The sequence below is a fragment of the Zalophus californianus genome, chromosome 11 (genome assembly GCF_009762305.2).
Source record: "Zalophus californianus isolate mZalCal1 chromosome 11, mZalCal1.pri.v2, whole genome shotgun sequence".
Lineage (NCBI taxonomy): Eukaryota > Metazoa > Chordata > Mammalia > Carnivora > Otariidae > Zalophus > Zalophus californianus.
In genome coordinates, this window is record NC_045605.1 from 108,207,214 (window position 1) to 108,268,521 (window position 61,308).

General features: G+C 60.5%; 9 protein-coding genes across 18 annotated transcripts; 5 read left to right on the forward strand and 4 right to left on the reverse strand.

Annotated features, from left to right (window-relative positions):
• Positions 1–1,218: 1,218 nt before the first annotated feature.
• RAD9A (RAD9 checkpoint clamp component A) lies at positions 1,219–6,595 on the forward strand. 5 transcript variants are annotated; one of them, XM_027580311.1, is made up of 11 exons: positions 1,219–1,406; positions 1,497–1,567; positions 2,015–2,143; positions 2,595–2,709; positions 2,794–2,893; positions 4,279–4,388; positions 4,462–4,596; positions 4,680–4,740; positions 4,835–4,972; positions 5,751–5,955; positions 6,042–6,595. In XM_027580311.1, exons 1-11 carry the CDS (start codon positions 1,373–1,375, stop codon positions 6,135–6,137), a joined length of 1,194 nt encoding a protein of 397 aa, XP_027436112.1. In that variant the 5' UTR covers positions 1,219–1,372; the 3' UTR covers positions 6,138–6,595. The 5 variants fall into 5 exon arrangements, with proteins under 5 accessions (XP_027436112.1, XP_027436113.1, XP_027436114.1 ...); XM_027580312.2 differs by having other exon boundaries at positions 4,487–4,596; positions 4,680–4,744; XM_027580313.1 differs by lacking the exon at positions 4,279–4,388 and having other exon boundaries at positions 4,487–4,596.
• Positions 6,596–6,805: 210 nt separating this feature from the next.
• On the reverse strand, positions 6,806–10,123 carry PPP1CA (protein phosphatase 1 catalytic subunit alpha). Its single transcript, XM_027580316.1, has 7 exons — positions 9,967–10,123; positions 9,330–9,461; positions 8,934–9,164; positions 8,234–8,338; positions 7,559–7,782; positions 7,341–7,475; positions 6,806–7,262 (listed from the first exon to the last, which is right to left on the reverse strand). The coding sequence occupies exons 1-7, from the start codon at positions 10,019–10,021 to the stop codon at positions 7,152–7,154; spliced, it is 993 nt and encodes a 330-aa protein (XP_027436117.1). The 5' UTR covers positions 10,022–10,123; the 3' UTR covers positions 6,806–7,151.
• Positions 10,124–11,244: 1,121 nt separating this feature from the next.
• TBC1D10C (TBC1 domain family member 10C) lies at positions 11,245–17,303 on the forward strand. 3 transcript variants are annotated; one of them, XM_027577792.1, is made up of 10 exons: positions 11,245–11,318; positions 11,579–11,757; positions 12,469–12,568; positions 12,784–12,891; positions 12,979–13,085; positions 13,289–13,403; positions 13,985–14,050; positions 14,176–14,365; positions 16,132–16,286; positions 16,594–17,302. In XM_027577792.1, exons 2-10 carry the CDS (start codon positions 11,606–11,608, stop codon positions 16,939–16,941), a joined length of 1,341 nt encoding a protein of 446 aa, XP_027433593.1. In that variant the 5' UTR covers positions 11,245–11,318; positions 11,579–11,605; the 3' UTR covers positions 16,942–17,302. The 3 variants fall into 3 exon arrangements, with proteins under 3 accessions (XP_027433593.1, XP_027433591.1, XP_027433592.1); XM_027577790.1 differs by lacking the exon at positions 11,245–11,318 and having other exon boundaries at positions 11,327–11,757; positions 16,594–17,303; XM_027577791.1 differs by lacking the exons at positions 11,245–11,318; positions 13,985–14,050 and having other exon boundaries at positions 11,327–11,757; positions 16,594–17,303.
• A 5,499-nt stretch (positions 17,304–22,802) lies between these two features.
• On the forward strand, positions 22,803–31,954 carry CARNS1 (carnosine synthase 1). The gene is made up of 9 exons (XM_027579846.2): positions 22,803–22,814; positions 24,157–24,430; positions 25,259–25,348; positions 25,607–26,094; positions 26,322–26,496; positions 26,588–26,673; positions 27,401–27,632; positions 27,743–28,023; positions 29,766–31,954. Exons 1-9 carry the CDS (start codon positions 22,812–22,814, stop codon positions 30,990–30,992), a joined length of 2,856 nt encoding a protein of 951 aa, XP_027435647.1. The 5' UTR covers positions 22,803–22,811; the 3' UTR covers positions 30,993–31,954.
• Positions 31,955–33,121: 1,167 nt separating this feature from the next.
• Positions 33,122–38,718, forward strand: RPS6KB2 (ribosomal protein S6 kinase B2). Of its 4 annotated transcripts, none has more exons than XM_027579366.1 (15): positions 33,122–33,255; positions 33,581–33,621; positions 33,720–33,840; positions 34,125–34,193; positions 34,689–34,836; positions 35,862–35,919; positions 36,023–36,123; positions 36,267–36,357; positions 36,442–36,532; positions 36,658–36,765; positions 37,266–37,409; positions 37,551–37,628; positions 37,719–37,826; positions 37,939–38,051; positions 38,300–38,718. In XM_027579366.1, the coding sequence occupies exons 1-15, from the start codon at positions 33,184–33,186 to the stop codon at positions 38,481–38,483; spliced, it is 1,527 nt and encodes a 508-aa protein (XP_027435167.1). In that variant the 5' UTR covers positions 33,122–33,183; the 3' UTR covers positions 38,484–38,718. The 4 variants fall into 4 exon arrangements, with proteins under 4 accessions (XP_027435167.1, XP_027435169.1, XP_027435170.1 ...); XM_027579368.1 differs by having other exon boundaries at positions 37,939–38,046; XM_027579369.1 differs by having other exon boundaries at positions 37,347–37,409.
• A 111-nt stretch (positions 38,719–38,829) lies between these two features.
• On the reverse strand, positions 38,830–41,273 carry LOC113915217 (protein tyrosine phosphatase receptor type C associated protein). The gene is made up of 2 exons (XM_027581039.2): positions 40,904–41,273; positions 38,830–39,671 (listed from the first exon to the last, which is right to left on the reverse strand). The coding sequence occupies exons 1-2, from the start codon at positions 40,904–40,906 to the stop codon at positions 39,054–39,056; spliced, it is 621 nt and encodes a 206-aa protein (XP_027436840.1). The 5' UTR covers positions 40,907–41,273; the 3' UTR covers positions 38,830–39,053.
• Positions 41,274–41,403: 130 nt separating this feature from the next.
• On the reverse strand, positions 41,404–46,714 carry CORO1B (coronin 1B). The gene is made up of 11 exons (XM_027581038.2): positions 46,591–46,714; positions 45,616–45,818; positions 45,254–45,376; positions 45,019–45,148; positions 44,664–44,845; positions 44,454–44,573; positions 43,715–43,819; positions 43,488–43,633; positions 43,173–43,230; positions 42,041–42,319; positions 41,404–41,866 (listed from the first exon to the last, which is right to left on the reverse strand). The coding sequence occupies exons 2-11, from the start codon at positions 45,814–45,816 to the stop codon at positions 41,741–41,743; spliced, it is 1,470 nt and encodes a 489-aa protein (XP_027436839.1). The 5' UTR covers positions 45,817–45,818; positions 46,591–46,714; the 3' UTR covers positions 41,404–41,740.
• Positions 46,715–51,311: 4,597 nt separating this feature from the next.
• GPR152 (G protein-coupled receptor 152) lies at positions 51,312–52,909 on the reverse strand. Its single transcript, XM_027577772.2, is given in 3 exon segments — positions 51,312–51,501; positions 51,503–51,588; positions 51,590–52,909. Coding segments are annotated over 3 exon segments (1,596 nt in total).
• Positions 52,910–54,706: 1,797 nt separating this feature from the next.
• CABP4 (calcium binding protein 4) lies at positions 54,707–57,731 on the forward strand. Its single transcript, XM_027580804.2, has 6 exons — positions 54,707–55,081; positions 55,468–55,498; positions 55,581–55,724; positions 56,776–56,885; positions 57,223–57,370; positions 57,482–57,731. The coding sequence occupies exons 1-6, from the start codon at positions 54,707–54,709 to the stop codon at positions 57,508–57,510; spliced, it is 837 nt and encodes a 278-aa protein (XP_027436605.1). The 3' UTR covers positions 57,511–57,731.
• Positions 57,732–61,308: the final 3,577 nt, after the last annotated feature.

Below are 61,308 nucleotides of genomic sequence, written 5' to 3' on the forward strand. Positions count from 1 at the left end.
AATTGCAGGTCAGGAGCTGGAGGGCAAAAGGCTGGTAGACAAATACGACTCCTCACTGCAGACAATACCAGAGGGTGAGTAAGGCCAAGCCAGCCCTAAGGAATGCAGAGATGCCCAGGGGCCTTCAAAGCACTACAGAAGCTTGGTGCTATGGGAGCCGGAGCTCAGAAAGTCCCTTTGGGACTTCCCTTCCACTTTGCAGACCTGCAGCCCAGGGCCCAGGGCAAGGGGAAAACTTCCCTAACTGACGAATCCCCTCCTTCTGCGCGGTCCTGGGTTTTGTTTTATTTATTTATTCATTCATTTATTTATAAGAAAGATTTTATTTATTTATAAGACAGATTTTATTTATTTATTTGACAGAGAGAGAGAGAGAGCACAGATAGGCACAGAGTGGCAGGCAGAGGGAGAAGCAGGCTTGCCCCATGCGGGGCTCGATCCCAGGGCCCTGGGATCATGACCTGAGCTGAAGGCGGACGCTTAACTGAGCCACTCAGGCACCCCCTGGGTTTTGTTTTAAATGGCCACATAAACTCGATTCCACCCTCGTAAAACGTTTCCAGTGCTTCCCACTGGTGTCCCTCATCGTTTGGCAGCCTCCATCCCTCTGCAAGGCTCACAGACCACTTCCCTCCACAAGGGGCAAGGCCCACGTACCAATGACCCTTTCCTCTCGCTTCCCCCTGCTAGGTACACCCTTCTACCCCCTTCAGCCCCTAGAATCTTCTGGTCTTCAAAGATCAATGATGGGGTTCCTCGAAGCCAGAGTGAACAGCCACTCTCCCACTCTGGGATCCTGCAGCAAATTGCTTTAATCTCTTTAGAGCTGGTGGTTGCTGCTTGTGTCCGTGCGGATGGTCCAGCTTCAACCCCGTATCCAGGCGCCCAGAAGATCTGTACTAAGCGACCCAGGAGGGCTCGCCCGCACATTTTAGGGCTCCGAGCCCGGTGCTCGCGGCCTCGCACCGGGTACCTCGTGCCCTGCGGCCGCGTCCTCCGTACTCCTCGCGTTCGGCTGCACAGCCGCCGAGGCCCCACCGAGCCGGCCGGCTCCCCAAGGGCGCGAGGAGGCCGGGGCCGGGCGCCCCCCGCTCCGGTGACCGCGGCCCGCCCCCATCACCGTGGACTCCGTCACGTGACGGCGGAGCCGGCGAGCGTTTTTCTCACGTGACGGAGGCGCCGGTGTGGGGACCAATGAGAAGGCGGGGGCGGGGCTTCCGGGGGGCGGTGCGCGGGAAGGGAACCTCGGGCCCCCGCGGCGGCGGGTGAGATCGGAGACCGGCCGCGGGCCGGGTGCGTAGGGCCCGGCGCGGGCCAGCCGCCCGTCTCAGCTGCGTCGGAGGCCAGGCCCGGCCTCGGCGCCGGGGGCAGCATGAGGTGTCTGGTCACGGGCGGCAACGTGAAGGGTGAGTTGGGGCGACCGGGGTGGGGGGCGGGGGCACGTGGGACCGCCGGAGACGCCAGCCTAACCCCGGTTCCTTTTCTCCTCCCCGCAGTGCTCGGCAAGGCCGTCCATTCCCTGTCCCGCATCGGGGACGAGCTCTACCTGGAGCCCCTGGAAGACGGGGTGAGGGGCTGGGTGGGATTACAAGCGGGAGCCGGTTTCTCATCGCGTCAGGCCAGATGCCCTTGGGCAGAGCTGTCTGCCGAGTTTGTCCCCCGCCTCCCGTTGTCGGGGCGTCAGTTTGGGCCCTGTCATCTTCCCAGGCCGATGTGTGACTCGAGAGCCACTGCCCTCCCTGAAGTGCCTGTGGCGGGTGCGGGCAACTAGGGGGAAAGGTAGAGTGTGCCGACGGTTGTGTAGGGCCCTTGCTGTGGGAGCAGTCACTGCCGGGGACTCAGGGAAGGAAGGCTTCATGGAGAAGGCACCCGCTGACCGGAAGGAGAGGGAGGATTTCAGCGGGTGATGGTGGAGGAGGAGGGCGTCAGGACAAGCGTGTGAGCAAAAGCTGGCCAGAGGGCAGGGCCCGTCTGCCCCCTGACCGCATCCCTCTCCCTGCTTTTCCCGGCCCAGCTCTCTCTCCGGACCGTGAACTCCTCTCGCTCGGCCTACGCCTGCTTCCTCTTTGCCCCGCTCTTCTTCCAGCAGTACCAGGCGGCCGGCCCTGGTCAGGAAGCCCTGCGCTGTAAGATCTTGATGAAGGTGAGGCCCTTCCCTCATCAGCGCTGCTTGGTGTCCCCTCGGCTCCCCCCCCCCCCCCCCCGGAATGTGTCTGCCCTGGGGCATTCAGAAGATGCTAACTGGGGAGAGGGATGTATGCAGGAGCAAGCGGGTGTAAAATGCAGTGAGGAGCATAGGAAAGACACCACCCAGGGTAATGGGAGATACGGTGAGGGAGATTGATTCTGCCAGGGACCTGGAGAGAGTGGTGACATTCACCTTGGTCCTTGAAAAGTGAGCAGATCTTTCAAGGCATCCCAGACAGGTGTGCAACAGCATGAACAGAGGCCTGGAAAGGCATAAATGTGCTGCATGTTGTGGGAACTCCCTTCCTAGTGGGACAGTGCTGAGCCTGGGATGGCCAGGTCCTACGTGGGAGTGAAAGCTGGTTGGTGGAGGCACAGCACTGGGCTGATGTGTTGCCTCCGCTCAGTCGTTCCTGGCTGTCTTCCGCTCACTGGCGGCGGTGGAGAGGAGCGTGGAGAAATGCTGCATCTCACTGGGTGGCAGGAGCAGCCGCCTGGTGGTCCAGCTGCACTGTAGATACGGTGAGTGAGCGGCCGGCCACGGGCTCCCTGGCGTGGAGGCGTAGAGGTTAGCAAGACCCACTGAGACCCTGTCTGCCCATCCAGGGGTGAGGAAGACTCACAACCTGTCCTTCCAGGACTGCGAGTCCCTGCAGGCCGTCTTCGACCCAGCCTTGTGCTCGAATGTGCTCCGTGCCCCAGCACGGTGAGTGTGGCCTCCAGCTGCCAACTGAGCGTGGGTCTCGTTTGTTTCTTTGGAGCCTCCAGGGTCGATTTAAGGAGACACCTTCTTCGTTTTCTCTACAGAGCTTCTATGAACCTCAAAGAGTTTATCTAGACCGGTCTGCTCTCAGGTCCTGGGCTGGCTCTTGAGGGGCTGAGGCTGGAATGGAGGAGGGCATTGCTCCATGCTCACTGTCTTCAGGAACCTGTGTTCTCCACCCCAAAGATCCAGCTTGGCTTTCTGGCCACTTAGACCCCTTCCGACTCCTCTTTTAGAAAGCATGTCTTTGCCTTGCTCTTAAGTCCTCTTTCTCCGGCTTGAGCAGCCTTGAACATCCGTCTCTAGCTTTTCGACTCAGGGGCTCAAAATCCTTCTCTGGTGTGGTCATCTTTCTGGGACTGCTCTCCATTCAAGGGCCGCCTCTTTTCCTGTCTGCTTGGGCTGTAGCTTTGAGGAGTCCACAGGCCGAGGAAGGAGGCTGGACAGGGTGGTCATGGTCCAGGAGTGCCGCCTGAATGAGCATCTGTGGGGATGGGGCTGTTCGGGGAAAATCAGAGTACCCCGGGGGGCTGTGCCGGGTCCAGGAGATGGGGATTCCAGTGGAGGCAAAGGTCCCTGCAGCAGATCAGGGTAGAGAGGGGTGGTTCCCCTCCCACCTTTCGCTGCATGCTGATTGCATTTGAGTAGCCCAAGGTCACGTTCATTTTTTTTTGTAACCCTCGGGTGTGGTAATTTGAAGTTCCCTTTGGGTCCAGATGATCTGTTTTTCTGAGTTCTGTTGAGATAATGCTGCTCAGGACTCCTTTGGGTAGAGAAAGAGGGAAGGGTATCACCTCTGGTCTGGATTTTGGTGCTTTTTTTTTTTTTTTTTTAAATGAATGAGCAATTGTTTTTCTCATGGACAATTTCAAGTATGTATAAAAGCGAACCCCTGCTCCTGTCCCAGTGGTGAGACAGAGTCCAGATGTTATTTCATATGTACATATTTGTCAACATGTATTCCTAAAAGACAAAGATTTAAGGTCTTTTCTGAAGGCTGAGTTTATAGGGATGGACTGGGTGTGCTTCCCCCCCCCCCCCGGGAGGGGCAGGTGCTGCCGGCCTGGTTTGGCCCAGTGCGAACAGCCCATCCTCTCTGTTGCCTCCCCTGGGCTCTGCTCTTGTCTGCCCCATCCCTTGCGGTGGACTTTTCTCCCCCAGCAGCCTGAAAGCTTTGGGTGGGGTAGGAGCCATGTCCTGCTCACCCTGTCCTTCCCAGGGCATGCTAGGGCCGGCACATGGTGGGTCCTTTTGGACACTGGTCTCCGCAAGCGTGAAGCCACGGGGCAGGCCTGAGCCTTGGGTGTGATGCTGTGCCCCCCTCACAGGGTCCTGGGGGAGGCTGTTCTGCCCTTCCCCCCTGCGCTGGCAGAAGTGACACTGGGCATTGGCTGTGGCCGCAGGGTCATCCTGCGCAGCTACCAGGAGGAGGAGGCAGGTGAGAGAGCCAGACGTGGCCTTAGACAGGGGGTTAGAGCTGGGGTGGGAGGGGGTAGGGCGCAGAAGCCTAGGTCCTTCCTGTTCCTGCCTCCACAGACAGCACCGTCAAAGCCATGGTGACCGAGATGAGCCTTGGGGAGGAGGATTTCCAGCAGTTGCAGGCCCAGGAAGGGGTGGCCATCACTTTCTGCCTCAGGGAACTCCGGGTGAGGTTCCCCCCGCAGTACACTCCCCACCCTGTCCTCCCTGCCCTGCCCGGGGCCTCACTGCTCTGCTTCTCCCTTCCCAGGGACTCCTGAGCTTTGCGGAATCCGCAAACTTGTCTCTCAGCGTTCACTTCGATGTACCAGGCAGGTAATTCCCAGCCTTAGGTCCGGAGGGGAGGCTCTGGGATGCTGGGAACTGAAGGGCCCTGACCTTGCCCGGGACCTGTCGTCTGCCTAGGCCAGCCATCTTTGCCGTCAAGGACTCTCTACTGGATGGACACTTTGTCCTGGCCACGCTGTCAGAGTCAGACCTGCACTCCCCAGCCCCGCGCTCCCCAGAGCTACGCAGGCTGGTGCCTCCGCTCCAGGCTCACAGGTGAGGCTGCCCACATGCCTGCCAGCCCCTCCCCACTCCCCTCTCTCTGGACCTTGGCCGCAGCCTCCTGCCTGCAGCTTGTGCACCTCCCCCAGCACATACACTTCCTGTCAGGCCCCAGCCCCTCTGGTGCTCACAGCCCCTTCCAGCCCTGCAGGCTCAGCCTTCCTGGTCAGCTGTGCTCAGAGAGCCCTCCCACCCAGGGAAGAAGTGTCCCCGAGGTCGGGTTGGCTTCCTTCTCTGGCTGAGGCCTCCCCTCCGAGCCTCTTCTCAGGCCAAGGAGGGAACAGGCTGCCGGGAGGCAGGGGGCTGACTAGGGCTGGGGAGAACAGGTGGCAGGAAGGGCAGGTGGGCCGGGGAGGATGGGCCCAGTGTAGTTGAAGCAGAGGAAGTTTGGTCTGGCCCCCCGCCCAGCACGTCCCTGGGCCCCAGTGCTCTCCAGCTCTGTCTCCTGGGAGGGCGGAGGCTTTGGCCCAAGGTGGCCTAGCTCGGAGGACTTGATGCTGCTCTACCCCAGCTGAGCTATCCTGACTCCCAGGATGCTTCCCTCAGGCCCCTATCTGAACTCTGAGCAAATGGATCAGATCAGTCCGCGCCCTGCAGGAAGCTACCACTTAACCACGGCATCTTTCCCCTCCAACCAAATGAGAAAGTAATAAAGCCAGGAGATCACCCGTGGTCCCAAGGCTTTTACCGCTCCGAGTCTTCTAAAGTGGGGTCCTGCCTCTATACCCTCTTCTCTCCCTGTGGTTCGCTGACACCCTGTCCCTGCCTGCAGCACACCCCACCTGGATGACTTTGCCAATGATGACATTGACTCTTACATGATCGCCATGGAAACCACTGTGGACAGCGAGGGCTCCCGGGCAGTACCTTCCACCTCCCTTTCTCCCGGCCTCCGGCCCCCCTGTAGCCCTGGCCCCTACTCAGAGGACAATGAAGCTGAGGCCAGTACACAGCCTGGGACTCCCCCACCCAAGAAGGTAGGGGCTGGAGATGGAGGCAGGGGTGGGAGGCAAGGACGGAGCAGCCTCCAGAACTCACTCTGCTTCCTCTGTTCACCTTCCAGTTCCGCTCACTGTTCTTTGGCTCCATCCTCGCCCCTGCACACTCCCCTCCGGGCCCCAGCCCTGTGCTGGCTGAAGATAGTGAGGGTGAAGGCTGAACTGAGAACAAGCCTGTGTCCAGAGGCTCTGGACTAGATGAAGCCACAGCCTCCCCCTTCCCCCAGGGGCAGCCCAGGGATAGGGCTGATCTCCACCCTGCTGGGTGGTCAAGGTGGGCTGTGCTGGAGCTGAGCGCTGGTCCTACTGCCACCCCAGGTCCCTCGTGGCTGGCCGTGACCAGCCTGGGTCCTATGTTCTCTCTTCAACTCCCAACCAATCATGTCTGTCCCCAGGCTTGGCAATGAGCCACCACCTGATGGGAGGTCCCGCACCCATTACTCCCCTCCCAGTAGGCCTTTAGGCCAGACTCCAGCCATGTGGCTAGGGCTAGACACCTGCCTTCCCCAAGCGTTACCTCCCTAAGACAGAAATCACAGAGGGGCTGTTGGCCCTTGCTGGTCTACCTTCTTTGCCAATCATGACCTGTCCCTCCCCCAAATCCTAGGCACACCTCTGGGATTCCTTGTGGCCAGCAAACTTTTTTCTTGCTCTCTCTATGCTGTCTGGCCCTGGCCTGGGATTCTAAGCCCCTGTGTACCTGAGCCTGTGGCTGGGATTACCCTGGCTGGGGCCCCATGCCCAGCAAGCCTGTCCTCCTCCCAAGTGGCCCTGGACCGAAGGGCTGCCAGGCCCAGGATTTGGGACAAGGGAGACAAGAGGCCATGGCGAGAATCCAGCTTTGACCTTTATTCAAGAGACCAGATGGGTTGCCCCAGGATCTGTCTGCCAGCCCTGAGGCCAAGCAAGGCTGGAAACCCTCATCTGGCCCTGCTTTGCCCTGAGCTGCAGCCTTGGCCCCAGGATCCTGCTTGCGACCACTGCAGGTGCAGGTGGAAGGAGCCCTGGGGGACTGGACGCTGCCATTGATTCATTAAAAAAAAAAAAAAGAAAAATACACCAAGGCTCCGTGTTCCCCGTGACAGGTGGGCCTGGGGGGCCAGCGTGAACCCCCCCAAAGGCCACATAATTTCTGTACAATCCACCATCCGGGGCAGAGTGTGGGCACACAGAGGCTATTTCTTGGCTTTGGCGGAGTTGCGGGGCGGGGTGATGGGCCGGCCTCCAGGGTTCAAGCCACTGAACTGCCCGTATTTCCCCTTGTTCTTGTCAGCGGGCTTGAGGATCTAAAAGAGACAGAGCTGGTCAGGCTCATGGGCTAAGCCACCAGGCCACAGGCCCCTTCCTTCCCTCCCCGTCCCCACCTGGAAGGAGCACATGAGCGTCTCATCCACACTCATCATGGCACCTGCGTTGTCAAACTCGCCACAGTAGTTGGGAGCCGAGAAGAGTGTCACCAGCTGCCGCTTGGCAAAGAACTCATAGCCGTCTTCCACCACCTGGATGAGGGTAGGGGCAGTTAGCTCAGCAGGTGCGGGCTACCCAGCCCCTGCTCCCACCCACCCCAGAGCTGCCAGCCCACCTGGTGTGCCCGGCAGATGAGGTCCAAGTCGTGCTTGTGCAGGAACTTGGCCACTACCTCAGCCCCAAAGGTAAAGGAGACACCACGGTCATTCTCGCCCCAGCCCTGCACGTCCTTGTCAGGGTCAGACCACAGCAGGTCACATAGCAGGCCCTGGTCAGGCACGTCTGTGGGCCGCATGATACGCCGAATCTGCTCCATGGACTGCAAGTCTGGGGACAAGCCTGGGGGAGCAAGGTGGGGGCGGGGGGGGGGGGCAGGTCACTTCCTCAAGCCTCAAAACAAAGACCCCCCTGCTCCACAAAGCCTCTGCAGGTCAGCCTCCCCTCTACCTGCCACCACCTGGCTCCCTCCCAAAGTCCCAGGAGTCCAGGCAGGCAGAAGTCATTCCCTTCTGCCTCAAGGACCACAGAGCTCTCTGAACAAAGGAGACAAAGGCAACGCACAATGCCAAGGCCAAAATGGGGGTGAGTGGAACAGAGTACTGGGGTGGGTGTGGTGGTGGGGGGGGGAACTTCCTGGAAGAAGTGACATGCAAAGCAAGAGCACGGGGAGAGCTGTTCCAGGTGACTGGGAATATATCCCCCCAGCTACCAGCCTCGTCCCCCAGGGATGTGGCCTGGGGCTCTTCCTTCCCAGACATTCCTTCGACATGTGCCCCAGAGCCACCCTCACCTCCATGGCAGCAGAAGATCTTCTCGTCCACAATGGCAGCAATGGGCAGGCAGTTGAAGCAGTCAGTAAAAGTTTTCCACAGTTTAATGTTGTAGCGTCTCTTGCCTGCCGGGGGCAAGGACAGACGACCTCATGAGGCCTGTCTGCCTCACACCCAGCCTGAGTCTCTGGGCCCTCCAAGGCACTCTGTGGGCCCTTCAGACACAGCTGGAAGAGAGTGGCAGACAAGAGAAGCCCCTCCCCCCACTCCACTGCCTACCAGTCTTCCTAGAAGAATTCTAAAGCAGCTGAGTCCACAGGAACCTGAGTTCCAATCTGGAACAACCCACCCCCACCCAGTGAGCAGGGCCAGGCCAAGACTAAGTCTGGTTTATCTCAACTTCTGGTCAGCAGAACCCAGTCCAAATAGGCATCCTAAGTGCTCAGCGGATGTACCGGACGGGAGTGTCATCAGGCAGGGCCCTGCAGGAGAACACTGGGCAGTGTTCAGTCAGCAGCCATTCGCCAGACCCCTTCTCTGAGTGCCAGGCCCCATGCCAGGAGGGCAGGGCGGAGAGACACGGGCTGGCGTGCGCCCTTCACAGAGCTCAGTCTGCAGGCATCTGTCAGACACTTGAATACCTTTACCGCCAATCCGGGTCTCACTGGATAGCGGAGTCCCTTAAGGGCCTGGGCAGCCCCAGATACTCAGTCTACTCACACTCATCATAGAAGCCGTAGATGCGGTTGATGCTGGCACACTCGTGGTTCCCACGCAGCAGGAAAAAGTTCTCGGGGTACTTGATCTTATAGGCCAGCAGCAGGCAGATGGTCTCCAAAGACTGCTTGCCCCGGTCCACATAGTCCCCCAGGAAGAGGTAGTTGCTCTCTGGAGGGAAGCCGCCGTACTCAAAGAGCCGTAGAAGGTCATAGTACTGGCCATGGATGTCACCTGTGACCCAGGGGACGGGTTCAGCGCTAGGTGCAGCGGCTACACTTGAACCCAGGGCCAAGTCTGGGCTCCAGGGAGGAGCACTGCAAGGACTTGCATGGCCGGGGCGGGGCGGGGGGGGATGCCACTTTCAGAAAGCAAAAGGGGCCTGGGCAGGGGGCTCACCACAGATCTTGAGGGGTGCCTCCAGCTCCAGAAGAATGGGCTGGCTCAGGAAGATCTCCCGTGATTTGAGGCACAGACCACGGATCTCGTTCTCTGTTAGCTGTACATTCTTTCCAGGCCGCGAGCCCTGCACTGGGGGCGGAATGGGGCGTCAAGCCTCTGGCAGGAGGAAGGTGGGCGACACAAGTGGCCCTATGGGCACATCTGAGGGCGCCTGGGCCTCCTGGGCCCCTCCTTGCCCAGGGGCAGCTGTTGCTGCTGAGCCTCCCAGGATGGACCCCTCGAGGGGGGGTCGGCTGTGCGCGGGGCGGGGGGGGGCCTGTCACCCCACCCCATAGCGCAGGACCCCTGGGAGGGGTGGAGCTAGGCTTCTTAACGTTTCTCCCTCACCGCCAAGAGCACAGGCCAACCTGTGCGCCCCCAGCCCAGGAGAGGGGGCTGCTCCCCTTGCCAGAGCGTCCCCAGAACCGCCCAAGCGCCCCGCGCCTGGGGGGGCGGCTGTGGCCGCGGGACCTCGAGGCCCGTCCCCGCCCAGTCTAAGCTGGCCCTGGGAGGGGCAGGCCCGCCCGCGCACCACTTCCGGGCCAGGCAGAGGGCCAGGGCGCGGCGGGCACCGACCTCCCCCGCCCCGGCCAACCTTCCAGCAGGCGCCCGATGATAGAGTCCAGGTTGAGCTTCTCGCTGTCGGACATGGCGGCGCCGCCGCTCCGGCCCAGCAGCTCCGGGCCCGCTCCTGCCGCCCGCCCGCCCTCCCTCCCGCTGCCTCCTTCCGGCCTGGCGCTCCTTCCGCCCGCCCCAGCCCGCCCCGGCCTGCCGCCCCGCCTCCTGGGCTTGCCGCCCCGCCCCGCGCGCTGCCCCCGCGCTCTAGCGCCTCCGCTGGACGCCGGGCGCAGCAGCCGCGGCGGTCCGGGGGCGGGGCATAGGGGACAGGGCGGGGCTTGGGCTGAGGTCGGTCTATCTAAAACGGAAGCCCGGCCGGTGGGTGGAGCTTGGTGGGGCGGGGTTGAGTCTGGTCCCACCCCTGAGGAGTGATCCGAGTCCCGTTCCGAGAATATGGGGCCGGAAGTACTGTAGAAGTTGTTTTTCTCTATCAAAGGCTAACCAGCCCTTCCCACCCTGGGCGGGAGTGTGGTGTAAGCACATTAATAACCGATTCCCCAAACACTGCGGATGAAGTCCTCGAAGCGCGGAAGAGGAAACTGAGGCCCAGAGATAGCAAGGGTCTGGTCCAAGACCCGGCGTCCACCTCCTGAGCCTCTGTGGCCCCCCAGGCAGATACCTGCTGCTGCACTCTGAACCCAACTTGGTTCACACTGTGGGGCACGCTAAATTAATATTTTTTTTTGTAAGATCCATTATTACCTGCTGAGTGCATAATAATGCTGCAGTATGTGCATATTCAAAGCATTACTTTGTGAAGTGCAAATATTAAATCATAATTCTCACTGGAATCTTGATTTTTTTAATTTTTACTTATTTTTTTAAAGATTTTATTTAGTTATTTGTCAGAGCACGAGAGAGCACAAGCAGGGAAAGCTACAGGCAGAGGGAGAGGCAGGCTCTCTCCGCTGAGCAGGGGAGCCCTATGTAGGATTCGATCCCAGGACCCTGAGATCATGACCTGAGCCAAAGGCAGACCCTTAACTGACTGAGCTACCCAAGCGCCCCTAGAATCCTGAATTGTTTTACAAGCTGATAACCTCAAAACTGGAGGGGGCCTGGCCTCTGTACCTCGGGTGGGTCCTGGCCCCTTCACACCCAATGCAGGAACCCAAGCCTGCAGCCGTCCAGCCCACGGGGAGGGGAGGGGAGGAGAGGGGAGGGGAGGAGCCCATGGCCCTGGGGGCACGGGGGCAGGCCGGAAGAGCCTCAGAGAGGAAGGGGTGACTCCCCCCACACTTGGGAGGGGAGTGTGGGAGGGGCCCCCCAGCGGGTTGCTGAAGCTGCCAGAGGAGGAAGTGAGAGGAGGAGGTGAGGTGCAGCAGGGAGGTAAGCTGGTCTGGGGGGGCAGGGGCTGAGTCTGGGGCTGGGCCTCTATACAGAGGCTTGGCTTTTCTGCCACTTCAGGGCCCACCGTCCCCCCACCTCCAATAAAAGAGGGGACAGAAGGGGCTTGGTGAGGTACCTTGAAGCCTCTCCCCTCTGAACCCTGCAGCCAGGTCCCTGGGCTGGGGATTGGCTGGATGGGAGCCCAGGCTCCAGGCTGGCCAGAAGCTGCCTCTCACGCTGGCTCTCTCCACACCTTACAGCCTGTGGTAGCTTGGGTCTGGGGCACCATGGCCCAGGCCCTGGGGGAGGACCTGGTGCAAACTTTAGAGCTGCAGGACGACTCCAGCTCTTTGGGGTCCGACTCAGAGCTGAGTGGGCCCGGCCCATATCGCCAGGCTGACCGCTATGGCTTCATTGGGGGCAGCTCAGCAGAGCCAGGGTAAGTGGGGAAGGGATGGGGGCGGCAGGGTGCTGGGATTGAGGTTGGGGGCTGAGGGCTGACTTCTAGAGTGAGGCTCAACTTCGAGGGTCCTGGGGGGTCTGGGGACTCAGCCAGCGTCACCCTTCTTCGTGCTCCAGGTGGAATCCTAAAGCTGGCAGAGCTGAGGCAGGAGTGTCCCTCATGTGTCTTTTTCCCCCAACCTCCCAGGCTTCGCACCTATCCTTGGGGCCAAATATCCTTCCCTTTTTGATCTGTCCCAGTAATCCCAGAACCATACCAAAGAAGCCATACCTCTACCCCTCCCCTTTCCCAACATATAGATAGGAAAACAAGTCCAGATAGGAACTTGCTCAAGGTCACACAGCAGATCAGATAGAGAACTCAGGGCTGGCTTCTAGTCTGCGGCTCTGTCCCCCTCGCTTCTCTTATGAGTTGTCTGCGTTCTTATCCTGGGGGACAGCCAGCCGGCCCCTCCCCCCCATACCTACACACCCCCTTCAGTCTCTCCTGCTTCTGCCCACATCAGAGTCACATCCTTTCCTGTCCCTATGACAACCATTGGCAACTCCTGGGTTAGAGGTTACCCCCCCACCCCAAGATCTCCACGGCCAGGAGCTGAGCTTCCCCGGGGCAGCAGGGGAGGGTGGCAGATGTGGGCCCTGGGAAGCAGCTAGCCAACTCCTCCGTGCCTGTGCCATGTGCCCGTAGGCCAGGTCACCCTCCTGCAGACCTTATCCGCCAGCGGGAGATGAAGTGGGTAGAGATGACCTCGCACTGGGAGAAAACCATGTCTCGGCGGTACAAGAAGGTGAGGCGAGGATGCGGCTCCCTGGCTCATCCCCCTTTGCCTCTGCCCATACCCTGGCAAATTTTACCCCTCCTCTGTCCCAGCACCTCCTGTCTTTTCCCCCTACCATCCGAAGGGACCCTTGCCCCATGACAGGCTGGGGCCTGGGACCTGCCAACAGGAGCAGGGGAGGCTGGCCTGGCTGAACTAACGGGGCCCCTTGGCCTCACCCGCAGGTAAAGATGCAGTGCCGGAAAGGCATCCCCTCGGCCCTGAGGGCCCGCTGCTGGCCTCTGCTGTGTGGGGCCCACGTGTGTCAGATGAACAGCCCGACCACCTATCAGGTAACAGTTGGCAGGAGTCCCTGCCTCCCCTTTCCTGAGCCCCTCGCCACTCGGAGCCCTCCCCACCACCTTCCTGTCTCCCCACAGGAACTGGCCAAGGCCCCCGGAGACCCACAGTGGATGGAGACCATCAGCAGGGACCTGCACCGCCAGTTCCCTCTACACGAGATGTTTGTGTCACCTCAGGGTCATGGGTAGGCGGCCAGTGACACCCCGGGACCTCCAGCCCCACAACCTCCAGGGCCTTCAGCCTAGACTCTTGCCTCAGCTTTATAGCTTTACCTCTTGGGGGACCCAGCAAGGCCCGGGGCGGGGGGCTGAGGCCTGGAAAGAGGCCCCCCGAGGGTGGGGAAGGGGTATCTGGAGGACCAGGCCCTGATGGGGTCTCCTGGCACAGGCAGCAGGGGCTCCTGCAGGTACTCAAGGCCTACACGCTGCATCGGCCGGAGCAGGGCTACTGTCAGGCCCAAGGCCCTGTGGCAGCCGTGCTACTCATGCATCTGCCCCCGGAGGTGAGTGCCCCCGGCCCCGCTCCAGGGGCTCGAGACCCTGACCCCTAGCCCCAGCCAGGGACTCTGGACTCGGGCACTGGGCTCTTTGACTCCCAGATCCTGTCTCAGTGACCTAGGGTCTCATGACCACCAACCTCAGTGACTTTCAAGCCCAGCGACCTTGACTCCAGGAACCCGGGACCCTTCTCCCCTGCCCCCTGCCCCAGTGACCTAAGAATCTGGACGTTGTCCCCTTGACCTCACGACTCCTGATTCTGAGCCCTGTGACCATGATCTCAATGACCTCAAGAGCTCAGGGCTTGAACTTGGGGACCCTCCCAACCCTTGACCAGTGAACCCCAACTCTGTGACTCTGAAATTCGACATCATGAACCCTATGACTTCCAACCCCCTAAACCCATCGGTAGGCCTCTGGGCCGTAGGGAGACTTGGTAAGAGCCCAAGTTTAGGCTGTTTAGGCTCCGGGCTCCAGAGTCACCCCAGAGGGTACATAGGCCCTCCCCTGTGCTCCTTTCCCCTACCCTGCGGTTCCTTCTGTGATCCCCTGGGCAGGGGTGCTCATGGCCTGTGCCCCCACCCAGGAGGCCTTCTGGTGCCTGGTACAGATCTGCGAGGTCTACCTCCCTGGCTACTACGGGCCCCACATGGTGAGAGGCTGGGAGGGGGCCAGAGGGCACCCCGGGAGGGACTGGGCAGGTGGGCAGGGGCCTGGGGATGGAAAGGGGCAGAGCCTGGGCTTCGGGAGTGGACACGCTGATGGACGTGGCTGCAGGAGGCCGTGCAGCTGGACGCCGAGGTATTCATGGCCCTGCTTCGACGGCTGCTCCCGCGCGTGCACAAGCACCTGCAGCAGGTGGGCGTCGGGCCTCTGCTCTACCTGCCCGAGTGGTTCCTGTGCCTCTTTGCCCGCTCCCTGCCCTTCCCCACCGTGCTGCGTGTCTGGGACGCCTTCCTCAGTGAGGGTGAGTGGGCAGCTGGGGGGCGGGGGAGGCGCGGCCTGGCCTGGGAGCCTTGGGCTGCGCACAGGGACGAGCACACCAGCTCTGCTCCGCCCCACCTGCCACTGCCAATCCTGGCTCCCGGTGCGGGTGCCAGTGGGTGCCGAGGGCGATGGTGTCGGGTTGGCTCTGGGGGAGCAGCCCAGCCCCTGCCTGTGCGTCACTGGTGTGATGGCTGGTGCTCCTGCCCCTGTGACGAGACACACCCCCCCCCCGCCCCCACCGAGGGAGGGCAGGCTCTGATGAGGGTGGGCTGGGGCCAGGGAGGCCCCCCCCCAAGGAGGCGGGGCAGAGCTGGGGAGATCCCAGCGGTGCAGCTGTTCTGGGGACTGGGCTCAGTGGGCATGGCCAGTGGCAGGGACAGGGCCGGGGCCCGGGGAGCGGGGGAGCGCTCATCCCTGGAGCCCACAGGCACTCGGGGAGCCCTCGCTGGTGCCCTGCACGGCTGTAGACGCTGGGACCCCTGGGTGAACGAGACCTACATTCCGGTGGGGGTGGGGATGGGAGCCAACAGTAGCCAAATTAACAAGATATTTATAGGAGTGCCCGGCTGGCTCAGGGGTGGAGCGTGTGACTCTTGATCTCAGGGTCGCGAGTTCAAGCCCCACGTTGGGCATAGAGCTTAAAAAGAAGGTATTTCTAGATTGTCATAAGTGCCATGAGGAAAATAAAACAAGGGATGTGCCAGAGTGTTAGGGGAGCCGTGGGAGGAGAGCGCTGTTTTCAAGATGCTTTTGGCCTCTCCGTGGGGGTGGCAGACTTGCAGGGCCCATGTGGAGGCCGGGAGGCCAGGAGAGACACTGTCCACAGGGCCAGGCCACTGACGACTTGGGGATGTGGGCATGGACAGAGACGAAGCCGGAGAGGTCAGGCCAAGAGTGGGGGCAGTCGGGGCAGAGCTGAGCTGGACGTTTTAGGACTTGGGGGCTCTGCCTCGGTACCCTGATTGGTAACCCACCTGCATTCTGTTCTCTATGGGTTGTCTGGCAGTTATAACTGAAAAATGGTAGAAATCAATTAGTACATTTATAGAGCACCTGCTGTGTGCCCAGTTGGCTCCAGGCCCCCTTAGAGCTCTGGTCACAGGTGTCCAAGCTGCCATCTCCGTGTCACCACCCCCTCCAGCCTCACACCTTGGGGGCCGGGCAGGGCAGGCAGAGGAGCCCTCTGGACAAGCAATGTCACAAGCTCTGTTTCGTCATGATGATGACACGAGTGGTTGTGATCATCTCTTTACAAGGCATGGTTGTCACCAGGCCTCACTGGTCCCCAGACTCGAGGCTGCCTGGAAGGGATTCTGAGGCTGCGGGAACAGCCCGAGGTCACATCCGCACGTGTGGGTGAGCGAGCGTGCATGGGTGTGTGCACGCGTGCACTATGCTCTTGGCTTAGCCGTGAAGAGTCTGGCGAGAATCCCTCTAGAACAAGAAGGTCACAGATCTGAGCTAGAGAGGCCTTCCTAGCAAGGACGAGCTGCCGAGGCGCTGAGAGCGGGCGTGAGGAGGCGTAGCCCCTGACTGCTAGCAGGCTGCTCTGCCCGGAAGCGTCTGCGGCCGCAGTCACTCACTCGTCAATGCCCCCACATTGCAGTCCCACTGTCACTCACTGCTCCTGGTCTGAGTCAGGCTGCGGAGCTGCAGGGGGGGGTGGAAGGTGGGAGAGCAGGTTCAGGTACAGAACCGAGGAGGGGCAGGGCCGGCCCTGCCCTGAGTGAGTCCCACGGCCCGCAGGTGTGAAGGTGCTGTTCCGCGTGGGGCTGACACTGGTGCGCCTGGCGCTAGGCACCACAGAGCAGCGCCTGGCCTGCCCCGGGCTCCTGGAGACCCTTGGTGCCCTACGAGCCATCCCCCCTACCCAGCTGCAGGAGGAGGTCTTCATGTCCCAGGTGGGTGCCCCCCCCCCCCCGCCTTGCCTTCCACAATGGCCCAGCCCCTGCTGCTCAGGTGGGGAAACCGAGTCTCACAGCCGGAAGTCAGTGTGAGACCCGGGGCCCAGTTCCTGTCCTCTGAGCAGCAGAGAATGTGAAAACCCCAGGCTTCAAGTAGATTTCTATGGTTCCCTTAGTGAGTCTGGCTGTCAGTCCCTCAGCCCTCAGCCACTTCCTGGGGCTGTGTCCTGCCCGCCTGTGGGGACCTCATGGTTTCCTGCCCTCCCCCGGTCTGGGCACACTCAGTACCAACGACTCCCCGCAGGTGCACAGCGTGGCGCTGTCTGAGCAGGACCTGCAGCGGGAGATCAGGGTCCAGCTGGCCCGGCTGCCTGAGTCAACGTCTGGGCCACCCCCCAGGCCTCAGGCCCGCCTGCCTGGGGCCCAAGCCATCTTTGAGGCCCAGCAGCTGGCAGGGGTGCCGGGAGGCACCAAGCCCGAGGTGCCCCGGATAGTGGTGCAGCCCCCGGAGGAGCCCAGGCCGCCGCGGCGCAAGCCCCAAACCCGAGGCAAGACTTTCCACGGGCTCCTGACTCGGTCCAGGGGCCCCCCTCTCGAGGGCCCCCCCAGGTCTCATCGAGGCTCCGCCTCCTTCCTGGATACCCGGTTCTGAAGGTTCGACTTCTGAGGGTATCACGGACTCGGTGTTCCCTAACCCCAACTGCCCGATTGGCTGATGCCCGCCTCATAAATGGGCACTGCACTTTACGGCTGGGATCTGGCGGCTCAGCTCCCTGCCCAGGGACTGTCAGACACCAGGATGAAGGAAGATCACCGAGTGCGGTTTCAGGGGCCAAGGCCTGCCATTTTCCCACGGAGCCGTCCTGGTGCCCGGGCCCTTGCAAGCATGGAAGCTGGCGCTGAAGAGGTGTGGGGTTAAGGGCACCTGGCTGGGCTAGCGGACCCCAGAGGGCTCCTGGGGAGGCCTAGAATAAAGTCTGACTGAGCAGAAGCCTGATGGATTTGGACTGAACGCTCTCCACCCCTAACTGTAGACCTCACCCCCTCACAGCCTTGCCTCTCCGGGCCAGCCCCGGGTTCCCACGGGATACACCGAGGCTGCCCATTGGCTGCTGAAAGCTGTTTACTCGCAGCAGGAGCCAATGGCGAGCCGCCTCGCGCAACCTCTTGGGGGCAGGTAAGGCTCTGGCACTTGCGGGAGGAAGGCTCCCCTAGTGGATGCTGGGCCCAGAAGTGGGGCTCTATCCCCTATTCTTCCCCTCCTCCCAGGTTGGTTCAGGACTCCCAAGGGCGAGGGGGGGGAAACCTCTAACCCAAGTCTGCCCCCCACTCATGGTCCTGGTCCCGTCCTCAGAGACAGCCAGGCGAGAACAAAAGCCTACTGTGCAGGGACAAAGGAGAAAGGTCCCACAGGCCCTTGCCCACTCCCAAAGCCTTGGTTGTACCCCCTCGGGACTGCCACCATGGAAACTCCCTCCCACACTTGATAATTGCCCCTGTGGGTGCCTGGGGTGCCTGAGACATGAGCCATCGCCAGGACAACGGGGCTGGCTCCAATGCTGGCTTGTGTCCCTACAGTGCCCCTTCCCGGGTGCCTTGCCTCCCTGGGGGCCCTGCCCTGCAGGGGGGAGGGTGGCAGGGCATGACAGGACTCTGCAGTACTGGGAGAAAGCATCTGGACTCCCACTTCCACAGTGGATTATTCAACCTTGCTCGTCCCGGTGGCTGTGCTGGAACACTGGCCTGGCCACTGGTCAGACCCCTGATTTGGAATGTCCTGGTGACAGCACCACAGGTTGTGGGAATACACTCACTCTTAACATATGTTCCTCTGGTGCTTAGTATGTGCCTGGCCAGGGCCTGGCTCTGGGGCAGACCATCCCGTACCCAAGGAGCCTACCACCTGGAGGAGGGAACACGGAGGTCTAGACGCAGGTCTGCGGAGTTTCCTGGGGGAAACTGAGGCTCAGGAGGGGAGGGGATTTAGCGAAGATCTCGCTGCCCATGCCAGACCCCAGGTTTACCCCTGCCTCCACATCAGCAGCCCTGAACCTGCCCCCTACAACTGGGCGCCCACCCAGGTCTGTCCTCCTGGGGGTGCTCTCTCTCCTGCTCCCACCCACTCCCCTGGCCCTGCCCCAGCCTGAGTACTAGCCCCTTGGAGTGTGGGGCAGCAGCTGGGCCCCGGGGTGTTAAAGAGAGCTTCCAGGGCCCTCCCTCCCTCCTCCCTGCCCCACTAAGGTAACTGTAGCTTAAAAATAACCCACTCACCTGCACTTCCCAGAACTCTTTCTCAGATCCCCTCCGCCTCTGCAGGCAGCACAGATCGCGCACTAGAGAAAGGGGAAATGGAGTGCCCAGGCCCAAGATCACCGTTAAGGGCAGAGCCCCTAGAGTTCAGGGCTCTGTGCCTTCTGGACAACACCTTAGCTTTAGGGCATCGAAATGCAGTCTCAGGCTCTGTAGCAGGTAGGGTTGGGGGCACCTGCCCTTAGAGTCTGCTCCTAGACTCCCTGCCCTCCAAGGGCTCAGTTCTTCTGCTCGGAGGGTGGGGAAGCAGGAAAGCAGCAGCCTCGGCCCTGGGCCCCAGAATCTGTCATGAGTCTGGGAGGGGGGCCATGGTGACAGTGGGTCCCACTGGTTATAGACCCTAGGGGCAAATGGTCTCCAGCAGGACTCCTCTAGCTAGGGCTAAATCAATGTCTTTTCGGCTCAGGGAAGCATTTTCTGGGCAGGTGCCATTATCAAACATCTACATGGGGAGCCTGAGCTGGGTAGGCTGTGGGGGTGTCAGACCAGAAGAGAACTAGCGCCTTCCTCATGTGAACACTTCTGCACACATTACCTTCACAAGACCGTGCTGGCTCCTACAGCACCCGTGTGCTAGTTGGGAAAAGACACCTCTCCTCCAGGCACATGCAGCCCTGTGTGGCAGAGGGGAAGTGACCACTCAGCTGGGTACCTTTGTGCAGTGAGCAACCTGAACAACTATACTCAGTAAACCTGGCAGCCCCGGCTCCCGACAAACCTGCTTGGAAGGGGGCTAGGGGAAGGCAAACCATGTATCTGATGGCACTCAGCCTGCAGGGACTGAAGCTGGTATGGCACCCAGAGATGTCCATTGGCCTGGGTCAGCCCCAGGGACAGGAGTGGGGGCCAAGCAAAAAAGTGGAAGGACAGGAGCCCCTGGCTGGCTCAACTGGAAGAGCATGCAACTCTTGATCTTGGGGTCGTTGAGCCTGAGTCCCATGTTGGGCGTAGAGATTACTTAAAAATAAATAAATACACGTTTTTAAAAAGCAGAAGGGCAGATGGATCCCCACCTTGGTCGTGAGGAGGGCCCATGGTCTCCATCTTGCACTGCCACCCACCCCTGAGGTTCCCCATCCCCACGCTGTCCAGAAACCAGACTCGGACTCCCTGCAAAGTCCCTGCATAGGAATTGTCCTCTCGCTCTCTGAGCTTATTTTCTCCTATAGATAATGCGATAAAAGTTCCCACCCCAGCCCCAAGATTGCTCTATCAGTCACAGTATTAGGAGGATGACTGTTCAGTTGATCTGGACTACAGCTGACACGCTGCCTCTCCTCACCCCACCACTAGCTGGCTGGAGACAGAGCAGAAGCGTTCTGCCAGACCGCTTGCCCCAAGTCCCAGACCTTGCCTTTCCTCCTTGCAAGCACAAGGCAAATGCCACAAGAGCTGGTGCCTGGCCAAGGCCCTCTGGGAGTGGGCACAGAACCACATTGCTCTCCATGCATGTGTGCACACGCTCCAGCAGATGGAAGACCCCCACTCTGCCTCTCACCAGCAGTGTGCTCAAGACCTGAGACGAGATCAAGAGCCGGACACCCGGGGCGCCTGGCTGGCTCAGTCGGTTGAATGTCTGACCCTTGACTTTAGCTCAGGTCCTGATCTCAGGGGCATGGAATCGAGCCCTGCATCTGGTTCCTGCTCAGCACAGAGTCAGCTTAAGATTCTCTCTCTCCCTCCCGGCGCTTGTGCACTCTCTCTCTCTCAAATAAAGTAAAAAAAAAAAAAAAAAAAAAAAAAACTTATTTGAGAGATAGAGACGCGGTGAGAGAGGGAACACAGGCAGAGAGAGAACGCCGAGCGGGGAGCCCGATGCAGGGCTTGATCCCAGGACCCTGGGTTCATGACCTGAGCCAAAGGCAGACGCCTAACAACTGGGCCACCCAAGTGCCCCTAAATAAAATCTTAAAAACAAACAAACAAGAGTCAGACTCTTAACCCACTGAGCCACCCAGGTGCCCCCAGAAATGGAATCTTAAACCAGGATCAAGACTCACCTATAAGCACTAGTTAGGTCGTCTGATAGACCTCTGCCATCCCCTAAAGGAAAGCAACTTTGCAAAACCCAACCCGCTGTTTTGCCCAGTACAACTTCCTTGTCTTTGCTCCCTTCTGCCTATAAGTCTTTCATTCTGCACAGCTCCTATGATTTGTTGAATAAAGCCAATCAAATCTTTACAAATCTACTCAGTTGAATTTCAGTTTTTTAACCCTTGTTAAGTGCCAAAAGCTCATGCTCCTTGATGACATCCGCGCCCCACCCCTGTTCCCACCAGTGGGGTTGCCGTGGCGCTCAGGCTACCCCTGCAGCAAGAGAATGGACTTCTCTAGTGGCCACACCTAATTCCAGGGAGGGCGCCGAGCAGCCAGCCCTGGAAAGCTGTGTGGGGAATGTGGGCTGGGATGGACGGACTCTGGATGAATCACTTCTCCCCTTGGAGTCCCTTCGGTGGTAAACAGGGGTGGGTCATCTGTATACCCAAAGCTGTCCCCTCTGCCACTACAGGTGCCACAGGCCCCTCGGTACTCTCCCCCAAGCCCAGAAGGCGCTCAGGGACAGCCTGGGAGTCTCCAACTCTGAGACAGGCAGGGAGAAGGTGTGGGTTCGAGGCTGTAAGGTGGAGGAATTGTGATAATAGTCCGCATGTGGTGGGTGCACGTAGGACCATGTACGAACCCTCCCCACGGCCCTGTGAGATGGGAACTAGCCCCATTTTAGGCAGGAGGAAAGTGAGGTTCAGACCAGAAAGGGGATGTGCCCAGGCCCTATGGCTGGAGCTAGGATTGACACCTGCCTACTGTGACACTTAGGAGAGGGTGTGAGTCTCCGAATTTGTGGCCGTGAGCCAGGTCTCTTGAGGTGTTTTCTGTGGGTGCTTGGGTGAATGCACCTGGGTGTAAGGTTGTGTGTCTTGGGGAGACTGGGTGTAATTGCTGGTGTCCAGCAGACGTGGGTGTCCATGGGCAGACAGATCCTGGACACACCCCCTTTCCTGGGCTCACATCTGCTGGAACCCCACAGCTTGGGCACCCCCTTCCCTCTTGGCCCCCTGCAGGGCAGAGGGTGTCCCAGGAAACTGGGACTGCCCTTGAGGGACCCTCTTACTGATTGGTCCCTACTCCGGTGGGGGCCAGGAGAGGTGAGGCAGGACCCCCACAGATGTACAGGGACCCCTGCCCAACCCTGCCTTTCTGGGACAGTCTGCCATAGGACAGAGTGCTCATGGCTGAGGCAGACTGCTGGGGGCTGGGTGTGCTAGGGAGCTCAGGACTCCATCCAAGGGCAGGACTCCAGATTGTGGGCCCCGACGGCCCTCCTGACCCTCCTGGCCACCCCTCCCCGAAAGGCCAAGGGCAGCCCTGCCACTGGTCTCTGCCCTCTCCGGCTCTCTCCCTCCCCTCCTCCTCTCTCCCTCTCTCTTTCTTCCATCCCCCGTGCATTCGGCACTGTCTCTCCCTCTGTCTCTCTCTCTCTCTCTCTGTCCCTGTCCGGGCTCTGTCTTCCCCTCACCACAGCCCTGTGGCTGTGACCCGCTGTTCCACTTGGTCGGCCCTCTCTCCCTGGACGCTCCCTGGAGCCCAGGTGTCGGGCTGGGGGGCGGGTGTCCGGACGCGGGCGGCGGGGCGGCGGGGTGGCCGGGGAGGGGGGTGCCGGCTGGGGCCCCGCGCCGCCCCCGCCCCGCACTGGGCATGCCCCGGTCGCTTCTATATAAAGCGGAGCCGCCCGCTCCCGCTGTGCCGCCGCCGCTGCCGCCGAGCCCCCGCCGCTCCGCGCCGCCCGCCTGCCCCGCCGAGCCGCTGCAGCCCTCCAGGTACCCCGGCTCCTGCCCGCGCCCCGGGGAGAGCCAAGGAGGGGGGCTGCGGGGCCAGGGGTCGCGGGGACCCAGCGCGCCCCCCGCTGGAAGGGCGGGGTGCTAGGACCCCAGCGCTGCCAGGCACAACCCTCAAGGCTTGAGCTGGGGGCCTGGGGGGGGGGGGTGTCAGGACCCCTGGGGTCCGGGCGGCAGAAATCCCACCGCCTCCTTGGGTGGGGGTAGGGCAGCCGTGGACACCTGTCAGGGACGGGACACAGGCACCTTTGGGGGCCATCTCTCCGCCCCCGAGTCTGAGGGGCTGGGCAGTGGGGTACAGACCCGGCTGCCCTGACTCCCTCCTTTGTCTCTTTCCCTCTGTCTCTGCCATCAGTCTCTCAGCCACTGCACCTGTAAGATGGTGAGTCTCCTCTGCTCCTTTCCCCAAAAGGCCCAAGCCCCTGGCCAGAGGGAGGGCCCAGAGGGCAGGGTTTGGCACCCAAAAGCCTCACCCTGGGGGCTCCCCTGGGCAGACAGCTCAGACCTATAACCAGCAGCCCATGCTGTGGTTGACTCTCCACTCCAGGTGACATGGGACAAGCAGCTGCTGTGCGCCAGGCACTTCCCCCTCTCCCCCACCAGCCCCGGGGATGGGCACTGTTGGTCCCCTTTGGCATTCATTCATTCTGCGACATTCACTGAGCCCCTACTGTGCATCTGACACCATTCCAGGTTTGGGGACATAGCAGTGCATGAACAGTCTGGGCTCTCAGGGAACACACACCTTCTTCTTCTTTTTGGAACACACCTTCTAAGAGAAGGCACAAGGCTCAGAATTTGGAACTGGTCAGCCTGGAGTTGAGCCCAGGTCTCAGGCGCAGGCCTGCCCTCCCGGCCACAGCACACTGTCTTCCTGTGACTGAAGCCTCACCGGCCTGCTGGGGTGGGACAGAGCAGGTGCCAGGCCCCCACAAGGCCCAAAGAAACCTTGTAACTCACCCAAGGTAGCCCACCTAGGCTGTCCCCCTGAGGACAGGCCCACCTCTGTCCCCACCTGTGGTCACACAGAGCCTCTGAGCTGCCTCATGTGGGAGTTAGCCAGCCTCAGAGAGGGGCAGGGGTGTAAAATTTCATCCAATGAAAGCATTTCCATGGCTCAGAACATCTGAAAAAAGGGCACGGGCTTTTTCCCCTACCAATGCCTAGCACAGGGCTGGACACACAGTAGGTCCTCAAGGCCTACTTAGGTGGCAGTGGAAAGATTCACCTACACATTTAGGTCTCAGCAGAGCTCCATGATGGTAGTAGATAGGTTACCAAGGCCAGAGAGAAATGAGCAGCTCAAGAGTGATTGCTTGGTTCGTTCGTTCATTTATCCTCAATCAACGTTTATTGAGCAGCTATGGTGTGCTAGAACTGCTTCGATGAACAAAACAGACCAAAACCTCTGGTTCTGCGAACCAAGCTAGGGCAGACCTTGGCGTGGCATGGGGGGGGGGGGCAGTGGTCCAGCCAGCAGCACATTGCTTTCTACCCCCAGAGCCCCGGAGCACTGCACCTACGTTTTACAAACCACCTCTACCTACGTGTTCCTGGTGACAGGCCTTCATCCCCTAGCCCAACTCCATCCCCTCCTGGTTCCTAGGACAGTGTCTGCCCTGAACATAACCCAAGGTTAGGGGTGTGGAGGGCTTATATCCTTGGGTGACCTAACGTGCCATTTGCCCACTCTGCCCAAGACCCACCACTTCTGCCCCTCTCAGCTCTCCCTGGATCCGCTGGGTCCCGAATGGGACTGCCCCCTGGGCTCCAAGGACCTGGAGGAAGAGGAGGGCCCATGGGGAGGAGGCTCTGGCCTGCCGCCCCCAGACTGCTTCCCCGGCTCCTGGCGCCACGACGTGGGCCTGGACTGCAAGGGCTCCCTCGAGGGGGCGGAGACCCGGGCCTGGACCGTCTACTACTATAGCCTCCTGCAGAGCTGTCTGCAGCAAGCTGGCCTTCCGGAGACCCAGGACCGCAGCCAGGTGCCCCGCACAGGTGCCCAAGGGCTCCAGGGAGGGGGGAGCCCCTGGGGGGGAGGGGGCGCCCTCAGCCCAGCCTGCTTCCCATCCCTGTCAAGGTCAGCCCCTTCCCCCAGGCTCTGGCTGGATCTGGAGCCAGGGAGGTCAGGCCAGTCAACCTCCGGCAGACAAGCATTGTTTCAAAGGGCATCTGGCACCAGTAAAGTCAGAGATCAAGGCTTCCCTCCTGTCCCCAGAAGACCCAGCCGTGGGATTTGTCATCCACGTTCTGTGGAGCCAGAGCTTCTACAGACGTGTCTTGGGAGCTGCTGTGGAAGCAGCTAACAGTTGGGACCCAAAACTCCTTCCCTGTTTTATCTGTTTTATTTTTATTTATTAATTTTTACATCTGTTTTAAAGATTAGGTGGCCACAAAGGTTTTGTGTGGACAGAGGGTTCACAGCCAGAATACATGAAAATCACAGACTGGGAAACTGAGGCCCAGGGACTCCTCCCCGCCCCCACCACACTGCATGGGGGCCACGGGTCTCAGAGACAGTCAGTGTCAAAGCCCAGGCTAGAACCCAGCTCTCCAGTCACTCAGCCTCCAGTACCTTCCAGGCTAGCTGCAGAGAGGAGGGAGCCAGCCTCACTGGGTGGGATGGGCAGGCAAGCTTCCCTTTCCCTTTCCGGGCGTCTTCTCTGTCCTCTCTACTCTTCTCAGCCCACACTGGCAAGGACCTTGGGGGCCCCCGGGGAGGGGGGGGAGGGCGGGGCTACGGGGCAGGGAAGGGTAGGCAGAAAGATAGCGGGGGAAGCCCCTGTTGAGCTTGGCAATGTTCTCCCCACCCCACCCCACCCCCAGGCTGCCCTGGTGCGGAGGTGACCTTATGCGTTCTGGGATCCCCCAGCACCTTTCTGTCTGTGCTGCTGGAGGGTGGGGTCCAGAGCCCGGGTGAGTATGTACCCAAGCTCCCCCGCCTGCTCCTACAGAAAGGGCAGCCCTGCTCTGGCCCGGCCACATCCCGAAATACCCACTGACTCTGGCAAGTGCCTGCATTCTGCCGGGCCGGCTGCCATGCTCTGAGTGGGGGTGGGTTCTGGGAGCAGCTGCCCCCACTACCCAGGGCCCCGGGCTGGAGGCGAAGGACATGGGGGCATTAAGCCTTCCCTGGCCTTCCCTGGCCAGCAACCCTCCTCCCTCTGCCCATAGGAAACATGCTCCTCTGCCTGTCCCCTACTTGGCTGACAAAGGTGCCAGCACCTGGGCAGCCGGGCGAGGCGGTCCTGCTGGTCTCCAAGGCTGTGAGCTTCCACCCAGGGGGCCTGACATTCCTAGATGACTTTGTCCCCCCACGCCGAGCCACCTACTTCCTGGCGGGCCTGGGGCTGGGACCTGGCCGGGGTCGAGAGGCAGCTGAACTTGCCCGTGACCTGACCTGCCCCACCGGAGCCTCGGCTGAGCTGGCCCGGCTGCTGGAGGACAGGCTGCTGACAAGGCGACTGCTGGCTCAGCACGGTGGTGTGGCTGTGCCAGCTACCCTGGCTTTCACCTATAAGCCCCCGGCACTGCTGCGGGGAGGGGAGGCCAGCCCGGGCCTACGGCTGGTAGAGCTGAGTGGCAAAGAGGACCAGCAGACACTGGTGAAGGAGGAAGTAGGGGCCTTTCTGCACTCCGGGGCCCTCGCTGATGCCCTGCAGGTAACAGGCCCCTGCCTCCCGAGGTCTGTGCAGATGCCAGCAGGATGGGACCCATGGATGGTCACCTAGTCCTGCTGGGAAGTTGTCCCCAACTTGGAGCCCTCCTGCTGGCGTCTCTCTCTCTGTGGCAATCCCCTCCCTTCTTACCTCAGTTTACACATCAGATCCTATGGTACCCCACAGGTCCATGGGGTGGTAAGGAGACCCCCTTCCCCTCCCTGTTGCAGGTGGCCGTGAAGCTCAGTGGCTGGCGCTGGCGGGGGCGGCAGGCAATGCGTGTGTACCCTCGAGTGGAGCTGGGCACAGTGGTGGACACGGTGCTGGCGCTGCTGGAGAAACTGGAGGAGGAGGAGAGTGTCCTGGTGGAGGCTGTGTGCCCACCTGCCCGGCTACCCTTCCCAGGTGAGAGCCACCTGCGCCAGCCAGGAGTGGGAGCTTGGCTCGCCCTCCTGGCTGCTCTGTGCCGGGCTCAGGCCTCGCTGTCCTTCCCCAGGCAGTGCCCCACCTGGCCCCGAGCTGGCTGTGCGGATCTGTGCCGTGGTATGTCGGACACAGGGTGACAGGCCCCTGCTGAGCAAGGTGAGCGTGGCCCAGGTTTAGGTCCCGACCCTGCCGCCACACCCCAGCCCAGCCCTAATGAGCTGCTGCTGAGGGCCCCGGGCAGAGAGAAGACATAATCTTTGGGGGGAATCCCGGTGGCCTCTAGGAGGACTCCTGCGTCTGACGCTTTTTCCCCTCCCTTTCCACCCTTCCTGCCTCAGGAGCTCTGCCTGGTACGGGGTATACCAGGGCCCAGGGCTGAATCCTCTTACCCACAGAAGAGGCTGACCCAGGGTCTCTGAACTGCCAGTGTCTGGAGTCCTTTAGGAGGGGCCTCCAAGCCAGGGAACTCAAGGCAGCTTGAGGACCCTCCCGGGAACACAGCTCTGAGCCAACCTGAGGGAGAGTCTGTCAACCCTGCCCTCATGGAGGTCTAGGGTGGGGCACACCAGGGTGGCACAGGCCCCCAGGCCTGCAGGAGCTAGGAGCAAGCGTGCTTGGCGCCTTCAAGGAGCAGAGACCCCGGCTGGGCCTGGAAGCCTGGGTAGAATCCCCTTAGGGTCTAAAGGACCAGAGGGGCAGAGGCGGGGGAAAGTGGTTTGTGCAGCGGAAGCCACAGAGGAGGACTGGGCTGCTTGAATGTCCAGTGAGAGGTCTGGCCTGGACCTCGGCACCAGGGTAGGTGTTCAGGGCATGGGTGTGGGGGGTGGCATTAGTCCTGGGACGGCTCCTCCTGGGCCAACACCCTCAGCCACACCCTGCCCAGGTGGTGTGCAGCGTGGGCCGCGAGGACCGGCCTCTGCGGCACCAGAGCTCCTTGCCACAGACGCTGGAGGTGGCACTGGCCCGGTGCGGCCTGGGTGAGACGGGACAGGTGGCGGTCGTGCGACGGCGCGTCAAGGCGGCGGCCGAGGCCGCGCTGGCCGCCGTGCTGGCCCTGGAGGCCGGCCTGAGCGCTGAGCAGCGCGGCGGGCGCCGGGCCCGCACGGACTTCCTCGGTGAGTGCGGACGGCCCCGGGCGGGGGCCGGGGGCCGGGGGCCGGGGGCGAGGCCGGAGGGCAGCCGGCGCTGAGCCCGCGCCCCCCCCCCCCTCCACCGCCCGGGCCAGGCGTGGACTTCGCGCTGACGGTGGAAGGCCGCGCGCTGACCCCCGTGGCTCTGGAGCTGAACAGCGGCCTGTGTCTGGAGGCGTGCGGCGCGCTCGAGGGGCTGTGGGCCGCGCAGCGCCCGCGGTCGGCGGCCGAGGACGCGGCGGCCGCGCCGCTCGTGGAGACCATGCTGCGGCGGTCCGCGCACTGCCTCATGGAGGGCAAGCAGCTGCTGCTGATCGGCGCCGGCGGCGTCAGCAAGAAGTTCGTATGGGAGGCGGCGCGCGACTACGGGCTTAAGGTAGGCGGGGCGCGGGGCGGGGCCGGTCCGAAGTCCCGGCCCCAGTGGTGGAGGCGGCACCCTGGGCGCCCGGGCGCGGAGGGCTTCGGGGCGGGGCCAGCACCGCTGGGGGCGGAGCCTGCGCTGGGCGTGCCCGCTGGGGGCTCCAGAGCCCAGGAGTAGGGGTGGGGCCCGCTGCCCCGCCCAGGTTAGAAATTTAAACTTTTTTTATTTACTTATTTGAGAGAGAGCGAGAGTGAGAGAGCACAAGCGGGGGTGGGGAGGCGGCAGCAGAGGGAAAGGGAGAAGCAGTTTTCCTGCTGAGCAAGGACCCCGGTACGGGACTGGATTCCAGGACCCCGAGATCATGACCTGAGCAGAGGGCAGAGGCTTGACTGACTGAGCCACCCAGGCGCCCCAGAAGTCTAGACTCTTTTTGGCCTCTGGCCGAATTCTGTTTCAGCGAGCCCCCTCCAGGGCAAAAAGAGCCCACTGCAGATGGGCTGGAGGGGCGGGGGCGTCATTCAGGGTTAGGACCAGAACCGGGGCCTTGAATGCCAGGGGAAGGAGCCTGGCCCTAACCTGCAGGAAGGGCAGGCCCTTCGAGGTTGAATTCCTGAGGGCACGAGTAGGGTGCTGAAGAGCAGCTTACAGGTCCCTAATCAAGTTCACAGCAGTGGCCTCGCATTAAAGAATCTGGAGCCATGCAGGCAGAGTAGGCATTCTTTTCTTTTTCAAGATTTTATTTATTTATTTGACAGACAGACAGGCGAGAGGGAACACAAGTAGGGGGAGTGGGAGAGGGAGAAGCAGGCTTCCGGCGGAGCAGGGAGCCCGATTCGGGGCTCAGTGCAGGGCTCCATCCCAGGACCCTGGGATCATGACCTGAGCCGAAGGCAGACGCTTAGCCACTGAGTCACCCAGCCTCCCCCAGAGTAGGCATTCTTATCCCCCATTGAACAGGTAAGAAAACAGAGGTCAGGTTCTTCCTGGCTCTAATCTACCACAATGGCTCCTCTCCCCTCCTCCACAGTACCACACCCTCTTGGGAATCCGCCCCTCCAGCCATTCCTATGCCTCTTCACTCCCTGCCTTGCACATTGTGCTCTCCACTTGGAACGTCTTTCTACTCCTCATGCTGCCAAGTGTTACAGTGCTCACAGCCACGCTCCCCTGTCTCTTCAGGAGCAGCCTCTGCCCTGGGAACCAGCTGCTTTGTGTCTGTGTTCCCCCAGCGGGCAGTGAGATTTGGGGCGCAGGGCCCCACTGATTCCTCTGTGGGCACCCCTGGGGTCAGAACTCTTTGGGTGAATGATGACCAAGAGCATGATGCCCAAAGACACCAGGCCACCTGTCCCTACCCCCAACCTGGTAGTTCCACTACAGCTGTGGTCAGAGTGAGAATGAGCCCATGTCAGAGTGGGTTCATTCTCACTCTGGGTGGTTCATTCTCTCTTTGCTCCAGCCCCTCCTGCCCGGATCACACCCTTTCCCTTGTGCTGCCATCTTTCCTCTGGCTTTTACTCAGCTCCCGGCCTAAGCATTGCCTCCTTTCGGCTGCCTTCCCTCCCCTCCAGGCGGGGTTAGATGTGCCAACGCTGCACCTTCCATGTAGTCAATCATCAACAAATATTTTTTTGAGCCCCTAGAACTGGTGAGTCGGTCTCTCCTGAGGGCCAAAACCACGTTCTAGGCCCCATCCAATCTCCCCAGTGTCCAGCACAGGCTAAACTGGGTGTGTTGTGCTCTGGTGCTTTCTGCAGCTGCACCTGGTGGAGTCGGACCCCAACCACTTTGCGTCCCAACTGGTGCAGACTTTCATCCACTTTGATGTGACAGAGCACCGGCGGGATGAAGAGAATGCACGGTTGCTGGCGGAACTGGTGCGGGCCCGTGGCCTGCAGCTGGATGGCTGCTTCTCCTACTGGGATGACTGCCTAGTGCTCACGGCCTTGCTCTGCCAGGAGCTGGGGCTGCCCTGCAGCCCCCCAGCTGCCATGCGCTTGGCCAAGCAGAAGAGCTGCACCCAGCTGCACCTGTTGCGCTGCCATGGCCCACCCTGGCCTGCGCCCTCCCTCCACGCTGTGCCCTGCTGCCCGCTGGAGAGTGAGGCTGATGTGGAGAAGGCCGTCCACCAGGTGCCCCTGCCAGGTGTCATGAAGCTGGAGTTCGGGGCAGGCGCAGTGGGTGTGCGGCTGGTGGAGGACGCGCCACAGTGCCACGAACACTTTTCCCGGATCGCCCGCGACCTGCAGGGGGAGGCCGACCACCCCGGCATTGGGCTGGGCTGGGGCAACGCCATGCTGCTGATGGAGTTCATTGAGGGCACCGAGCACGATGTGGACCTGGTGTTGTTTGGTGGGCGACTGCTGGCCGCCTTCGTGTCCGACAACGGCCCCACGAGGCTGCCCGGCTTCACGGAGACGGCAGCCTGCATGCCCACCGGGCTGGCACCTGAGCAGGAGGCCCAGCTGGTGCAGGCAGCCTTCCGCTGTTGCCTGGGCTGTGGGCTGCTGGACGGGGTGTTCAACGTGGAGCTCAAGCTGACTGGGGCTGGGCCGAAGCTCATCGAGATCAACCCTCGCATGGGCGGCTTCTACCTGAGAGACTGGATCCTGGAACTCTACGGTGTGGACCTGCTGCTGACAGCAGCTATGGTGGCCTGCGGCCTGCGGCCTGCCCTGCCCGCCCGCCCTCGTGCCCGTGGCCACCTGGTGGGGGTCATGTGCCTGGTGTCCCAGCACTTGCAGGTGCTGAGTTCCACCGCCAGCCGTGAGACCCTTCAGGCTCTTCATGACCAGGGCCTGCTGCGCCTCAATTGGCTGGAGGAGGTCCTGGTGCCGGGCGAATACGAGGAGCCCTACTGCAGCGTGGCCTGTGCTGGGTCCAGCCTGGCTGAGGCTCGCCTCCGCCTGCTGGGCCTCTGCCAGGGTCTGGGCATCGATGGGCCCCACTACCCTGTTGCCCACTTCCTGTCCCACTTCAAATAGTGCCTCTCTTCCTGGACCCCTGCCCCAACCCTGGCCTGGCCCCCCCAAGGCCTCAGGTCTGTTCCAGAATAACAGGGCCATTTGACACGAAGGCCTCCTGAGCTTGAGGACCACAAAAAAAGTATCTGGGGCAGGGGGGCTACTGGCCCCTCTTGCTGTCAGTCCGGCACAAAGGCCCCAGTCCTGCCCCACGAGTCTAGCCATGGAGAAACAGCAACAGCTGCGTGCATACACGCAAGCACACGTACATGCACGCGGGCGCACACACACACACTGCAGGGAGGCGGGAGTGGGCCCAAACTTAGCCCCTCTTTGTCATCCCTCCAGGTCTGTCTCTCCTCCTGCAGCCTACAGGAAGAGAGAAGCTGGCTGGCCCCTGGCCTTGGACAAATCCCACAAAAGCCTGAGACGAAACACCCTGTCTTCTTACTCTTAACCCTCATTTAGCAAATTCCAGGATATTTCTAGAGTCCGCTGACAACTTTTGGCAGTGCCCTGCTTGCCTCGTTTGGCCTGAGCAGTAGAAGCTGGTGCCCTGGGGTCAGCAGGAACCATCTCCTCTCCAGGCAGACACTATTGCCCCATTCTACAGATGAGGAAAACAGGCTCAGAGAGGAACAACCATAGCCTCAAGGTCACACCACAGTAGCTGGGGGGGGGGGGGTCAAGGGACGAGATACAGGGTCCAGGTTTCCACTTTTACTAAGTCTTACGTGCCCGCTCTAAACCGCACTCACCTCCCTGCCATCATTCATATGTGGCCTTAAGACGAGTGAACGCCCCCTCCCATGCAGCACACATCTTCTCCACCAAACTTTGGTGGTTTGGCCTCTGGCATAACTAACCGGCATTGGCAGAGGAGAGTCTACACTCCCTTCCTGATTCAGGGGAGTCTGCTTCGATAACTCTGCCCCCTGTGCAGCGCAGGAGCTGGGGCTCGCTCCACAAGCATCCCTCTCCAAATAAAGGCTTATGAACTAATGAAAGGTCTGGCATCTGGTTCATGTGACTTGGACAATACCCCTCAGGCTCAGCTAGATGGGAGTTGGGGATGGGAGGAAGGAGAGGTGGCTAGGGGATACCTGTAGCATCTGGAGCTAAGGATAAAACACCCTACTGGCGAGGCCTCTGTGTTCGCCGTGAGCAGGGGCCTGCCGTGGTCACTCACAACGGGACCCAAGCCTGAGGGTCTCTGGAGGGTGGAATTGCAACCAGAGGGCCACATCCAACTAAACAACCTTCTTCCAGCCTGGAGACTCCTGACTTCTGTCCAGCTGAGTTCATATTTAGCCTCCCCATCCAACTGGAATGCACATCCAGACAGCCTCCAACAGTCAGAACTCATCCAAGACCTAGTGTGGCCCAAATTCACCCCTACAGAGCTCCATGCAACGAGAATCCATGCCCAAATCTAAAGTCACAGACCAGGTTTTGTGTATTCATTCACTCATTATTTTAACGAAGTTTTATTACGTGCCTATTCTGTCCCAGATAGCGAAATTACTAAATGTACTTAAATTGGCAACGAAGCAAACTCCAGCACAAACCCGTATTTACGGGTGTATCAATGAGACCCAAACCCTTTCTGGCAAGAACCTGGCAAAAAAGCCCAGCCTGACCTGAGCGTGGGGCAGTCACCCAGTAAATGTTCTGATTTGCAGGGTCCTTGAGGCAGGTGTCACGTCAGGGAGACTGTGATGCAGCAGCCTCTCGGGGGAGAACAGAGAAACGCGACTTGCCTTTCGCCGCCCAGCCACCCTGCCAGCGCGCGGCTTAAACCGGGCTGGGGATTAAATTTACACCAATACTTGCATGTGCTTCTGCCCCATCCAAACTCAAACTCTTCCCAGAACCAAGATGAGCGCCTTCTAGGCTTCCCCTGTCCGGTGCCACCCCCGGGGAGCAGTGCTGCGAACACTGAGGGTTCCGTCAAAGAGTGTTAGACGGGCTTCGGCACCCCGGCACTCTGGAACTACAGTTCCCGAGAGGCCTTGCGCCGGGCGCCATCTTTTCGCCCCGCCAGACTAAGTGGCCGGCTGGAGGGGGGGGGGGGAGCCTCATGCGTCATCGGCGCGCGCGGCCGCGGTCGCGGAGTGATAACGTACAACCCCCCCCCCCCGCCCCGCCCCCCGGGCTGTCAGTCTGAGCGCGGCCAAGCACGGGCCGAAGGGCCCGCCGGGCCGGCGCCGCTATGGCGGCCGTGTTTGACCTGGACCTGGAGACGGAGGAAGGCAGCGAGGGCGAGCCAGAGTTGAGCCCCTCGGTGAGTGGTCCTCCCGGGCGCGGCTCGATCCCGGAGCCGATCCCATCCTCCAGGCGGTGGAATCGCCCTGGCTTCCCCCAGCCAGAGCGTCTCTGAGCCCGGCCCCTATTAAGCTCTGACCCACCCTCACTCACCCCGACCTGTCTTTCAGGCCCCAGCCCTTACCCTGGTTCTCCCTTTTCTGCCCTGGACCTCTCCTCCCCATTGCTGGCCCATCGCCCGCCAGCTCCATCCCTGACCCCCTCCTCTCCTGGGCCAAGTAGTCCGGCTTGAGGGGGAGGGATCCCGGTGCCTTCCTTGGCTCTTACCCCTCGGTTTCTCGCAGGACGTGTGTCCCCTTGCCGAGTCGAGGGCGGCTGGCCTGGAGTGAGTGAGGGTTGTGTTGGGGGAGGGAGGGTATGGGCTGGGGAGGGAGACATGGGGAGTCCTGGAGCCTTGCCCCCATTAACTTCTTGTGTTAATAGGCCTGTGGGACACTGTGAGGAGGTGGAGCTGACTGAGACCAGTGTGAATTTGGGCCCTGAGCGCATCGGACCCCACTGCTTTGAGCTGCTGCGTGTGCTGGGCAAGGGGGGCTATGGCAAGGTATTGGCCTTCCTTCCTCACTGGTCTCCCTGCCTCAGTCTTGCAGCAGCAAAGGGTCTCAAAACAAATTAAACTTGTAAATCGGTCGAGCCTCCATAGAACGCTGAGGTAAAAGCATAAAGCAGGGAAAAGGCCGATCCTCTCGGAATCAGACTTGACATCTTTACTGCCCCACCCTTGGGTGGGCCCAGGCCTCTTGGTCTCAATGCCAGAGCTGCAGGGTGGAGCTTTTTTGAAGATAGGATGTGGAGAGGGAGGTTGATCCTGTCTCCCCTGCCCTACAGGTGTTCCAAGTGCGAAAGGTTCAGGGCACCAACTTGGGCAAAATATATGCCATGAAAGTCCTGAGGAAGGTGAGTCATTTGTTCAGCCAACAAATCCTTGCTCGGTGGCTGCCGTCCTCCATGCACGACTCCAGGCTTCCGGAAGACAGTAGTGAACATGATGGAGGAGATGGCCCCTGTCTTGGGCATTGGCTGGTTTAATGTCAGTTGTGGTGGTGTTGTTTTGCAGTAATTCCCAACCGTGGGCAATACTGCCTCTACAGTTTTGAGTCACAACTAAATAGGGGTGCTACTGGCATCCAGTGGGTAGAGGCCGGGGCTGCTGCTAAACATCCTACGATGTACAAGACAGCACCCACAGCAAAGGATTATCTGCCTGAAATGTCATTAGTGACAAAGCGGAGAGGTACCTCTAGAGGATAAATCAGTCCTTGAGAAGGATGATCACTGGTAGCGGAATTACGGAGAAATAGAATGGAGCGATAAAGGGTGGCAGGAGGGTAATGGCTGGAGGGACTAAAGGTGCCCGAGGTGCCCACCTTCTGATTGATCCCGCCTCTTCAGGCCAAAATTGTGCGCAACGCCAAGGACACAGCACACACGCGGGCTGAACGGAACATTCTAGAGTCAGTGAAGCACCCCTTCATTGTGGAACTGGCCTATGCCTTCCAGACTGGTGGCAAACTCTACCTCATCCTCGAGTGTCTCAGTGGTATGAGCAGGGGCCCAGCCAGGGAACCAGGGCCAGGGAACCAGCCAGGAAGCACTGGGAGCTCTGGGGGAAGCCTGGAGAGATGTGTGTAGAATGGCTAGGGGGCCCCCACACCCATCCATCTGTGTGTCCATCCGTCCCATCGTTCATTCATTCAGCAAACGTCTGTCCAGCACCTGTTGTGTCCCTCACCTGTACTGGGGGTGGACGGGAACGCTCGGAGCTTGTGCAGAAATCCAGTGGCTTGTTTTGTCCATTTCCACTACCCCTCCATGGCCTGCGTGCCCTCTGTCCAGTTGGGTCCCAGATCCCGCTGGTTCATTCTCAGCAGTGTCCTTCATACTCTCCGCTCTCCTGAGGGGATGGCAGGGGTCACAGTTGTTCCTAACTGGGCCTGAGGCCTTCGGCTCACCCTCTTCCATGAACTCCCAGGGTCATCGTCTCAGCACGGAATTGTCCCCGACGCTCCTACTAACAATTACTCGGCTCCCTGTAACTGCCCCGGTGAAGCCTGGCCTCCTTGGCCTGGTGCCCCCTGTTGGCCATGAAGCGGTTGGGGCCCACTTGCCGCCAGGTCCTGTCTGCACAGATGAGCCCTGTGAGCGCCAGTCCCCACATCCATCGCGGCACCCCTCGATTCTCACTGTTACCCTGGGCTGTGTCCCCTCACGTTAGGAGTCATTTGCCTCCTCTGTGATATTTTTTGCATTAAGCTCTTGGAGCTGTTGCCTCAGTCTGGCATATTAGAGCACCTGTGTGCATGTCTGTCTCCCCATTAGACTGAGCATCCTGAGGGCAATGGCTGGGTCTCCTCATCTCTGTGTCCCCAGCTTCACCCAGCACAGGGCCAGACACCCGAGTAGGCGTCGGTAGATGTTTGCTGAATTGAATTGAATCCCCACGGCAGCTGTGTGAGGCAGGTAGGGCCGGAATTATGAGTCCCACTCTCCCCAAGAAGAAACCGAGATTCAGAGAGCAAAGATGCTTGTTCCCAGCACACAGCTGCTGACGTGTTTGTGTCACAGGCGGTGAGCTCTTCACGCATCTGGAGCGAGAGGGCATCTTCCTGGAAGACACGGCCTGGTAGGTGTTCCTTTCTGCCTCTCTGGAGGGGCTCCAGGGATGCTCTTCGCTCAGAGCCCAGCCCCCCGCCTACCCTTGCCTTCACCCTGTCCTGTCTCTGCAGTTTCTACCTGGCAGAGATCACACTGGCCCTGGGCCATCTCCACTCCCAAGGCATCATCTACCGGGACCTCAAACCTGAGAACATCATGCTCAACAGCCAGGGTGCGCGTGTGTGCACCGCCCACCCCCACCCCCCCCCATGCTGCCGTGTAGCTGCATATGTTGGGTTGGAATCTGCAGGGAGGGCTGAGGGGCACCACCCGGTAGGCCAGGGCCCTGACCACCCCCTCCAAAATCTTCCTCAGGCCACATCAAACTGACAGACTTTGGACTCTGCAAGGAGTCGATCCATGAGGGCGCCGTCACCCATACTTTCTGTGGCACCATTGAGTACATGTAAGTGGCAGCTGGCTGGGACCAGGGGTCGGGAGGACTGCCGGGAAGGGCCCTGCCTGGCTGATGGTTTCCCCTGGCCCCCAGGGCCCCTGAGATTCTGGTACGCAGTGGCCACAACCGGGCGGTGGACTGGTGGAGCCTGGGGGCCCTGATGTATGACATGCTCACTGGATCGGCAAGTCCAGCCTCCTTGGGAGGAGGGGCGGTGGGGAGGGGGGTGGGACGGGGGTCCTCATCTCGGGCCAGGGCCAGGGCCTGGGGGGAGGCCCGCAAGTCTCCTCTCACCCTTGCCTTCTCCAGCCACCCTTCACTGCAGAGAACCGGAAGAAAACCATGGACAAGATCATCAAAGGGAAGCTGACGCTGCCCCCCTACCTCACCCCGGATGCCCGGGACCTTGTCAAAAAGGTGGGCTCCTCCGGTCCCTGGCCCAGCCCCCAGTGTCTTCTAGGCCCTGCATGGAATCCTGAGTTTCTCTGGGCTGTGGGACACCCCTGCCTGTGTAGTATGCCTTTGGGATGAAAGAGCATTGGCTTTGGGGTCCAAGACGCTGAGCTTGCGCCTTCACCCTGTTGCAGACCAGCTGATGACCCCGCTGCACACACCCCTAGTCCCAAGTCTTAATCAGCGGAACATTCACGATGAGCTAGCTGCTCTCCCATCGAGAAGGCATTTGCTGGGGGTAAAAGTGGGAGGCTAGGCTTGGAGACTGGATCCCACTGCAGTGCCCTAGTGCCCCCAGCGACCGGGTGCCTTTGCGAAGGCTTCATGCAGAAGGGCCCATTAGACCAAACCTTGGGAGGCCTAAGGTTGTCTGTAGGTGGAGACGACACTCCTGAGGCCTTCTCCCCACCACACACACACACACACTCACTCACTCACTCACACACTCACCTTTCCCTGCCCAGGCCAGTCCGCAGGAACATGGAGGAACACACAGTCAATGCCTCTCCCCCAGACAGACCCTCACCCTCTGCCCTTGTCTGCAGTTTCTGAAGCGGAATCCCAGCCAACGGATCGGGGGTGGCCTTGGGGATGCTGCTGATGTGCAGGTGGGTCTGGGACCACCAGGAGGGGGCAGGGCTGAGCCCCCAGGGTACCAGGGGGGCAGGCAAGGCCTTAGGCGAGAGGGAGTTACTGAGGGAGTCAAGGATGGTGAAATGATGAGATGTTTGGGGGCCCTCTACCCACAGAGGCACCCCTTCTTCCGGCACATTATTTGGGACGACCTCCTGGCTCGCCGCATCGACCCCCCTTTCAGGCCCTCTCTGGTAAGCGGAGGACCCATTGGTCTGGGGGCAGGTGGAGGACCCGTCCTGGATGCCCCCTGACCCCTCCTCCCCGCTCGGGTCTACCCACAGCAGTCAGAGGAGGATGTGAGCCAGTTTGACACCCACTTCACGCGGCAGACGCCAGTGGACAGTCCCGATGATACGGCCCTCAGTGAGAGCGCCAACCAGGCCTTCCTGGTGAGGTCCTGGGTGGCCTGAGGGTTATGGGGGCCCGGGCAGGATTGTGGCTAAGGAGTGGTGGACACTGAGTGTCGTCCGGCCCTGCTTTCGCTCCCCCCAACCCTCACAGGGCTTCACATATGTGGCACCCTCCGTCCTGGACAGCATCAAGGAGGGCTTCTCCTTCCAGCCCAAGCTGCGCTCCCCCAGGCGCCTCAACAGCAGTCCCCGGACCCCGGTCAGGTACCACAGGACAGAGGGGAGTGTGTAGCTGAGGCAGGAGGCCGGTTCTAGCTTTGGCTCTGCCAATCCACCCCAGGGCTGCCTCTCAGTGCTAGTCTGTTTTCTCATCCCTGGGACCCCTTGTGGTGGGGGCTGCCTGGCTGGGCACTTGACCTCACAGCCTCTGTACCTGGGGGTGGGGGTGGGGGGACATCGGCCCTCTGACCCGAGTGCCAGTACGTGCTGACTCACCTTGGTTTCCCCCGCAGCCCCCTGAAGTTCTCGCCCTTCGAGGGATTCCGGCCCAGCTCTGGCCCACTGGAGCCCATGGAGCCCCCTCTACCTCCTCTCCTGCCGCCACCGCCACCACCCTCGAGCACTGCCCCCCTCCCCATCCGACCCCCCTCGGGGACCAAGAAGTCTAAGAGGGGCCGTGGGCGCCCAGGGCGCTAGGAGGATGGGCAGCCGTGAGGGCAAGTGGGGCCCTGGGCCAGTTCCAGGGACCTGGAGGTGTGTCTGGGGTACAGGAGTGAGTGCGTGCGAGAGCGGGTCTCGGTTGGGGTGGCTGTGCCCCTGAACCATGTTCGTGAAGGGCCACAGGCTCTGGCTGTCAGGGGAGTGGCCTCGCCACCCAGCTGGCCTGCAGTTGAGCTGTGCCCTTGGAGAATTAAAATACTGAATCATGGCACTGACCTGGCTCTTCCCTTGGACCTCTGGGGGGGGGGGCAGGATTGGGTGGGGCTGTGCCAAGAGGAGCCCCTGCTCCGAGATGGGAAGGGTCACTACAGGACCACAGAGCCACAGGGCTGGAGGGGTTTTATTTCAGATGACCCCCGTGCCCCTAGGAGTGGGCGGCCTTCCTGGTGGGGACAGGGATGCGCGGCTTTGGGGACAGAACCAGTGGGGGAGCGATCGTCTGAGACGCTTACATTGCGGAGGGGGGTGGCGGTGTGGGTGACGCTGGGTCCAGGGCAGCTTGGGACACACAGGCACAGTGACAGGGATGGGACACCACACTGGCGCTTACAGTGCGGTGACGTGGAGGCCCCGGCCCCCAGAGGCTTCGGCGCTGTCCCAGGCCGCGCTGCCAGCAAAGGCGTGCAGGTCGCTCAGCAGGGCCTCGGCGCTGCCCCCCGAGCCCGCCGGCCCCTGGCAGCTGAGGCCCAGGCCCCCGCCGGTGTTACTGTCATGCGCGTCCTCAGCCGGCTCTGGGAGCTGCTGGGGGCCGGGCCCCAGTCCGCCTCGCTGCTCCTCTTCCTGGGACTCTCTCCCCCCTGGGCCGCCCGCCAGCTGGTAGTCCTCCTCTGCGTCCTGCTCGTCCTGCTGCTCATCTGGGGCCTCGGCGCACGTCTCCGGCTCGGCCCGGGCCCGGAGCCAGCGGCCCGGGGGGCTGGCCCAGAGGAGGCGGCGGGTGCGGCCCCACAGCGCGGCGCCCAGGCGGGCCGGGTGGTAGTAGCCCCCCGAGTCCCGGCTGAGGCGGCGCCAGGCCAGTGCCAGGCCGGCGACCAGCAGCAGCAGCAGCAGCAGCAGCACGGCCACGGCCACGGTGCTGGAGCTCCCACTGTCCTCGGCGCTGCTGCCCGAGCCCAGGACCCCTGGCAGGCCCAGCAGCGTCCCGAGCCCTAGGGCACAGGGCAGGTCCTGCGGGGAGACGGGCAGGGGGCAGTCAGGGGCCGGGTGACCGGCTCCTCAGCTGCCTCTTGGGCAAAATGGGCACCATCAAGCGGGAAAGTCCACGTCCTACTGGGTCCGCAAGGCCCTGGTCCTTTGAGATGTGGCCCTGGACCCCCCTCCCGCCCCCGCCCGCGCCCTGCATGAGCCTGCGCCTGCCACGGCCCTGTGTGCTGGCTGTTCCCTCTACACCCAGGATGCTCCATCCCCCCGAGAGCCGCACGGCCGCCGGCCCACTTTGGCCCAGACTGTCCGCGTGAGATTCCCCGTGAGGCCCAATCTGACCTGGAGTACTGCCCTGCCTCTCGCCTCTGCAGCCGGCCCGGCCGCGCTCTACTTTTCTCTCCCTCGTACTCCTCACGCTGCCTGCCTTACCTGCCCCACCAGAGCAAACAGCAAGGAGACAGGGGTCTTCCTGGCTCAAGCGCTCATTTCTGGCACACACAGTAGGTGCCCAGTAAATACTGGTCGGACGTGTCAAGACTCTGACGGTGGGGTTTGGGGGTGGCGATGGGATGCGGAGGGAGGGAAGGAAGGAATCTGGGAGGCCGGTGTTGGGGTTGGCTCTTCCCGAGGCGCGGGAATGGAAGGGCCAACTCTGAGACAACTGTTTACCCTCCACTTGATCGGGGCTCAGGATGGACCCCTCTTCCTCTCCCACCCACAGGACTGCCCCAGCTGCAGCATTTCCGTTCAGCTCCCGTCCCCGGGGGCCTCAGGCTTGTAGGGCTTGGGGGCTGGGGGAGGCGGGTGTCGCTACCAGAGGAAGCCTGCGGTTGGAACGGGGCAGGGGGGAGGTGTTGGTGGGGGGAGGGGTGCCGAGATTCAAGCAAGCCTCCCCTTCACCCGGGGCTCTGTTTGCCCAGGCTCCAGGGACGCAGGTAGGTTCTGTGCCCAGGTCCCAGCTCACCAGCAGAACAGGCGAGAGGGTCTGTCAGAGGTTCCTGAAGGGGGGCCGGGCCTGGAGAGGGGTGCTGGGGGGGGTACACCCTGAGTCCCGGGGAGGCCTACCTCTGAGGCGAGGTAAGAAGGCCCAGCTTCTGCCCCACGCTTGCCCTGGGTCTCCCTTCTCTGCCCTGGGCCAGCTGCTTCTGCTCCTGGGCCCCAATGTGGGGGTCCTCTCTTAGTGCCCAGGGCCCAGACATGCCGGCTCTGACCTCCTGTGGCCCCCACCGCAGGACCCAGTGGGCTCCGGTGCTCACCATCAGTCCGCCGGCCTCGGTGCTTGGGTGCCCGCCACCAGCTCTGGCTGTGTTGAGTGGAAGTGAGCTCTGGCGCGCTCAGCTGCAGCTAAGGGTTACTGGGCGCTTCCGCTTCCTGCTCACATACCCCACCCGGCCCTCTCTGCCATAGGGCCCTGCTTGGGGGCCGTGGGCCTCTCGGGGACCACCCTAACCCTTACACTGGGGGGCCTCACAGATCTCTCACCGGGTGAGGCCGGAGCTGTGAAGCCTGTGGCCAGGCCTCCAAAAGGAGGACCCAGGCACCAGCTCAAAGCAGGACGCAGTCCTGGGCGTCCACAGCTCTGTGGCCTCAGTTTCTCTAGCTGGCGGAATTCAGGGAAGTGATGACTTGAGGGGGGGGGATGCTCATGGCCCTCAGACCTTCCTCCCATCTGTGATCCCTGTGGGCCGGCCTCCTCTGCCCCCAGCATTCCAGACTTCCTTTCCCAGCCCCACCTTTTGCAGAGGGCAAACCTGGCTTTTAGAAAGAGAATTTTATTTGGAATGAAAATATAGAGCTTGTCCCTCCCACTTCCTCCGGGAGGGAGCAGGGAGCTGGGGGGAGATGGTCCCTCAGAGTATAAGTTTGCCTTGATACAAAAATCCTCCACAGTAACAATGACAGCCAGGCAGTGGCTCCAGCCCGGGGCCCACGGGATGGGTCGGGATGGACTGCCCCTGAATGTGCCCCAGAGGCCCTAGGCAGGGGGCAGGAGACAGCCAGCTAGTGGTGTGACTTGCCAGCAGAGGCTGGGTGAGGAGGGAGCTCGGAGGAGGAGGAAGTGAGGGGGAGCGGGATCCCCTGGGCCTGTGGTGCTATGCGTCCCCATTCTCCATGCGGCCGAGCTGCTCCTCCAGGCGGCCAATGCGCTCCCCCTGCTCCTTGACCAGCGCCCTCAGCGCCCGCAGCTCCTGCATCACCTCCTCCAGCTTCCCAGCCTCCTGCAGGGACGTGGGGGCAGCAGTCAGGGGGCGCGGAGCTGCAGCCCTCCCCCAATCCACCAGGCCAGGGCCTGAGCCCGACAGCCTGGCCGGAAAGGTTCAGGCACGCGCACAGCAGACCGGGGTGCCGACTGGGGGAGCTGGGGCGGCGGCGGGGCGGGGGGGGGCACGTACCGCGGCTCCGGCGAGGCTGCCGCTGGGGACAGTCGTGTGGATGGACGCAGCGGAGGTGGAGGCCCCGGGGCGGGCCGAGCTCGGGGCCGCGGCAGGCCGGCTATCGGATAGTACGTTGCGCCTGCTGACCTTCAGGTCCCGCTGCTTGCTGGGCACATAGGCCTCCCGCAGGGAGATGAGGATGGGGCTGGCATCCTGCCCACTCACCCACTCCTCTGCCTCCAGGGCCGCCTCGGGCCCGGCTGTGTCAGGGTACAGATCGTCCTGGAAGAGGTCCGACTGGGCAGGGGGTGGGGGAGGTCCGGATCAGCCGGGGGCCCAGTGGCAGGGTCCTCTTGTCTTGTCTGGACCCTGGGTAGCCACCTCCTCATTGTTCTCAGTCCCAGGCCTGAACCCTGTCAACCCATCCTCCAACGGCCTGGCCCCAAATGGCCTCTCTAAAGCCCAAATCTCTCGTTTCACTTCCTTTCGGGATATGGCCAACAACTCTTCTCAGAAGCCTTCCTAATGCTCCTAAGCACGGGTCAGCCACGTGGCTTCACAGGATTCTGGGAGCCCTGTCTGTGTCCCACGGACTGTGAACCCCGCCAGCCTCATTCATGGCTTTCCTCCCTGGGATGTGCCTGGCACGCCGAATGGCTCACTTGGCGAACGCTGGCTGGAGAAGAACGAGGCTCGTCCAAGGTTCTTGGCTGGGCATCTGAGGCCAGGCCACACGTGGATCGATCCCCTCTTCGTGGGAGTTTCCACCACAGCCAGCCTCCCGACCCTCTCTCTGTTCTTACCTCCGTGCCCTTTGCCTGGCCTTGACCCACCGTTGGCACGCCCCACCCTAGCCATGCTGTTGGGTCCTGCCTTGCCTGCCACAGGGAGCCCTGCACAGCGGCCTGACATCTGTCTCCGGTGGCTCTTCCAGAGCAGGGCCACAGCTCCCCCCGTCTCACCCCGTCTCACCGCCTGCTTGGCACCGTCCAACGCCTGGCGGCAGGCCAAACCCATCCTGGGTGTCTCTCCAGCCCATTGACCACATCCACATTCAACCACGTCCCGTTCACAGGTCTCAGCCCGGTCACCCCCGCAGGGCCTGTCCGCTGAGGAAGGGAGTGGGTGGGCAGGGGACCAGTGGCCTCACCTTTCTCGGCACCGTCATGACGATAGGCTCACACTTGCGCTCATGCAGTTTGTAGAACCTGCGAAAGGGGAGGGGGGGGACCGTGGGTGGAACCTCCCCCTCACAGGCTCTCCTGGCTCCCTGCACTCTCCACTTCCAGGCCTCACCCCAGCCCCTCCACGGTCGGACCTTGACTCTGGCCCTGCTGCGGGCTGGTTCCCGCTCCTCAGCAGCCTCCGAAGGTCTGCCCTCTCACCCTGCCCGGCCATGGCCGGGCCTCTGCCGCTGGGGCCAACTCATCCCTCTGCAGCCAGCCACCCGGGGGGCCCTTCTTACCGGGCGATCTCGCACTTGCTGACCTCCAAGCCCCTCTTAGGCATGCTGCCCATGCCCCTCTGGGGCTCCTTGCTGGTGAATGTGTTCAGGAAGTGGATATAGGGGGGCTCATCTGTGATCTCAAAGTACCGGATGCTGGAGTCACCCTGTGGGGTGGGAGGCGGCAGGGGTCAGCACTCAGGAACGCAGTCTTCTTCCCTGCCCCCATCCGCCCTGCCTGGCCCCACCTTGCCGCAGACGTAGACCACGCCGGTGTCGGGGTCGTAGAAGGGCAGCAGCGCCCCATTGCTCGAGTCCAGTTCCTGCAGGGCCATGGGTTCCTCAAGGTTTTCCTGGCACATGGGGTGGCGGGCAGTGTGAGGCCAGGCCAGGACTTTCCTTCCCTCTCCTCACCGTCCCAGCCCATCAGGACTGGCCCCAGGCTGCCTCCCATGCCGGCTGGCACTGTCCCCACCAACGCCAGATGGGTTCTCTCCCCGGCTCCTGGATCCCCTCCACTCCCAGGATCCCACTTCCCTGGCCTACTCCAGGCCTTTAGTCCCTACCACGTGGGAGCGGGGGGGTGCCAGGCAGCACTACCCCGTCTCAGAGGGATCCACGGAGGTCACTATACAGAAGCCACAGGGCTGTGGGACAGAACACTCCAGGAGAAGGGCTGGGAGGCCTCCCGGGGGAGGGGGCCTCGGCACTGGGTCCCCAAAGGACAGCCAGATTGGAACAGGCAAGCAAAGGAGGGAAGGGCCTGTCAGTTGGCAAGAACAACGTGGGCTAAGGCCTGGAGGAAGCTGGAGGCAGCAGGGGAGGCTGGAGAGCGAGGGGCAAAGGTTCCAGGTCCCGAGAGCCTCAGCTGCCAGGCTGAGAACCTGCGGCCCACAGGCCTCTCCGGGGTGACTCCCGCCCTCCGTGCCCAGGGTGCGGTCCAAGGCTCAATCAAGCCTGTCCCGCCAGCTGGCCATGGCCACTCACCGGGTCCCACAGCGCCAGCTGCCGCTCGCTCATACGGCTGAAGCCTGTGGTGAACACCTTGCCATCGGCCAGGAAGATGGCCCGCATGGGACGGGCCCCTTCGTGAGCCTTCTCCCTCTCCTGTCCGGGGAATGGAGTGGTCAGGGCGGCACCCGACAGAGCCCCTCGGCCTGCCCGCTACCATCCTAGGCCCCCTGGGGGGCCACGTACCGCCACCAGGGTGCCCCGGCGGGGGTCGATGATGCGCACACTCTTGTCCTTGCAGGCAGAGCAGAAGAGGCTGCCATTGCGGTTCCAGCTGACGTTGTAGATGAGGTCGGGGTGCAGGCTGTCCAGGCGGTACAGCTCCTCCGCCGTGCCCACGTTCCAGATGAGCACCACGTTGTCACAGCCTGCCGGGCAGGGGGCCGTTAGCCCACCCTCCAGGGGTCACACCCGGCCCCTTGACCTCTGCGGGCCTCGGCTTTACCACCTGTCCGATGGGCCTGGGAGAGGGTGTGGGTTCCGGGGCTGCACACAGAGGGGGGCAGGAGGGTGGGGGGGGGCGGGGGGGGGCGGTGCGGACCTGCGCTGAGCAGCACGTTGCGGGCAGTCGGGTGCCAAGTGACAATGCCCACCCTCTTGGTGTGTCCCTCCAGTACCGCCACCGGCTCTGTCAGCGGGGACGTGAGCCCGTTCTCCGGGATCTGCCACACCTGCGGGAGGGGTGGGGATGCCAGGTGAGACCTCTGCGTGGCCCAGCTGCTGGCGGCCTGGAGCCACACCTGCGACCCGGGCGCAGCCACAGCCCCGAGCCTCACCATGACCGTACAGTCCTCCGAGCCGCTGGCGATGACCTCATCGTTGTGGGGACACCAATCGATGTCCAGGACGGGTCCCGTGTGTCCACACACCGTCGGGTAGGCCTTGTCGATGCGGCCCGTCTGCGGGCATGAGAGGGGCAGTCAAGGGTAAGCGGGAAACGTCTGTTGCCTCTGACCCTGACTCGCTGGCAATAAAAAAATCTCTACCTGTGCTAACGCCTCTTTCAGGCAATAAATCTGGATTATGACACCTGCCCAGCAGTGTGGGGGTGGGCAAGATATGGAAGGTGAGGTGAGCAGAGAGGCCTCGTAGGTGTGGCCAAGTCTCCAGTCCTTTCCCCAGCCCTGAGGGGGCCCACCTTGCTTAAGGGGAGCACCAGGAAGGCACCCCCGCCGCTGGCCTCCACGATCACAGCCAGGAACTTGGGATTGACGGCACAGAAGGTGCTGTCCCAGGTGACACGGGACACTCGAATATCTTCATAGCACTGGTCATTCTTGACCGGCTGTCCAAACACGTGCCGGAATTTGCTCTGCCGAACCACTTTGCGGAAGGACATGTCTGCAGGGTGGAGAGACTTCGATCAGCCCTCACCCATCCCAACAACCTCAACCCTCCCAGGGCTGCACGAAGGGAGATGGGGAGGCTGCAACCAGGTCATGGGAACCCTCTTGGCTTTTAGCTTCCCCAGTTACAGAACGGGGTCACAGGTGCAGTCCCTGGCTGCCACCCACCAAGGGGGCATCTGAGGTCGGGGGGGGCGGGGAGTGCACTGACCCAAGGCCCACACTGCTGAGTCCTGAGGGGCTTTGCAGGACCCTACCCAGGCCCCTCCCTGGCTCTGGTATGTGTGGGGGAGGTGGGAGGTACCCAAGCCAGGGCAAGCTTAGCTCCTCTGTGGGTCCCAGTCAGTTCCAAGCATGCTCCTTCCTGCCCAGGATTTGGAAGTTGGGTGATGGGGAAAGGTCTCCAAAGTGGAGCTGCGCCAGGCCCCAGTTCTGAGCCCCGGGGAATGTGCAGCGCCTGCAGGAATGTGCAGGGAGCCCCAGGCCGGTCCAGGGGGCCTGGCAGACCTGGGGGGCAGGGGGCAGGATGCCGCTCCCGGCCGCAGAGCATCCCAGGGCGCCCTCGGAGCAGGGTCCAAGGTGAACCGTGGCGGGGGGGGGGGGGTAGAGGCTCGTCGGCCACAGGGAGTTGGGACTGAGGGGGGAGTGCCGCAGAGGGTAAAGGCTCCTCGGACTCGCGACCCCCCACCCCAGCCTCCCGCAGCTCCGCTCCCGCAGGCCCGCCCGGCCCCCCGCCCGCGCCCCCAGCTCCGGCCAGCTGCGCTCACCGGGGACGCCGGGGGCTGCGGCACCGGCCTCGGGCGGCTCCGGATCCCAGCCTCTGGGAAGCAGGAAGCGGGAATCAGGAAGTGACAGAGGAGCCGGGGGCAGGGGGCGGGAGGGGCGGGGCGGGGGCTCGCGGGGGCGGGGCCGAGGTCACGCGCGGAGGGGCGGGGCGGGAGACGACGAGCGGGGCCCCGGACTCCCCGAGCGCCGGGGCTAGGGGAGCGCAGGCGGTGGCTCCTGGGCGAGCCCTGCCCCGCAGGCGCCCGGGTCCCTCCGGGGCGAAGGGGCAGGGACAGGGGTGGGGGTCGGGCTGGAGGGGCTGTGGGTGCGGGGTGCAGCCCGCCGGCCGACCGCGGCCCCTTCCCGGCCCTGCTCCTCTGGCTGTGCCCTCGAGAGTACCAGGATTGGGTGGAGCCCGCGGTGCCAAGCCCCCATCCCAGTGCATACTTCCGGGTGCCCCAGTCCACCCCTGACTCCAAAATACAGTATCCAGGCTGACAGTCGATATATTCCCGTGCCTCTTTTTAAAGGTTAAAAAAGTACACGCTCGTGATGAACAATGTAAATACAACATCGGTGTTTTAAGGGGCACGTGGAAGGCCCAGCCAACTCAATGTTTCCGTTGAACACCCCTGGGGCCTGCTGGGCCTCCTTATTAAAAAGAGAAATGGGGACATGCCCCCTGCCAGATTCCAGCCTAGTGGTCTGTCTGCAGACGTCTCCCTCCTAGCTAGCTCCCAGGACAGGAGCCCAGACTGGCCTCCTCAGATCTACCCCATCCCTGTCCGTGTCCCACGCTGGGGGGACTTGGGTGTCCCTGTAGGTCTGACAGGCAGAATCTGTCCCTTCTGCCTGGGGCTGGTGTCCCTGGGGCACTGGCCACCTCCCTCATCTTCCTTGAGGTGATGGTCAGGGTCTCTTTCCCAGAAAAAGACAGGTAGGTGGAAAGAGGAAGGAAGAGCAAAGCCAGGAGTCTTATCTGGGGCAGCAGGAGGCCCCACTGTGTGTCTCGCACAGGCTGGGGCTTATACCCTATTCACCCCCCTGCCCACTCCCTGAAGAGGAAACAGCTCAGAGGGGAAGGGTGCCTGCCCCAGGTCATCCCACCAAGATTTAGCCCCCATCTGTTTGGCTCCAAAGTCCTTGCTTTTCCCTCTGTTCCACACACCCTGGGACAGGCCGGCCCTTCCAAAAAAGGACAGGAATGAGGGTGCTTTGGAAGAAGGAATGCTGCCACTAAGCCTCTCTCTCCATTGTGCCCTCCAGGCAACAGCCAGGGGTTGTCTAAAGCCCAAACCAGACCCTCCCCTCGGCTCACTGTCACACTTGAAACAATGCCCATAGTCCTTGTGCCCCCCATATGTTACCTTCCTCTGTCCTCTCCCTGCATGTGGCCCCGTGACGCGGACCCTCCTGTCCCCGAAACAAACCACCTTCTTTCCCACCCCAGGGCCTGGGTACTTCCTGCTCTTTCCATCCGGAAACTCTCCCCCCAGCTTGTGAAAAGGCTCCATCCCTCACTTTCTCCAGGTCTCAGACCAACCCCTCGCTGGTCACTCTGGCCCTTACTTGTTCCTCCTGTATCCTTCTTAGTCCGTATCTGATGTTCTATTATGTAATTATTTGTGTATTTGCATTTTGTCTGCCCCGCTCCACTAGAATGTTAGCAAACTGTGGGTAGCACACTTTGTCCTGTTTCTCACTGCATCCCCAGCACTTAGGATGAGACTTAGCACACAGCGTGGGGTCAAGTCCTATACGCTGAATGAATGAACGAACAGCAGTCCCGAACGTAGAATTGAAAATGTTCATATTCACAACTCAGAATAAACGTACCTCTCAGCTGGAGAAGGGGTGAGTCTCCTAGGGGGCAACAGGAGCCCCTGCCCCCTGGGGTGTTAGGGGTGAGGTAGATGGATCGTGGAATGTCAGGGATGAGCCCTCTCTTCAACCTGTCTGGCCTTGGGTGCGCATGCTTCCTCTAACACAAAACCCTCTTCTGGGGGTCACCAGTAGAACTCCTCTTTATCTCACAAAACCCTTCATAGCACTGTTCTTTCTCCTGGATAACAATTCCCCGTTCTGGGTGAGATTTCCCCTCAGGGACCTTGGAGGTGGGGCTAGCCCACTCTCCCAAAGGCTGGGTTTGGAATGGGGACCAGAGTTGAAGGCAGGTGGTGGGCACTGGGGTTTTAGTGTCTGATCTGCCTGTCCTGTTGAAAAAGCTTTGGGACCCCTCTCTGGGAGAAGAGGGAGGAGCACTGCAGAGTGCCCCAAGGGGGACACCAGTCCAGACCCTGCCTCCAGGGGGTGTGCACCCAAAGGGGTGGGGCAGTGGGAAAGCATTTCTTGCAGAAGGGGACGCAGTATGGTGGAGGGGACAATGCCTAGTAGGCAGGATGCTGCCACGTGGGCTCTGGCCCCTGGGTGATTGTTGGTCCCGGGCCAGGGTGAGGTTTGGGGATGCCCACGGGCATAATTAAATTAATGGTTAATAATTATTCAGCACTAGGGCGCTGGGTGGCTCAGTCGTTAAGCGTCTGCCTTCGGCTCAGGTCATGGTCCCAGGGTCCTGGGATCGAGCCCCGCATCGGGCTCCCTGCTCCGCGGGAAGCCTGCTTCTCCCTCTCCCGCTCCCCCTGCTTGTGTTCCCGCTCTCGCTGTGTCTCTCTGTGTCAAATAAATAAATAAAATCGTAGTAATAATAATAATTATTATTATTCAGCACTTACTCTGTGCCAGGCAAAGGATGCAAGTACTGCATAGAGATGAACACTCCTAGGAAATGGGGACCATTGATATGCTCCCCATTTTACAGATGAGGAAACGGAGTCCCAAAGAAGCCAAGAGCCTTGCTGAAGATAACACAGCTGGTGAGTGGTGGAGCTGGGATTCAAAAAACCCGCAAGGGGCACTTGAGGTCATGACCTCACCCCACTCATGTGTCCCCAGAATGGAGAGTTGGCCGGAAGGTCATCTAGCAAGTGCTCAATAAATGAATTAATTCAACAAATTTGTGCCCATTCAGAAATCTCCGTCCCGCAACCTCAGCGTCCACAGTCCCATCAGCAGGAAATGCTAGAATTCTGCCCCCCACTCCCCGCATTGTCACCGTTCAGCATGTTTCCATCCCCAGGGCCCCATTCATGACAGCAGCAGCCTTTGCAAGGGGAACTCTACCACCCCATTCTACAGAGGAGAACACCGAGGTGAAGAGGGAGCTAGCAACCAGAACCCAGCACCTGCACCGCTGCCTTTTTCAGAGTGAAGCAGCCCTACAAGGGCCGCACAGAAAGGTCTTTCATCTACACCTGCTGGTCAGGGCAGCTCTCGGCTACTGGCAGTGGCAAAGGGCCGGGGGTGGGGGGTTGGGGGGCGTTAAAAGGGCGAAGGGCTCATGGTTTTGGAACACAAGGGGGTGAGGGAAAGCTGGGTGTTGGGGGGCAGCCCGAAGGAAGCGCTGGTGTGAAAGGGAAGGGGGTGGGGATGAGAACTTCAGCGCTTCCTACTTTTTCTTGCAGTGTCTGCAGCTTGAGAGGGAAGAGGGGGGCTCTGACCTGAGATGCTATGTGTCCTCTTGGGGGCCTGTACCCTTTCTTGAGCCACTGGTCCCCAGAGTTCTCTGTTTGAACATAGTCCCCTCTCTGCCCCGGGGCTGAGTGCATAGAAGGGGCTCTGCTGGAGACGGGACCAGGGCACTCGCTAGACCGCGTGGTGGTGGTGGTGGGGGGGTGGGGGCAGGTGGACACTAGTTGAACCCTTTAGTGGAGGGAGCAGATGCTGAAGTTCTCTGGAGCCATCCAAGGAACAGAGTCGGCCCCATGCTCTCTCAGGCCCCAAACTGGTTGTGGGCACAGCTGATCTGCCCCAAAGCTCACAGGGCCCCCACCTGGAGGCCGAGGCCAGGCCGCACCTCCTCCCGTCCGACTCCGGCCCCTGCAGGGACATCTCTGAATGGGAGCGAGGGAAGGACTTCTGTTCACTGAGGCCCTACTGTGTGCCAGGCTCTAGCCGAGTGCCTCACACACTTTCTGACTGAACCCTCCCCACGGCGGATGCAACAGCAGCTCAGAGGGTGAAGCAGCTTTTCCAGAGTCACCAGCGCCTGAGTGGAATCCGGGCTCGGTAGCTCTGTTCCTCTCCCGCTCCCACTGCCTTGCTGATGGAGGCCCGCCGGCACCGCGGTCTCGCTACCTGTTGGGGGCAGGGGGCCAGGCCAGCCTGTGTGCGCTCCTAGGGCCCCAGGTTCCTGCTGGCTCTTGAATGCCTGCCTTCTCTGCAGGGACTTCCTCCGTTGGCATCCTTGTGCTGAGTTAGAGGGAGGAGAGGGGGAAGGGAAGGATCAAAGGGAGGTCAGCTCAAGCCCTGGGAAGTCACCCCTGCTGGCTTTCTCCTGTCGGACTGAGGCTAGGGGGAGACTGTCGGTGGGGTCCAGGCTGCCTAGGCGCAGAGCCTAGCAGGAGAGCATCAGCTCTGCCTGCTGGACCACTGGGTGTAGGGGGCAAGCGTGGAAAACCGGAGTGGGACCTGGGTAGGGACAAGACGCTCATGACAAACTGCCGGGGACTTTTTGGTGCTTCATTTTCACTTCCCCAAAGTCCTCCTGCCAGGCCCAGGGGACCGGGTGGGGTTTTCCATGATGACGTCCTCCACGGCTCCCCTGGTTAGTCTGTCTCCCTCAAGCTCTTCCACTGCCCTGATGGGCTTGGGCTTTCCTGGAACCTCACGTGGGGCCTGTCCCAGGGGCCTCCTCTGGGGGGACACTGCTGGGGTTCTCTCCCTCAGAGACAGCAGGCACAGCTGGGTTCTCAGGGGCTTCTGGGGTGGGATCTGTGGATGGAGCAGAAGAGACTTCATCACAGGGGCTGGGGGCTGAGCCGGCAGCGGGTCCGGGGGTCTGGGCCTTAGGGGCTCACTTGTGGCTGGGCCTCATGGTTCACCTGTGGCTGAGCTGAGGAGTTCAGCTGAGGCTGGACCACAAAATCTGAATGTGGGGGGGCCCACAGAATCCAACTGTGGCTGTGCTGTGGGGTCCACCTGTGGGGGGGCCACAGAATCCAACTGTGGCGGTGCCGTGGGGTCCACCTGTGGGGGGGACACACAATCCAACTGTGGTTGTGCTGTGGGGTCCACCTGTGGGGGGGCCACAGAATCCAACTGTGGCGGTGCTGTGGGGTCTGCCTGTGGCTGGGCCGTGGAGGTCACCTGGGGTTGGGCCCCGGCCATAGGCCCTGGCAAAGTCTGACCCCCAGGATCCACCTGGGTCTGCGGCTCGGCCGGTGTGAAGCTGGCGGGCCATTCTTCGCAGAGAGCTGCCGCAAAGGAGGAGATCACGGTGTGCAGCAGGGCCCGGAGGTCGGCACTGGCCAGGAGGCAGAGGAAGGGACTGAGGCAGCTGTTGAGCAGGATCAGGTAGTCGGAGTAGACCAGGGCTTCCCAGAGCAGGTAGCCAGGGTAGATGTCCCACAGGAAGGCCAGGTACAGCAGCTGCGCCAGGTGGTAGGGCAGCCGCAAGACCACGTAGGCTGACAAAATGGTCTTGGCCACATTAGCAAAGCCACGGCTGGTCGTGGGTCTTGGCTGGCGGCGGCAGCAGGTCTTGCAGGCGGCAGCCTGGGTGAGCACGTGGCAGACGAGCAGCAGGAGGAAAGGCAGGAATCCCCCCAGGATCTCGAGCATCCGCAGCGGCAGCTCCTCGCTGTCCCAGAAGTCCAGGCAGATGACCAGGTCATACCACCAGACGGCGGCCTCTGGGAAGACCAGCCAGGGCACACTGAAGAGCGTGGCCAGCACCCAGACCCCGGCGCAGACCCAGAGGGGCAGGCGGGCCGGGCGGTGCCCCGGGTACCAGTGTGGGCACAGTGCCAGCAGGCAGCGGTCCATGCTGAGGGCCGCCAGCAGGAAGAGGCCAGAGGAGTAAGACACGCCCCACAGGAAGTAGTAGAAGCGGCAGGCTGCCGTCCCCAGCGGCCAGTGCCCTCCGCCCTGGATCTCCAGGATCTGGAAGGCCGCTGCCGCCAGGAGCAAAAAATCCGAGAGGGCCAGGCTGAGCAGGAGCAGGGCAAGCCGCGTGCCCGCTCCCTGCCGAGCCTGCGAGCCAGCCAGCCACGCCATGAGCCCGTTGGCCGGCAGCCCCAGGAGCAGCAGGGCCACCAGGAAGACCGTGTCCCAGACGCCCTGGGGATAGTAGTCTTCATCGTCCAGCTCTGTGCGGGGCCCGAGGCTAGCGGCACCCGGGTCAGCTTCCATTGCAGTGTCCGTCTGAGGTCCCCAGTATGCCGTCGGCCACAGAGCGGGGGCCTGATGAACCAATGAAATCATGAGGGACTGCGTATGAGAGAGAGGGTGCTGTGTTATCTCCAGGCACATCACTGTCCCTCTCTGAGCCATCGTCATCACCTTTTGGGTAGATAGCCTCTGCCAGGGCCCTTAAGTAGATGATGGCACCTAGTCCTCATACAATCCGTTTTACAGGTGAGGAGGGGAAGGTTCAGAGGCTCGGTGACTTGCCCAAGGTCGGAGATAAGACAGAGGCACCAGGCCTGAACCTCAGACCTAACCATTCTGCCACACGGAATCCCAGCATGCCCAAGTAGACTTGGCTTTCAAACATATTTTAAAAGCTGGTGAATGTTTTCTTCAAATGAAATAGTACAGTGGCGCTCCCACATGAACTAGAAGGGAGCGCTCGGATTAGAGGAGGGGGAGAAGCCCTGGGGCTCCAGGGAGGACAGTTTGTGCAAACTGCTTGGCCACATTGCTGCAGGCCCCTTTCCACCCGGTATCCTGCGGTTCAAGTGTTTTAAGATTCCCAGAGGCGGAGGCTCAGGGCAGAAAGCGGTCCTCTGAGGCCACCAGACAGGGGGCTCAGCAGTGTGATGAGGTTAGGGTGGCTGGGACCCAGAGGCCTGATGCCGCTCCCTCTCTGCCCCCACCTTCCCTCACGGGCTGAGGGAGTCTCCCTCCGAGGGTGGAGAGAGTGCTGGTGGCAGCGCTGGGTCAGGGGAGGAAGTAGATGCCCCCCAAAGGCTGGCTCCTGCCTGTGGCCCGCGACTCCAGCCCCTCGGCTCTCCTCTCCCCTAGGGCTCTTCCTCAGGCAGACCCCGTTCTGCAAGCTCCAGCCTCTGCTGGCTCAGAGCCCTGGGCTCCCCTGAGCCCCAGCGGGTGAGGCCTGGCTTACCTGTGAGGTGCGGGCTGCTGGCCGGAAGGAGCAGGGCGTGCCTGGCTGCACAGTGGTCCAGCCATCTGCAGGGCCCCACGCCGGCGGGGCCTGCTGCCTGGTGCCTGGCGGCGCTAAGGCGGCGGGCCTGAAACCCAAGCTGAGAAGACATCAATCATTCATGGGGCTGCTCGCTGGGAAACCCTAACCCCGGCTTAGCAGAGCCGAGTGACCAGCCAGGCCACCCCATCCCTGGCAGAGCCAGATGGCTAAAACTTTCTCACCCTGGCCCTGCTGCCTCCGGGCAGACGCTGGGTACTGCCCCCCCCCCCCAACCATGGTCCACCTCCTCTGATATCTCCCCCATGTCCCTCACTTTGGCGTCAAGGCCTCTGTGATCTGGCCTCGCTTCCTCAATTTCACACACCCTCCGCTCCGGCCGCGATGTCCCCCCATGAGGGGCTGCGGTGGGCAACTCGTCATATCCTCTCCCACCTCCCAGCTTTTGCCCGCACTCTGCCTCCTGACATGACTTCCCTTGTCCTCTCTTAGCTGAGTCCTGCCCATGTCATGCAACTGGAGTTGGGGACTGGAGTCGAGAACAAAGCGTTCCTGACTCTTCAGCAATATGGTCCCCGTTTTATAGACAAGGCGACTGAGAGGTGAAAGTGCTGAGCCTCCCAGCTCATGAGTGGCAGAGCCAGAGTCCGATGCCCCTTGTGACCCTGTGTCCTGGCACCGCTGTGGCTGAGGACAGTTCTCTTCACCATCTGGCTCTGTCCCCAGGCAGAGGGCTAGGATTAGGGCCTGGGCTGCCTGCCTCACTTACCCTAATCCCCCTCAAGTCTCATCCCAGGCCATCAGCTCTCACTGTAGGGGTGCATAAGCAGCTTTATGGTTCCCGAGAACCAAGGGTGCTCCCTGGAACTGCATCTCTGAGCCCCGTCGTCCCTCCCCACATGGCCACAGACCAGGCGAGGGGGCAGCATGGCCCAGACCAGGCCCCCGGCCCTCAGAAGCCTCCTGTGGGGGTCATGCCTTCCAGGAGTGGTGCTGAGGGCCTCCCCTTGACCAGGAAGAGGAGCAAGAAAGAGAGGGGGCTCCGAGGGTCCCGGAAAGGTGCTGGCAGTTCTCAGGAACAGACCCCCATCCCGGGCCCCGAAGCCCCAGGGAGCAGCAAGAACCCCTCTGGGACTGGAGAAGGACAAGGGGGGACGGGTCCCGCAGCCTCTGGGCCAGCCTCCCGTCGCCAGTCCCACCGGCACCGCCCCGTCCCCCAGCACGATGCTGCTCAGAAGACCTACGGGCCCCTACTCAATCGCATCTTCGGGAAGGTCAGGGGGGCCCGGGCCAGGGACGGGGGTGGGGGTGGGGCGGGGATCACACCTGTGCCCTTGGACTTAGCCCACCCTGTCCCTGGTACTCAGACCTCCTGCCACCTCTGCTTCCAGACCCAGGAGCCTGAGCCGTAGTGGCAGGGTTTCTGCGGTTTGGGGGAAGGGTTGGGGAGTGGGCAGAGCCGGACTTCAAACCCAGCATTCTGTGAGAGCTCTGCGCCCCAGGAGCAGGAAGGGGGGGTGTTCATCTCTTCTCTGGGGGCCTATGGGACTTCAGCTGCCTTCTCCTGCCCTGGTGGGACTGGCCCTGCCCAGGCCATTCTGGCCCAGGGCTGGAGGAGGAAGGATGGGCCCCAGAGACATGCTGGACTGTGCCTCTGCAGGACCGCGAGCTGGGCCCCGAGGAGCTGGATGGTGAGTGGCCCTTGCTGGTGGCAGTGGCGGGTGGGAGGTATCCCTGAGCCAGTGGCCTGGGCCTGACGTCCCTCCCCTGCAGAGCTGCAGGCCGCCTTTGAGGAGTTTGACACTGACTGTGATGGATACATCGGCTACCGGGAGCTGGGCGCCTGCATGCGGACGCTGGGCTACATGCCCACCGAGATGGAGCTCATCGAGGTCTCCCAGCACGTCAAGATGCGGAGTCAGTGGCTGACCCCCACTGCCCCAGGGCGGGGTGGGGCCCGAGTCTCTTGGCTTTGTGCCGAGGCTGGGCAGCCCTGGGCCTCTCTGAGTCTCATGGTTTGGGGGACGATGAGGGGGTGGTGGGAGGTGGCTCTGGGAGTCTGCGGGGGTGATGGTGGGAGTGTGCGACGGTTTCTAGGGCATTTTGACCATCTGACATTAGCCTTGGCAGATTCAGGGGTTGTGAAAGGTACCAGTGATCCAAGAGACCCTTGGGGCTCAGCTGAGGACCCCCTCTGTCCTGTGATACATGTGGTAAAATGCTCCCTGCTGGTACTAGGCAGCTGGCTCTCTGTCTCTGTCTCTCTGACTCCCTAGGCCCCTGAAAAGAACCTCCTGAGGCCTAATGTGACCAAACCCTGGCCTTTCCTTGTGATTAAGTGTCGGCTGGACGGGGACTTGTGATTATCATTAGCTAATTTGACAAATATCAGATTCCTTTCATTCCAGAACACCTGCATTTGCTTTTTCTATGGTTTCCAAAATGGGATGTGACTTACAATTGATGTGAACATTAAGTGCTATGCTTCTTTTCTTTCCCCCAAAACTGCTATTTGGCTATTGGTGCTTTTTACAATTAGCATCAAGGGACTACATGGGCATGCTCCTTAAAGGGTATTTATTGCTGCCAATGGGGCCCCAGCACGTAAGAGCCGCGAACTGCGACCCCAATAGCACCCAAGAGTGGGTCTTCTCATCCTCGCCCCAGGATGAGGAAGGAGGGTTCATGAGTCACCCAAGGCCATACCCCTTTGGCAGCAAAGACAGAGTTTGAATCTGGGGCTGCCTGGTTCCAAACCTTGGTCTCCTTCCCTCACACTTCAGTGCTTCACTGAGAGCACCCAAGCACCTCGCCCCGTCATTCCCATGGAGAACGGGGCTCCTGCCTCCTCCCCCCTCCCCCCAAGGGCTTGGATGCAGAGCTGGGGAGAGGCTGGTGCTTGTGACACTTGTGACATCCCTCCTCGGGCCCAGCCCTCTCCATTGCGATGCTCTGCCTGGGTCCGCAGTGGGTGGCCGCGTGGACTTCGAGGAGTTTGTGGAATTGATGAGCCCAAAGCTGAGGGAGGAGACAGCGCACATGTTGGGGGTGCGGGAGCTGCGCATCGCCTTCCAAGAGGTGTGGAGAGTGGTCGAGTCGGGTGCTGGGTGGGTGGCTGGACAACAGACTTGCTGGTCTCCCATCCAGGCCAGAGAGCCTGGGGCCTCAACCTCTGGAGGCCCACAGCCCTGGCTAGGGCCAGGGAGGGGTTGGAGAGGGTCCAGCTCACTCTCAGCTGGGGGATCCACCCAAGGAGACTTCCTGGAGCAGGGGGCCTGTGTCTAGGCCTGGGAGGAGGTGGAGGGTTTGGATGGGCAGAGGCGGGGGCATCCAGGCACAGGATGTGGCAAGATGGAGACGTGTCCAGGCAGAGCCAGCTTTGGGTGGGAGGGGCTGAGCCCTGCTGGAACCCTAGTTTGACAGGGACAGAGATGGACGGATCACAGTGGCAGAGCTGCGACAGGCAGCACCGGCTCTGCTGGGGGAGCCACTGGTGGGTCCTGAGCTGGACGAGATGCTCCGAGACGTGGACCTCAATGGGGATGGCACCGTAGACTTTGATGGTGAGTCTTCTTCCCAGACAGCCCCCACCCCTCCAGCGCCCAGGGGGAGCCCAGCATTTCCTGGGATTCCTGATCAGGACTGGCCCAAGCTCTGCCCCGTCTTTCCTCCAGAGTTTGTGATGATGCTTCTCACCCACTGAGGCTCCAGAAGGGAGAATGTGTTGCCCCTCTGGCCCCAGGTCAGCAGAGTTCATGCTGTACACCCTCCCCACGAAGCCCCAGAATGGAAGAGACCAAGCAGCTCCCAGGCTTCTTCGGACCCTTGGCAACATCTGGCTGGAAATTTGCCTTGTGATGTCACCCACCTACCTACATCCTCACCTTCCTCCCACCTGAGCTGCCTGGAGGAAACCTGCACCCAGTGGCCTATCATTCTCCAGTATGAGCAAGATTTGGATCTCTCCAGACCCTTGGGAGGTAGCAAGCTCCCTGGCACTGTAGCATTCAAAGATAGGGGAAAGGGTTGGGGGGATTGTGGTAATATGGCTATTTGGGAGGGTGGCTGGGTGCCTCCCACTACTTGTGTAAAAATGTTAAAAAGAAAAAAAAAAGCTTAACTTGAAAGAAAGCCAGGGATAACCCCCGGTACTAAAGACAAAGCAAGAACTCAGAGCTGGGTGGTGGGAGAGAGGGGACGCCATGGGGCCCTCAGCCGTGGAGAGAGGTTCGGGAGCCTGGGCTCTGACACTTATGAGTGAAAGAAGACCTGTAAGAGGCTGAGGAACAGAACATGAGCCCGAGTACCTTCCAGGGCCTCAAAGGGCTACCCTGTTCTTGAAAAGGGGATCAAAATATATTTCCACCTACTGGCCTGAGGAAGTGGCAAGGGTACAGGTGTCCAGGGCCTTGAGTGGAAAAAGCTGCCCTAAGGAACCTGAAACTCAGGCTTGCACATTAGGCAGGAAAGCTGAAGAAAGAGGGAGAAACTACTAGAAGGGCAGTCTTCAACCCAGGACCCAATGTACTTAAACAAACAACAACCCTGTCACTTCTGAAGATGAACTCATGACAAAAAATTACAAATCACGTAAGAAAACAAGTCACCATGAGGGGGACATGGCTGACACAACAAACAGGAGAATCAGCACCCCAAAATATAATAGAACAATCTGAAAGGGACCATAAAGTAAATGCAAACAAAAATGAGATAAAAGAGGGGAAAGAGATCAATATGCAGTAGCAGGATAGTATGAAACAGAACAGGAAGATTAAAAAAAAGACCCAATAGAACTTCTAAAAATAAAGGATATAGCCATTGGAATGAAAAAAAAAAATCAAGGGATAAGTTAAACGGCAGATTAGACACAATTCAAGAGAAGATTAATGAACTGGAAGCTACATCTGAGAAATCACCCATAAGGTAGCACTGAGGGATAAACTAATGGAAAATATTACAGAGTAGTTAAAAGTCATTAGGAGTCTCAGAAGGAGAAACTACACAGAGTGGGCAGGAGGCAATACTCAAAGACATGATAGCTGAAACTTTTCCATAAAGGCTTCCACAAAGACAAGCCCCCAGATCAAAGGTACCCACTAGAGCCTGAGAAGGAGAAATAAAAACAAATGTATATCTAGATGCATTCCGGTGGAACTGCAGAACACAAAAGGAAAACCCTATAAACAATCAACTTGAGACAAAAGTCAGATGACTTACCCAGGAACAGCAATTAGGCTCTGCGAAGACTTTTCGTTGGCTACAGTAAATGCCAGAAGACAATGAAATAAACTGTTCATCATGCAGAGGAGAAATGGCTGTCAGCCAAGAAGCCTATACCTCACTGAATCATTCTTCAAGAATGAAGGCAAAAACATCTACTTTTTTCAGGAAACAAAGGCTGGGAAGAGTTTCCCACCCACATGCTCTCATTGAAGGGATGGCCTCCGTAAGAAGGAAATTCAGACCAGAACGAAGGCAGAGTATGTACTAAATTATGGTCAGGAAAGCGATCAGTAAACATATTGGTGGATCTAAAGAAGCATTGACTGTAAAAAAAAAAAAAAGTTAATTTGGAGGATTTTAAAAATAAAGGAGGGACTAAAATAATAGACAAAATAAAATGGAAGATGGGAGGGGATACTTTAGACATGCTGAAATCTTTTTCTCGTCTTTCCTAGAGGAGGATAGTTTCACTGATCAGCTTTAGAATTTGTTAACCATTTAAAGGTAATCATTAATGTATAGAAAGAGAGATAGAATGCTCTGTTCAGGAGTCAAATCCATAGAGGGAAAGTGAAGAATTCTTTTTTTTTTAAAGATTTTTATTTATTTATTGAGAGAGAGAGAGAGAGAATGGTAGAGAGAGAGCATGAGAGGGAAGAAGGTCAGAGGGAGAAGCAGACTCCCCGCTGAGCAGGGAGCCCGATGCAGGACTTGATCCCGGGACTCCAGGATCATGACCTGAGCCGAAGGCAGTCGCTTAACCAACTGAGCCACCCAGGTGCCCCTTGAATTCTTTTTTTTTTTTTAATTTTATTTATTTATTTGACAGAGAGAGAGAGACCACAACCAGGCAGAGTGGCAGGCAGGGGGAGAGGGAGAAGCAGGCTTCCTGCTGAGCAGGGAGCCCGACGCGGGGATTGATCCTGTGATCATGACCTGGGCCAAGCCAGACGCTTAACCGACTGAGCCACCCAGGTGCCCCGAAATTGAAGAATTCTTGATTAAACCAGTAGAAGGCTATAGAAGAGGGAAAAAAAGGTAAAGAAAAACAAAGTCCATGAGAACATTAAAACAGAAGGTAGGAAGGGGGTGCTCAGTAGTTCAGCCAGTTGAGCATCCAACTCTTGATCTCAGCTCAGGTTTTGATCTCAGGGTCATGAGTTCAAGCCCCGAGTTGGGCTCCCCACTGGGCATGGAGCCTACTTTAAAAAAAGACACACACAAAAAACCAGAAGGTAGGGATAATCCTTAAAAAATAAAAATTCCAATAATTATGAGTAAATTAAGTTTCTGGTTAAAAGAGAGTCTCAGCCCCAGAGGAAAGTTTCAGTATGAGCCTGGGTTTCCTGTAACTGACAGAGATCCCAAATAACAATGCTTTAAAGGAATAGAAGTTTATTAAGTGAAATCCAGCTGTATGGGCTTCAGGGACCGAAGCTCCTGCTAGCCGCCCTGCCATTCCTGGGGTATGCCCAAGTTTGTGCATTTTCCAGGTGGCAGGTTTGGAGGCAGGAACAAAGGACAAAGGGGGACAAAGAATGTGAACCACTCATACCCCATTAGGTAGGGCTCCTCACCTGGTACACGTAGCTGCAAAGGATGCTGGGAAATGCAGTCTTTAATTGGGGCGGCCACATGCCCAGCTAAAGACCAGAGGTCCTTCTACTGTAAAGGCAGAGAGCAGACACCAAAGGGCAGATACCAGGCTCTTCCCCACAGCTGAGTGCAGGATCTAAGAGCATAACAAGAACCAAAAGGCCAAAAGTGATGACTTGGAAAACAGATTTACTAGGAGAAAATGAACCAAAGGAAGCTCGTATAAATACAGCCATAGCAGACAGAAATGGGCTATGAGGCAAAAAGCATTAGGGATAAAATGAGCCACAATTCACTGAGGAAATCTAATGTTCTTCATCTGGACACAACTATTGATATATTTTTCTTTTTTCTTTTAAAAAATTTATTTATTTATTTGAGAGACAGCGAGAGCGAGAGAGAGAGCACGAGAAGGGGGAGGGTCCGAGGGAGAAGCAGACTCCCCGATGAGCAGGGAGCCTGATGCTGGACTCGATCCCAGGACTCCAGGATCATGACCTGAGCTGAAGGCAGTTGCTCAACCAACTGAGCCACCCAGGTGCCCCTCGACGTATTTTTCAACAAAGAAAGAAGTTACATTTAGAGTTTAGATATTCATTATTCCCTGAGGATAGTGTTAGTGTCAATCCAGTTTGGATTACATAAATTAACCAGCAAAAATCAAGCACATTGGTCATGATGA

Coding starts and splice junctions, on each gene's coding strand:
- PPP1CA (XM_027580316.1), bottom strand. CDS start 10,021: ATGTCCGACAGCGAGAAGCTCAACCTGGACTCTATCATCGGGCGCCTG. Junction 9,462..9,966: donor CATCGGGCGCCTGCTGGAAG/GTTGGCCGGGGC, acceptor TTCCGCCCCCAG/TGCAGGGCTCGCGGCCTGGA. Junction 9,165..9,329: donor GGCACCCCTCAAGATCTGTG/GTGAGCCCCCTG, acceptor CCTGGGTCACAG/GTGACATCCATGGCCAGTAC.
- TBC1D10C (XM_027577790.1), top strand. CDS start 11,513: ATGGGAGCCCAGGCTCCAGGCTGGCCAGAAGCTGCCTCTCACGCTGGC. Junction 11,758..12,468: donor GGCAGCTCAGCAGAGCCAGG/GTAAGTGGGGAA, acceptor ATGTGCCCGTAG/GCCAGGTCACCCTCCTGCAG. Junction 12,569..12,783: donor TGTCTCGGCGGTACAAGAAG/GTGAGGCGAGGA, acceptor CCTCACCCGCAG/GTAAAGATGCAGTGCCGGAA.
- CABP4 (XM_027580804.2), top strand. CDS start 54,707: ATGGCCACAGACCAGGCGAGGGGGCAGCATGGCCCAGACCAGGCCCCC. Junction 55,499..55,580: donor GGGCCCCGAGGAGCTGGATG/GTGAGTGGCCCT, acceptor CCTCCCCTGCAG/AGCTGCAGGCCGCCTTTGAG. Junction 57,371..57,481: donor TGGCACCGTAGACTTTGATG/GTGAGTCTTCTT, acceptor TCTTTCCTCCAG/AGTTTGTGATGATGCTTCTC.
- RPS6KB2 (XM_027579366.1), top strand. CDS start 33,184: ATGGCGGCCGTGTTTGACCTGGACCTGGAGACGGAGGAAGGCAGCGAG. Junction 33,622..33,719: donor TCGAGGGCGGCTGGCCTGGA/GTGAGTGAGGGT, acceptor TTGTGTTAATAG/GCCTGTGGGACACTGTGAGG. Junction 37,629..37,718: donor CCCCTTTCAGGCCCTCTCTG/GTAAGCGGAGGA, acceptor GTCTACCCACAG/CAGTCAGAGGAGGATGTGAG.
- CARNS1 (XM_027579846.2), top strand. Junction 25,349..25,606: donor GGGTGGGGTCCAGAGCCCGG/GTGAGTATGTAC, acceptor CTCTGCCCATAG/GAAACATGCTCCTCTGCCTG. Junction 26,497..26,587: donor TGCCCGGCTACCCTTCCCAG/GTGAGAGCCACC, acceptor GTCCTTCCCCAG/GCAGTGCCCCACCTGGCCCC.
- CORO1B (XM_027581038.2), bottom strand. CDS start 45,816: ATGTCCTTCCGCAAAGTGGTTCGGCAGAGCAAATTCCGGCACGTGTTT. Junction 45,149..45,253: donor CGGAGGACTGTACGGTCATG/GTGAGGCTCGGG, acceptor CCCCTCCCGCAG/GTGTGGCAGATCCCGGAGAA. Junction 44,574..44,663: donor GCCGGGGCACCCTGGTGGCG/GTACGTGGCCCC, acceptor TTCCCCGGACAG/GAGAGGGAGAAGGCTCACGA.
- RAD9A (XM_027580311.1), top strand. CDS start 1,373: ATGAGGTGTCTGGTCACGGGCGGCAACGTGAAGG. Junction 1,407..1,496: donor CACGGGCGGCAACGTGAAGG/GTGAGTTGGGGC, acceptor TCCTCCCCGCAG/TGCTCGGCAAGGCCGTCCAT. Junction 2,710..2,793: donor CCAGCTGCACTGTAGATACG/GTGAGTGAGCGG, acceptor CTGCCCATCCAG/GGGTGAGGAAGACTCACAAC.